The 60,948-nt window shown below is 47.4% G+C and overlaps 2 protein-coding genes across 2 annotated transcripts; one reads left to right on the top strand and one right to left on the bottom strand.

The window, feature by feature from the left end:
* Positions 1-13,523: 13,523 nt before the first annotated feature.
* On the top strand, positions 13,524-18,562 carry THBD (thrombomodulin). The gene has a single exon (XM_054023013.1). It carries the CDS (start codon positions 14,005-14,007, stop codon positions 15,646-15,648), a length of 1,644 nt encoding a protein of 547 aa, XP_053878988.1. The 5' UTR covers positions 13,524-14,004; the 3' UTR covers positions 15,649-18,562.
* Positions 18,563-26,035: 7,473 nt separating this feature from the next.
* Positions 26,036-28,872, bottom strand: SSTR4 (somatostatin receptor 4). Its single transcript, XM_054021458.1, has one exon. It carries the CDS (start codon positions 28,818-28,820, stop codon positions 27,579-27,581), a length of 1,242 nt encoding a protein of 413 aa, XP_053877433.1. The 5' UTR covers positions 28,821-28,872; the 3' UTR covers positions 26,036-27,578.
* Positions 28,873-60,948: the final 32,076 nt, after the last annotated feature.

Here is a 60,948-nt window from a genome sequence, read left to right as displayed (position 1 = left end):
CTGTATAAGCTTTATATCGGGTAAAATGGATTCATTTGGGATTTGGACCCCATTGGGAGCTGGGTATCTAAGTGCTGGAGGCAGGAGCATTTCTTAAGCTGTTTTCAGTTAAGCCTGCAGCTTGTGGGGGACGTGGTTCAGACTTGGATCTGTGTTTGCAGCAGGCAAGCGTGTCTGGCTCAAATAAGACAAGGTACTGAAGTCCCAAGCTAGCAGGGAAGACAGGCTCAGAGGTAGTCTAGGTTCATCAGGTGGCAGCTCCCAAAGGGGTTTCTGTGATCCAACCTGTCACACCCACACTCCGCCCCCAGGGCTCCGCTTCGGCGGTGCTGCTGGGCTCCTGGGGTTAGGGCCACACTGCCCGCCTTTCTGGGGCTGGGGCGGGGCTGTGGGCACTAGCCAGCCTGGCGCAGTGCCGGTGGCCATGGTGGTGGGGCTCTGGGTTCCAGGGTGAGCGGAAGGGGCAGGGCCTCGGGTGGAAAGGGCAGGGCTGGGGCTAGCCTCTCCCAGCCAGCGGTTCACACGCCGCCCATGACCACAGGCCTCCAGTACCACCCAGCACCCACACACTAAATCCAATAACCGAAATTAAACCAAAGTATTATAGCCCACAGGAGTCTACTCTAGGCTATCTTGCCACAGGCTGAGAATAGGAGGAAGGGAGGTGCGCCAGTGCCCGAGGCCCCATAATGACAGGGAAATGATTAAGTAAGATACACCCAGATAATCCTGGTAAATCTCCTGCCCCTTGGTGGCGTGTGAACCACTGGCAGGGGGAGGTTAGCCCCTAGCCCCACCCCTTCTGCCCAAGGCCCTGCTCCTTCTGCGCCCCCCATGGCCACCGGCCCAGGCTAGGGCCCCCAGCGCCAGGAGGGTGGGCCGCCCACAGGGGGACTGGAGCCACGCCAAGCAGGAAGTGGGGGTGTGGGGCCTGAGTGCAGCACGTGGACGGGGCCACACCTGGCTGTTTGTTGAGGCTCAGCCTCCCCCAGCCTATGATACCCACCCATGCCTGCACCCACTGCTGCAGAAGGCAAAACCCACAAATCAGACTGCGAAATCCATATGATCATATGCCTATGGTGGTTTCAGTTAGCTGAAACTGCAGATGAGCAGAACAAAAAATTATGATTAAAGGGAAGGCCAGCTCCCATAGACACTCTGGTGCTGTTCAGCTGAGGAACACGGAGTAGGTGTAGAATCTCACACTTTGTTTCATCTCTTGGAGTTGAGCTGGTTGGAAAATGCCATCGTTTTCCCTGGAAAATTTGGAAATAATTCTCATCGGGCAGGTTTCAAAAGAATAATTTTTCAGCTTAAAAATTGTGATTTTTTTTTTTTTACTGAATTTTTTTTGCAAAAAAAAAAAAAGAATTTTTGTTTTAATTTTCAGATTTTAATTTTTGTCCCATCCCCTGCCCCCCCACACACACACACTCACACACCTCATTTTGCCATTAAAAATGGGGAGGAATTAGAGGGGGGGGAAACAAAATACAGAAAAATGAGAACCTGAAAATGAAAAATGTTTGTTTAATCAGTAACTTTTTTTTGGTTTAAAAAATAAAAAAGCACTTTTGGGGAACAATTGTACTAAAGATGTTGACCTGCTCTGTCTTAGAGCCACATTCTGCCCTTTGCTGCTGAAAACTCTTCAGGTATGAAAGCAGAACAGATGATGGTATCCTTCTTTTTTGGAAGATCTGTTGCCAAAGGCTGATGGTGTTTTTCATCCAATGAGGGTTTTTTGTTTTGTTTTGTTTTTCTGAGTATGGGCATGTTTTAAGCATATTATGGCAATGTTCCCTTTAAAAGCAAACATGGGGAATCTGGAAGGATGACAAAGATTATGGGTAAACTGTTCCCCTTTTGGGTGAATTATTGAGCTGGGCAAAAGAAATTTCAGGGCACCAAAAGTATTGGGAATCTGGGTCAAATTTGGTGAATAGTTTTGGTGGATTTTTTTAAATGTCAAAACCATTTCAAAATTACATATTTCAACGTTTTTGCTTGTAAATGGCATTTTGTTGTGAAGTTTAGCTATATTTTTAAGGGGTGAACCCCGACCCCAAAATGCAACAAAACTCCCACGAAATCTTGATCTTAGATCAAAATACCGGCTGAAACCAAAACAAAAACCTGAATTTGTTTAGTTTCTTTTTCTTTTCTGTGTGTTTTTGATCCAAAATTAATGTTTATTTTTGTTTTCATGAGACACCCCCTCAAACTCAGTTTCTCTTTGAAACTAACCAAAATTTTGGGAGTCTTTTTTGGTTGAGCCCCCACAGCAAAAAATCAATTATTCACTCAGCTCTAATTATACCCAGGGAGTGATTGGCAGCTGTCTTGTAACTCTTTCTTTCCTGGGCTTTTTCCTCCACTCTCTGACACCATGGGTAATCATTTGCACCTATGCAAAGTAAACGTAAAGTATGGTAGCTTTGTAAATCCGCTTGGCACATACATAAATGACTACATAAGATTCAGGGCACCAGAAAATCATGCCTCACAGGATTTGTATACATTAAGAAAAAGGGTCAGGATTAGGTTTGGTCAGCTAACCTTGACCTAACCACAACCTTCCCCCAGGATTGATGTCGACCAGTTAAATTGGGGTAAATGCTGTTAACCTGCATCTACACTAGGGAAAAGGTGCTTGTTACAACGGGGTTACATAGCTATCCCGGACCTAGTCTCAACCTCTTTCCTAACCCAGGCAAATCCTGAATGAAATCGTGCAAACGTTTTTCTTGTATGCATTAGGGCTGGAATTTTCAAAAGTGCCTAAGAAACTAACGTGCCCGAGTCCCAATGAAAGTCCCTAACAGAGCTGGTAGGGAAATGAATTGTATCCCCTGAAGAAAATTTAGATGAAATGAAAAACTGAAAACCAAACCTCACTTTTGGGCCAAATTCTTTTTTTTTTTTTTTCCTTCAGTGAAAAATAAAGTTTTCAAGGAAAGCAGTCACTTCCCATGGCAGAGTTCTCAGTTAAATGAAAATTAACTTTCCAGAGGAAAAGTTTCACTGGAAATTTTTTGACTAGCACTAGTCAATAGGAGTTGGGTGTCTAACTCCTTTATATGCTCTGGCAAATCCCACCCTTGATATCCATTACTGGTTACCACCCCATCTAGCCTCCAGTAGAAACCAATAGTGAGGGTCAACGGATTCTAACAGTCACAGGGAATTTCTGGTAGGAAAGTGTTCCTTCCTAGCCCTCTCAGGGAATCTCTTTACATCCTGAAGCATGAAGCTTGGCACAGTGTAGTTCTTGGTGAATTGATGACTTTGCAAAGATGTGGCCGTCCCAGGAGTGCCCTAGATAGTTAGTGAAATCACTGGTTAGCTTATAGGTCTGTATTGCACACTACCTGCGTATTCATGTTCTTGAGAAAACGTTATGGATCTGCCTCTCTACTGCATTACTCCGGTTGTGTGAGGGTCCATAGACATTGAAACCAGCGGGGTCACCCGGAGTCGTAGTGCAGTGGTGAATCAGGGCCTATCATTCTGTACAGTTCATCACGGTGGGCTGAATTGCAACTCCTGGAACACGACCCTGCCCAGTGTGTCGCACCCTACGCCGTAGAGAAGCAACAGTGTCATTCGTCTTTCTTCACTGTCTGCTGCTGTGGAAACGCTGGGAGATGGTGATTGTGCTCCTGTTTTGCAGAATGGCAGCCAGAGACATAATAGGTCAATGGACCCCAGGAGGCTGGCTCAGCTGACCGATACGCAGACCATGGCGGGTGAAAGGGCAATGGGGGTGCCTTCTGCGAAACAGGAAGTGGAGAAGATCTTTTGCAGCTCTAATTACTGTTCTGTTCTAAATTAAAACGCAACTTTGGCTTGCAAGTTCCAAAGCCAAAACAACACGGCAGGCACTCTACGGCTCCAGGGAAACCCTGGGCAATATGTGCTGGAATCTGAGGTTCTGATCCAGCAAAGCTTTTAAGCACGTGCATAACTTTAAACCTGTCAATTGTCTCACTGCGGTCAATTGATCTCCGTGCATGCTTAAATGTAAACACATACTTAAAGGCTTTTCTGGATTGCGGTCTGAGAAGTCTCATTTCCTAGAGACCCTGCCAAGTACGCACTACCACTGTGACGTGGGAGGGAGGAGAGAGCATTTGTAGGAGATTTTCAACTCCTTTGCAATTTGCGCTGCTAAACTGGAGCTCTTCTGGAGTAGGCTGATCTATTCTCTGACTAGGTCAATGAATAGGAGCAGGAAACTGCAGCCTTCCTGAGCCCAGAAGGCCAGGCGTATTTTGCTGGATCTGCCCTTATTTATACATAACTATCTAATGTTGTTGCAGGAGTCACCAGGTGGCACTGCTACACATAACCTTGCAAAAAAACACTTTTAGGGTATGAGCCGTGTTCAGTTTTGAAGAAATGCTGTATTGTTGTTAGCGTTATGATGGATATTCTTTTGGGTGAGCAGCAGCAAATAACAAGAGAATTTGCGCTTTGCCTTAACCTCACTAGAGTCAATTTGGGGGATGGAGTGGCTTCCTGGGAACCAGGTGTCGGTGTATGAGGAGAGATTAATAAGACTGGGACTTTTCAGCTTGGAAAAGAAGCGACTAAGGGGGGATATGATAGAAGTCTATAAAATCATGAGTGGTATAGAGAAAGTAAATAAGGAAGTGTTATTGACTCCTTCTCATAATACAAGAACAAGGGGCCACCAAATGAAGTTAATAGGTAGCCAGTTTAAAACAAACACAAAAAAGTATTTTTTCATGCAATGCATTGTCAACCTTTGGAACTCCTTGCCAGAGGGTGTTGTGAAGGCCAATACTATAACGGGGTTCAAAAGGGAGCTAGATAGATTCATGGAAGATAGGTCCATCAATGGCTATTAGCCAGGATGGGCAGGAATGGTGTCCCTAGCCTCTGTTTGCCAGAAGCTGGGATTGGGTGAGAGGGCATGGATCACTTGATGATAACCTGTCTGTTCATTCCCTTTGGGGCCCCTGCCATTGGCCACTGTCAGAGGACAAGATATTGGGCTTGATGGACCTTTGGTCTGACCCAGTATGGCTGTTCTTATGTTCAGGCTGTGATTTCTGGAAGAGGAGATTGCCTGCATGCTGTTTGTAACCACTTCTGTTCAAGGACTGGAATGTATCATGTAAATAAACAAGTTACATTAAGAAAACATTGATTCCATGTCATGGATTTCTCCTCCAAAGGGGAAGCTGATCAGGGACTGGTAAAAGACGGGAAACAAAAGGTAGGAATAAATGGTCAATTTGGAGAGAGGTAAATATAGTTGTCTCCCAGGGATCTGTACTGGGACCAGTACAGCTCAACATATTATAAATGAACTGGCAAAATGGTAAACAGTGAGGCGGCAACATTTGTAGACAATACGAAATTACTCAAGATAGTTAAGTCTAAAGCAGGCTATGAAGAGTTAAAAAAGGATCTCAGTAGACTGAGTGACTGGGCAACACAATAGCAGATGAAATTCAATGTTTATAAATGCAACATAATGTACATTGGAAAACATAATCCCAATTATACATATGAAATGATGGGGTCTAACTAAAGAGATCCTGGAGTCATTGTGGATAGTTCTCCAAAAACATCTGTTCAATGTTCAGCAGCAGTCAACAAAACAAACAGAATGTCAGGCACCATTAGGAATGGGATAGATCAGAAGACAGTAAGGCTGTCCTTATGAAAGGCCCCAAAATTCTGCTACTGCTCCTCCGACAGGTAACAATAAGAAAATGAGACAGCTGTCTCTTCACTGTCATGTTTAGCAAGAAATTAGCCAAAACGTTGTAACGGTAATGATATTGGTTACAAAATGGCAATGCACCCAGTGGGTTTGGAATGCCCCATTACCCCTTATCCCCAAAAGGCAATTGAGTTGGGGGAGGTGAAGGAAGAGGGAAGACCCACAAACCTCTCCAGCAGAGGTAAGGCTGTATAGTAAACACCTAGATAACTTGTTTGAACAGCCCATAGGCAAACTTGGGAGTGACTGGTCCATCTCTGCTCCGGGGGTCAAATAGCCCATGGCAGTTCCTAGTAGGAGAACTCTTCTGCATGGCCATAGGGTAGCTGGTAAATGTGGTAAAAGAGGCAAGGGTAGGGATTGGGGGAGCATGCGAGGCAAGGAAGTTGCTTGCATGAGCTCTTCCCCCTGTGATTCAGCTTGGCCAACTGTGCAACTCACCAGAGGGCAGAATTTGAGAGGTTTATTATTATTTTCCCCCTGTCTCTATTTGCACAGCGGGAGCCAATCTCTACAACCTCCTGTAACCTGTGTGGCTTGGACTGGACAGGAAAGGGATCAGACGTAGAGTGTGAGTGAAAGAGAATAACATCATTGGAATGAACCAAGTAAAGAGTGATATTGATTTTTTTCCCTGCAGGGAATTCCAGAAGCTGTGCTGTGATTCTGTTTTGTGGTAAAATACTGCTTTCTAAATTGAAGAAAAGGATCAAATACACTTTCCTCTGAATGACTGAGATTTAGATGTTTGTTTTCAACTTTCCTTTTGTGCTGGCTGCATTCCGACAGTACAGGTGAGCCTAGATACAAAAAAATCACTGGAAGGATTAAAGTTGGTAAAAGGTTATACTGTCCCCAGCAAGTCAAATTGCACTGTAAAGGGAATACAATGAAGCCTTCTCTTCACTGAATACATGATCTAAGGTCAAGTCAGTTACGTGTATTATCGGTTTTATTTATGTTTTGTAAGGTGTTTAAGAATTAGAAGGAATTAAGAGGTGCAGAAAATAGGTATAAATCTGCCTTGTTAAAAGCCTAGCGCCAAATCTTGGCTCAGATACTCAGATCTGCAGATGAGGACAGAATCTCCCCTGTAATTATTGGGGTACATTTTTGTGCTTCAAGACTTGGAAATGTTGGTCCTGGAGCCGGAGTGACATTTCTGTAGTTCTGAGATGGATCAGCAGTGACCCCCATGAGAACACGTCCGATTTCTACACTGGAATCAGGCCAGAGTACTCTTTTATGTCACTTTCCGCCCCCATCTCTTTCATTTTTCTCTTATATTAAATAGTCACTGCCAAATCCTTTGCACATGAGGGGCCCCCCCTCTCCTGACCAGCCCAGGAGAGCCACAGATGGAGGCAGCGCTGTTTTGTGTAGAGCATCTCACCTGTGGGGCAGCAGGTGCTCTGCTCTGGTGCGGCTCCGCTGGGCAAGCATGTCTCCTAAAAGCATTCATTGACTTCTGCCTCCACAGCTGTGCCTTGGCCTGTGCTGCGCATTACTGCAGCATAAAATGGGGAATTTAGGGCCTGATTCAAAGTCCAATGATGTTCACGAGAGCCTTTCCAATGGGCCTGGGATCAGGCCTTTATGCAGCATCTTTACAAAAGAATTAGGCAGTCATTTGTACTGCCATGTAAGTGCATAGTATGGGGGTGGCAGTGGGGGGTAGGGTGAGCACCCGTCCCTAACTGGTGGGACAGTCCCAAAATGTAGATTTCAATTTTTTTTTTTTTTTATAATGGAGATATCCCATCTCCTAGAACTGGAAGGGACCTTGAAAGGTCATTGAGTCCAGCCCCCTGCCTTCACTAGCAGGACCAAGTACTGATTTTGCCCCAGATCCCCAAGTGGCCCCCTCAAGGATTGAACTCACAACCCCTGGGTTTAGCAGGCCAATGCTCAAACCACTGAGCTATCCCTCCCCCCTGTCCTGGGCTGAATGACTCCAGGACAGCATTTGTCCAAAATTCCCCTCACCACAGTTCAAATTTACTGCTTAGCAAGGGTCAAACTATAGCAACTACAGCGCAGTGCAAAGCCCCACCACTCCCGCATCATCCACAATGCTTACCCAGCCCCAGAATGATTGACACATGGTGTGGCCAATGTAAGACATCAATTATCATCCCAGTAGCATGTGACTTGATACACGTCTCACGTGTTCCCAAACAGCTGAAACTAATCTGCCTTGGCGATGCAGTCCAATGACGAACAAGACACATGGGTAAATTGATATTTAATTTTTAATCACCATGATTAACTATAGAATATAAAATGTGTACATACAGAATAACCCCCCGCCCCAGTTTTTTAAATGCCATGTGTCCTGTTTTTGCATTTGGAAAGAGTTGTGTATAGTTCTGAAAAATATCCTCTTTGGAGCCCAAATCATTCAGCAATTGCACCTGCCTGCTGGGCTCTGTTTACCGTCCCAGGGGACATGTACATGCAGCTGACACAGCATGCAAGTGGACAGTTTATGAAATTCTCTGAGTAATCTCGAGGCTGAGTCTGGGTCAGTGCTGTTTATTTGGGTTGGGTAACCAGACGCTAAGACGAAAAAGCACAGAGGAAATCCCCAAAGGCTGTCTCCTCAGATGACCCATCTTACCTCCACTCCCCTGTCTCTGCTTTATTTTGTAGTTAACCACTGTAGAATGCAAGGAGCCTGTGATGATCATTCATCATTATTACTATCTCATGCTTCAAGCAAGAGGGAGTGTTTTCCAAGTCGACCCTGTGGGAAATTTCAGTAAATTCCCACAGAAGCTTTTAGACTTCTTTCTTCACTTTCAAAGAGCACAGAATCTTCCCCAGTCGAACTCTTTATTAAGGATACTGACACACCAACGCACGCCTTGCCTCTTTGTTACATGTTTAATAGATCGACGTCGAGCTCTGCTGTTGCTGTATGTCTCTAGCCTACAAAAACGAAAAAGCCTCCATTAGAAAGTGAAAGCATCTGGTTTTCCGTTAAGTGAGTTAGCAGAATAAAAACACTACTGTATTGTAATGTGTTTAACCACTACTGTACTTACTTAACCTCAGCTCAGCATCCTTGGAATGCGCAATCAAATGCCATCTACTGGCAGAGACAGGAGTTAAAACATCTCAGAGAGAAGGCAGGGTGAGGTAATATCTTTCATTGGACCAACTTCTGTTGGTGAGAGAGACGAGCTTTCAAGCTACACAGAGCTTCTTCTTCAAAAATGTCGCCTTGCCACTGAAAAAACATTCAGGGCATCCTAACAAATGCTGTTACAATCCAGGCGTGAGATCTTGGCCCCACTGAAATCAAAAGCAATACTCCCATTGATTTTGAGGGAGCCAGAATTTTTCCCCTGGCTTTTCCACTGGGGACCCATCAAGAGCAAACCTAGGGAGCACAGCATATTGTGATGGCTGGCATGCACTTAACTGTCATGTCATCCATTGCGTGCAGGCGCTGCTCATGTGAAGAGGCAGCACCTTGGAACTGAATTCCCTGCCTGTTCACAAGAATGGAGCAGACAGGCATGGGTGAGAGGGTACCTGGAGCATTTAGAGGATTATAAGAGGAGGTTGGGTTTAGAACCTGGGTGGGATGGGGGAAGAGTTGAGCCAGGGGAGATTCTGAGCAGTGGGGAGTGTCTCTGTGTTGGGGGAAGGGGGCATCCTAGCCTGAGGGGTTGTGGATTTTACCTCCTCATGGGTGAGCCTGGTGGGGCCAGGTGGGATGGGGCAGCAGGGCTGGAGCCTGAGCTGGGACTAAGGACTTTCTGAACAAGAGGAGGCTGACCTGGAGGAAAGGTGCTCTAGGAAGAGCATGGGGAAGGCAGCGTGAGGGGGTGAAATGGGGGATGATGAGGAGTATGGGTGTAGGGATGTGGGTGGGCATGAGGGCAACAGGCAGGAAAAGGTTAGAGTGGAGGGACAGTGAGATTAGAAGGCACTGAAGGAATTACCGAGGGGAACCCAGTGTTCTTCCACCATGTCCTTCACTGTGAAGTATCTCCGTTTATCATCCTCCACCATAACCCTCCCTCCAGTGTCCTGGTTTTCCAGTGTGAAAATCTGGCCAAGCTCTAGGAAGGGTGGGAATCAGATGGGGGAGAAGGGTATGGACCCCCACCCCCACTTATATTGGCCACCAGCCACTGCTGCATAGACACGGCTCCAAAACTAAAAGGAATGTCTTGGAGTGCTTCTATTACTTAAATGTTCAGTAAAATCCCCCTCAACCACGGCGTACCAGAGTGACCTTTTATCCCTGCTGAGAGGAATTGCTGGCTAACAGAAGACAGTATGTCTGTAACAGAGGCAGCTGCAATCCCGTGTGGTAAGAGTCTGCAGACTGGGGTCTATTCCCAATTCAAGGACTGACTGCATATCCTTGGACAAGACACTTCATTTCTCTGTGCCTCAGTTACCCTCTCTGGAGTAATGGGGGTAGCAGAGCTGACCCACTTTTGTAGAGCCCTTTGAGATGTGCAGGTCTGAAGTGCTATATAGAAGTATGACCAGTAGTATCACTGTAGGACTGTGCTGCTATCTGAAATGTTGCATAGCCAGTCAGTTACGGGAAAGGCTGTGGAGTTGCGCAGTAGTATGGGAACTGAGCTCGCTGTGTGCCCACCGCTACCAGTAAGGACAGCGGCAAGACACATGGCGTATGCCCTGTAAGAGTAGTGGGCTGGGAAGCAGCAAAATGCCAGCTGGGAAGAGGTTATATTAAATGAACCCGTACTGTTTTTGCATGCATCCCAGCTGTGGAGGGACTGAAATCTCCTACCAGAGGAGTGAATAAAAAGAGGCAGACTGAGACACAGATGGCCTAAGCCCCAAACCATGTAATAGGTGAATAGATTTTTAAGGCTAGAAGACACCATTAGATCACATAGTCTGAGCTTAGTTCCTCAGACCCCACTGCCCATTAACTGGAATTATCATTCGTATCAAGCCTCATTGCTGGCTCTGTTCAGTGAGTTTAAATCAGTTTCTCAAGCCTTTGGATAGCAGAAGCGCGTGTACACGCAGTGAGGGCTGCACATAGCCCATAACACCACCCTGAAATATGGTGTGGAGCAAGGATGAGCTTGTGGTTAAGGCACTGGACTGGGACTCTGGTGATCTGAGCTAAATCCCTGTCTTTGACACAGGCTCCCTGGGTGTCTTTGTGCAAGTCACTTAATCTCTCTGTGCCTCGGTTCCCGCTCTGTAAAATGAGGGTAGTAGCACTTCCTTTCTCCTATCCTTTGTCTGTCTTGTCTGTTTAGCCTGTAAACTCTTTGGGGCTGTCTCTTGCTCTATGCACGTACTGTGCCTAGCACAATAATGATAATATCTAGCTCTCTTGTAGCACTTTTCATTCATAGATCTCAAAGCACCTTCCAACGGAGGTAGATATCATTGTTCCTATTTTAATAGGGGGAAACAGGCATGGGGAGGCGAAGTGATTTGCCCAAGGTCACACAGGAAAGCAGTGGCAGAGCTGGGAATAGCATGCAGATCTCTTGAATGCCCTGATCTTGGGTGGGACCTCTAGACACTACTGTCATATAACAACAAAAGGTAGAAGGTTATAATTTATCAGAGGAACCCATGTACTATGAATGATACATAGAGAGACACAGATGGAGATATAATCTGATCGATACAGCTGGCTCCTGAACTTTGAGAGTCTTGGATGGAAGAAGCTAGAGATGTGCAGTGGATTATTGAATCATAGTGATAATCCTCTTACCTAGCGCGTTTCATCAGTACAGCTCAAAGCACTTGGCAACTTTTAATGTATTTCTCCTCACAACACCTGGTGCTATGATCTTCAAGCCTGGTTTGGTCCAATCCAGTGTGGGGCAGCGCTCCCCATAAACCTCAAGGGGAAGTTCTGCTTCAAAAGGCATTGGGACGATCTTACCCTTTGTCCGTAGTGAAACTTCCTGTTGCTCCAGACTGCACTGCGCTGGCCGGGCAAGGGACCAGCTCCCTTGCATGCTGTGGGCTGGTGCTGTTGTGCTTTGGGAAGAGGGGGGAACCTTTCCCTTTCCAGCCTGTGCCTCTGGCGCACGGCACATCTGAGCCACTCCGGACTGCCTTGCCCGCAAGGAGGGGTATCCCTGACCTCCCGAACACGGCACCCCCGCCCCGGAACTCCTGCTTGGCGGGGCTGCGCTGGCTGACGCATGTGGCTCCAGTCAGGCAGCGAGGATGTGACCTTTTCCTCTTGACAGGCACAAGGCGATCCCCGGTCCAGAATCATATTTCAGCTCTGGGAAACCAGAAGTGCCCCCTCCCACCCCCAGGCCTACACTCTCGCAGAGAACAGGGTGAATCAGAACTCCCAATTCCTGCTGCAGTGTTTGGAGCACCTTGCCAGCTTCCAAGTGTTCCCCTTCCGAATCATTGGTATAATGATGAACAACTGCAGGTCGCAGACTTGCATGGACACTGCATACAAAGTCTTTAGGGCTGGGAGAAACCTCACTGGCGATCCCTTTATGAGGAAGAAATGTCCAGATTTGGGAGGTGGGAGTACATTAATTATTTTTATTTAAGTCAGGACACTGAGAGGGGTGGGGTAATTTTAGACAACACAAAATCACCCCAGAAGAAACTGACAGAATCATAGAATATCAGGGTTGGAAGGGACCTCAGGAGGTCATCTAGTCCAACCCCCTACTCAAAGCAGGACCAACACCCACTAAATCATCCCTCCCAGCCAGGGCTTTGTCAAGCGGGGCCTTAAAAACCTCTAAGGATGGAGATGCCACCACCTCCCTAGGTAACCCATTGCAGTGCTTCACCACCCTCCAACTCAGCTGTTCCGTATCCCTCCCTGTGTTCATGTTAGCGACACACTTGCAGCTGCAGTTGTTCATCAGCCTCAGGGATGGGTTTGGTGTGGTTGCTGGCTCGCTTTTCCACGGGCGGGCTGGGAAGAGCTCTAAACACGCGGGCGGAATTCATTTGCAAAAGCCAGGGAGCAGACTTCAGCTCCCCTAGAGAGAACCCAGTTCCTTCCCTCACTTTTCAGCGGGGAATGTGGGCCAGGCAAAGGCAATCCGATCTGCAGAGGCTGAAGATAAACGCACGGACCTGCCTGCAGGTCTGATAGCTCAACAAGGCGAGTCCAGTCTACAGCCCAGCTCTGCGGCGTGTGCTTTGCTTCCTAAACCTTGTCCAGGGAAAGCGATTTCTGTCCCCCTGGCAGTGACTCTGGGGAACTCAGCAGCGCCCCCGGCTGGAGCTGGAGGCGATGTGAGCCTACAGCTCCCACGATACAGTCCCTAGTCTACAACCATTTCCACTTTTCCCCTCTGGTTTTCGTTACGCCCCCTTAATAAATCCTCCGCTTTGTGCCGTGAGGCTCCCATTTAATGCTCGGGATCTTTGCCCTAATAATACGATACACACGAGCAATGATATCAAATCTGATGAAATAAGAAGGGGCTATTAAAGTCACATGGCCTCCCCACCAAACAGGCAATCCCGCCCGGAGTCAATCCGTATTCAACACCAATCCTCTGTTATACCCCGCGTCCCCGGGAAGGAGGCACCGTTAACTTCTCATGCATTTGGGGAAAGGGGTGCTGGGATCGGGTTTTAAAGCGTTCAGTCAGGCGTGTGGCGGGGACACATACCATTGCCCATGCCTGGCAGATCCGTACTGGGCAATCTGCTCTTTGCAAGTAACAGGGGACGCGTTCACACGCAGCAGTTCGCACCTGGACCAAAAGGCAGAGTTGCGATCCACTTAAAGTTCCCACAACTAACCTCCTCCGTTTGCCCTGGATCCAAACGGGTCTCTCGTGGCGCCCCCTCTCCTTGCTGCGCGAAAGCACTTTTCAGGGCTTGGGCCCAGATCCCCGAAAGCCCCGCTTCGGGTGGGGCGCGCTGGGTGTCCCCCCGCCTAATCCGGCCGACTCCCTGGGGCGGCGAGGGGCCAGGCTGTTATTCCAGGGACAGAGGGCGGAGGGGGGCTGACTGTTTTCCACCAGGGCCCTCCTCCCTCTGCAGACAATGAGTCCCTCACCCTCCCTCCGCCCCTCGGGTGCCCGTGATTTGCTCCGGCGGCTGGGGGCGATCCCAGCTCCGGTCGGCGTTTCCTGCGCTGCAGCGCCCCTATAAAACCGTGGGCACCGAGCGAGCGGAGGCATGACCGAGATTTCCCAGCGCCCGGCGTGCAGGGGAGCCGCGGATTGCTCGCCGGCAGCCCCCCACAGTCCGCCCCGTGCTCAGCTCCGCCGGCCCGCACCATGCTGGGGCTCTGCTTGGCGCTGGTGGCCACGGCCCAGCTCGGGCGCTCGGCTCCCGCCCAGCCGCCGCCCGCGGGCGCTCAGTGCATCGAGCACGTCTGCTTCGGCGTGTTCTGGGGGCGCCAGCGGTTCCCCGGCGCCAGCCGGCAATGCCAGGCCCGCGGGGGGCAGCTCATGACCGTGCGCTCCACGGTGGCGGAGGCCGCCATCTCCCTGCTGGTCCAGAACCGGAGCGACGCCAGCCTGTGGATCGGGCTGCAGCTGCCCCCGGACCAGGCGTGCTCGGACCCCGGCCGCCCGCTGCGGGGGTTCCGCTGGGTCACGGGCGACGAGAGCACGGACTACAACCGATGGAGGTCGGGCGGCCCCGTCTGCGGGTCCCAGTGTGTCGCCGTGGCGGCCCCGGATCTCACCTGGGAGGAGAAGCCGTGTGACTCCGAAGCAGACGGCTTCCTGTGTGAGTACAATTACCCCGGCACGTGCCCCAAGCTCGCCCCCGTGGCTGGCCTGGCGGTGACCTACACCACCCCCTTCGGGGCGCAGGACAGTGACCTCCTGGTCCTCCCTCCCCACAGCACTGCCTCGGCCCCGGCCCTGGGCGTGGAGCTGGTGTGCCAGGAGCACAGCAGCGGGGGCATGCGGTGGAGCTCCGCCAGCCCCGGGGCTTGGCACTGCCAGCTGGAGAACGGCGGGTGCGAGGCTTTGTGCCAGTGGGACGGCGGGACCCCGCGCTGCACCTGCCCCCCCGAGAAGCAGCTGGACCAGGACCAACGCAGCTGCTCTTCCCTGTGTGCCCACGCCCCCTGCGAGCACCTCTGCATCCCGCTCGACGTGAACTTCACTTGCATGTGCCACGAGGGCTATGAGCTGGCTGGGGATGGCATGAGCTGCAGAGACATCGATGACTGTAAAACCAAACCGGACCTTTGCGACCAAGTGTGCATCAACACCGACGGGGGCTTCCGCTGTCAGTGCCACCCGGGCTATGAGCTGGTGGAGGGCAAATGTGAGGACGTGATCGATTGCTACGAAGAGAAATGTCAGCACCAATGTGTTGATGTGGCAGGGGGTTACACCTGCAACTGCTTTAGTGGGTACGCCCCATCCCCCCAGGATCCCCATAAATGTGTCCTATTTTGCAACCAGACTGAATGCCCAGCAGACTGTGACCCCCATACACAGGATACGTGCTACTGCCCGGATGGCTTTGTTTTGGATCACTACAATGGTAGTGCAAAGATGTGTGTTGATATTGACGAGTGTGAGGTAGAATTTTGTGAGCAGCTGTGCACGAATAAGCCAGGCAGCTACACGTGTCATTGCCGGGAGGGGTACAGACTCTACAAACAGACCTTGTGTATTTCTGAGGATGAGTTTTCAGGTGAGACGGAGCTCTACCCGGAAACAGCAGCCCCCACCCGTGTCCCACCGAAGTCAGACAGCCTCCACCCCGGAGTGCTGATCGGAATCAGCATTGGCATCTTGTCCACAATTTTGGTCCTGATGGCCATTCTCTATCACCTGATGAAGAAGCACTTCCCAGTTCATGGAGCCATGGATTATAAATGTAGCCACAGGACGGAAAAGGAAGTGGTGCTGCAACAAGTTCCCCCAGGATGCCCCCCTGCTAACCAGAAACTGTAAAGAATCCCATTGGATTGGAAGGAGAAAGATGGAATCGGTTGGAATTGTTCAAATTTCCGATGAAAAATTTTCAAGGAAAGTTATTAAACTAGCTGCAGAAAAATATGCTTTGCAAGAGATGAGAAAACAGAATGGCAAAGCATATAATGCTGAGCTAATCCCATTTCTGCGGCTTTAAAGAAACCAGTAGATGCCTTTTTGATTCCCCCCTTTTCCAGACTTGGCAATCTTTGTGGGGTTTAAAGAGAGAACTTTATTATATTTTGTGCATTGAGAAAACTGCCCTTGTTTGGAACTGACTATTGAAATCTGACCATAAAAGAAGAGGATATATGCAACTGACTAGTCCACAGGAATAGACTTTGAAGTGGTGTGGTGAAAGCGACTTTCATCCAGAGACAGTGTCATGAGTTCTTTCCCACATCAGACTGGAGCAATCAGGAAGCGATGGAATGCTCCTGTGACAGACATAGGTTTGGCTTATTTTAAAAAAACTGCTAATTACTAACAAGTAGCAAAGATCTTTCCATCCGTTCTTCCCCTACCTTCCATCGTCCTGTCCTCTTTGTTATCTGTAAGAAATTGCAGCTCCCCACATGTATCTATCTTAGGGGTTTGTACTGCCACCCATTACCACAGTATCTGAGCACCTTTCATGTAAAATCAATAGCAAAAGCAAAGCCCCTAATGGACTTTATGGAATCTCTGCCCCTTCCCCCTTTCAGGGTCAGAACTCTGCTTATTTGGTTGCTGTTTGTTTGTTACAGGTTTTTTGTTTTTGAGGGGAGCAGGTGTTTGGGTACATGGACTGTCAATGGTGTGTCATTCTTGCTATGGTGGAAAAGCCTTCTCATTTGATGGTTGTGTCTTCCAGTCACATTTCCTCTAGAGGTTTTGTTCCCCTTCTCTCACTGTCAGGTTAAAACATCATTAACAAAACCAGTTCATATTCTCCTGTTGATAAGAACATAAGAACGGCCATACTGGGTCAGACCAAAGGTCCATCTAGCCCAGTATCCTGTCTTCCGACAGTGACCAACGCCAGGTGCCCCAGAGGGAATGAATAGAACAGGCAATCATCAAGTGCAGGGCCAGCTTTAGGCCGATTCGCCTGATTCCCTGGAATCGGTCCCCGTGCCTAAGAGGGCCCCGCGCCTTAGGCGCCTTTTAAATTTTTTTTATTCACCCTGGCAGTGGTCCGTTCCAGGGTCTTTGGCAGCCCCGCTCTCCTGGCTGGAGCTCCGGCCGGAGCGCGGTGGCCCCGTGACCCCGGCTGGAGCGCGTCAAGCCCACAGCCCTGCTCTCCTGGCTGGAGCTCTGGCCGGAGCGCGGCGGCCCCGCGACCCCAGCCGGAGCGCTGCAAGCTCCATGGCCCCGCTCTCCTGGCTGGAGCAAGGCGACCCCGCGACCCTGGCCAGAGCGCAGCAGCCCCACGACCCCAGCAAGAGCCCTTGGCCCCATGACCCCTGCCGGAGCGCGGCAAGCCCCACGGCCCCGCTCCCCTGGCCGGCAATCTGAAGTGCCGCCGAAGACTGGGAGCGCCGCCCAGTGAGTACAAGCCCCAGGAATCGGGCCCTCCACTTGCTAAAGCTGGCCCTGATCAAGTGATCCATCCCCTGTCACCCATTCCCAGCTTCTGGCAAACAGAGGCTAGGGACACCATCCCTGTCCATCCTGGCTAGAGACATCATCCCTGTCCATCTTCCATGAATTTATTTTGTTCTTTTTTAAACCCTGTTATAGTCTTGGCTTTCACAACATCATCTGGCAAGGAGTTCCACAAGTTGACTGTGCATTGTGTGAAAAAATACTTCCTTTTGCTGTTTTAAATCTGCTGCCTATTAACATGATGGCAGGGCATTTTTGCCCAGTGCTGCTAAATCCCTTGGCCCCTGTCCAGATGGTTGCTATGGGCCCAATCCTGCCCACACCGTGGCAAAACTTCATTGACTTCAGTGGGAGCAGGCTCAGGTCCTCTGTCTGCCATCCAGTACTATAGTGGGCAAAATCTGAAAAAAATATTTCACATTTTCCTTTCCAGATCCTTTTATCAAGTGTTGAGATGAAGGGTTAGGAGGTTATAAAAGCCTAGGGTCAGACCAGTGTTCAAAGGAATCGGGTAGTACAACCTTCATGAGATTGTGGGAGAAAATAAGCCCAAATGCTGAGAGGACTCTAAGGGCCTTTTTCTGCTTCTATTAAGCCAATGGAAGCTTTGACATTGGCTTCAAGAGGAGCATGATTGAGCTCTACCGGATAGGGTCCCGTGCCTATTAAATATTGATATACAGCAGTGCTGTTTTCTAGCAGTACATTTTACAATTCTGGGATAGCAAACCCAGACATATAGGTGACGGCTTGCAAATGAACTGATTGATAAAGAAGCATGCAGGCTACCAGCTGGTTGCACTTAAGAAAGTTTACTGTTAAGAGATTGAGAAACTTGATTTTTCTACAAAAAAATCATGCATCTGAAGAAGTGAGGTTTTTACCCACAAAAGCTTATGTCCAAATAAATCTGTTAGTCTTTAAGGTGCCACCAGACTCCTTGTTGTTTTTGTAGATACAGACTAACATGGCTACCCCCTGATACTTGATTTTTCTAATCTTCCTCTTTTTGGGTGAAAATAACTGTAGGTACATACAAAGTGAGACTGCTATCACATGGTATTATTTTTTTCCTGATATGTCAGAATGATCAAAGTACATTTCAACTTTTGAAAAAAAGAAAGAGAAGAAGAAATGTGTTACATGAAATCTAGCTTTCTTACTGTAAATGGTTCAATCCACAGTTTTGTAAATGCAGCACATTTGTAAATAGTTATTTATTTATTGGAACTGTACCCTATGCAATGCATAATCACTTTGTGATTTCACAGGCATACAAATAAAGCTTGACAAACCTGGTTTGTAGAAAATATGGTAATGAAATGTTCTTTCTCTCCTCTCCCCACGACCTCCCTGAATAACAGCAGATGCTGATCTTTCCTTAGCCAAGAATGATTTCGTTACTGGCCAGATTATCAGAAGTGCCCAGCTCCCACAGATCCCATTGCAGTCCATGAGCGTGGCAAGTTCCAGCACCTTTGAAAATCAGGCCAAACGTTCTTTTGTGACTATTTCGCAAGTGTGATTATTATCAGTGATAGTAGACTGTAAATAATGGAGAACAAGATTAACATTAAAAGATCAATGTTAACGAAATAGAAATAAAGTGATAGCTACGTAGGGCCAAATTTATCCTTTGTGTCACTCCACTGAAATATCTCTCTATCCACACGTACAAAACTCCTTTGAAGTCAGTGGATTTTTGTGAGTACGAACAGGATTTGACCCTCTGGGAGTTTCCTAGGGCTGAGACAATTTGGCCATGTGTCTTTATCCAAATCCTGTTGACTTGAATGGGCGTTCAATATGAGCAAGGATTGGGCCTAACGTTTGTACGTTACTGCAGATAAAATCAGCTTTAGTGGCACCTGTGAAAGTTGAAATGCAGCTCCTGCTATAATCCTCCTTTTCCAGTTGCTCATAAATTTGACAAATACATTCCTTTGGGGCTGAATTTACTCCCATTCCCAGCCCAGGGGTGAGTTTGTTTATAGAAAGTTTCAGCAAAAAGTTCTCAGGTACTTTTGAGTGCTGCACAGGGGGGAAGAGAATCTGGTCAGAAACTGTGGCGCTGGTGCATTAAACACAAGACTGAGGGTGGGGAGGCCTGGAGACTCACTTTGTGTGACTTTGCCACATCTCTTTAAACTCTCTGTGATAAGTGCTCTCTGTGCTCCACTTTCCCCATCTGTACAACAGGGCTAAAATTACCTTCCTCTCAGGAGGGTTGTGAGGATTGATTAATCCTTGTACAGTGCTTTGAGAATGAAAAGTGCTGCACGAATAAAAATAATCACAGAAGAAATGTCTGGCCTAGTATCCTAGTTTTACTGACTTCTGCAGGGAACAGAATGTCTTATGGGCATATATGTTATGACAAAACGGGGAGGGATCAAGGTGAGGGGAGGAAAGGTTGCCAGAAGCATTTTCTTTGGCGAGAAAATGCAATTAAAAGGTGATGGGTGAAACCTTGGTCCCATTGAAGTCAGTGGGGGTTTGGCCATTCACGTCCAGGCCAGGATTTCACCCCCGAGAGAGAAGAGTGACAATAAAAGATGAAGGGGTGGCCCACTACCCATGGGTGGTCAGGAGGTTTGGGTCAAGGATGGCTGGTTTTGCAAAGCTTCCATCCAGGGTGGTTGGATTCCAGTGATCTCAGTCAAGGATGGTTAGGAACTGGTCACCTTATTCAAGGGCAGTAACTACGTTGTGGAGCCAGTCCACATAGGTGCAACTCAAGGAGCTTGCAAACTACTGGCAATTTTATTGTGGTTCCCCCCACCCCGTTTCTTTCGCTAAACCAACACAGCAACAAAAGTCCCAGAACCAGGAAATGAAAGGGAATCCTACCTTACTGTAAATCAAGGCTGATGGATCAGAACCCTGACATCATCAGGAAGTGCCCTTGTTTCTGTTCCCCAGGCCCATGCATCGAGGGGCTTGTGTTTGGGTGCAGGAGTTACATTTTAGGTATTTTTTTCTCGGCTCTGCTCACTTTCCCAGGATTTGAGCCCAAACACTCCTGTCCGCCCCCAGCTGCACGGGTCCAACTTCTTGGAAGGTAACGATGTAACAGAGAGCAGGGTTTGCCCCTCTGGTTTTCTAAGAGTTGATTGCCAACTCATGCTGCAGCACCTACAGTACCCATCCTTGGCCATTTTAATAATGGTCCTTTCACAGAGACTTTTTGGCCATGTCCCCTTATTACTCACAGGCTTTTAAAGTCTCAGGGCATGATTCTCAGTGACATTAAAACCACTGTAACGTGAAGGAACCTCAAAGGGATGAAAATGGCCCTCTGAGAATACCTGGCCAGTGAAAGGCTGGTGAAGTGCTCTACCCCTGCCTGGCTTCCAGGTCCCAGCACAGGAGATAGATCGGGGCGTGGCTGGACTGGCCGGCACTATGGCTGTTCATTGCATCTCAGCGCTAACGAGAGCCATGAGAAGCAGCGTGTAAATTAGAGCCACCCTGAGGCTACTCTGACTTATACCAAAGGGCAGGCAGAGCCCTGCACCGCCCCAGAATATACTTAAAGCCACTTAATCCCCTCTCTTCATCTCTGCCTCCCCCTCCCCACCTGTGCAGGAAAGGAGCAACTGGGAATCAAGCTTTCATTATTCTAAGAGGTTTACATTAGGTACGTCCACTTCAATTTTTATTCAAAGCAGCGACAAGTAAATGAAATACAGATGTTTCCCCTAGAGCTGCTTCAATGTATGCCCATAAATAATATGGTTTTGTTTTAAAACAACCCCAAAAGTTTACATCTGACAGTGCATCCAAGTGTTTCCCTTTGGGTGGCATATGAGAGACTCAACCCTACATCAGGAGGCTCGCTGGAGTCCGGGAGACCCAGGGGACAATTCCTATGAGTAAGGGAAGTAGGACTTAGTGTGATATGATGAATTCCAGCCCTACAAATACCCCACCTGCCACTGATGTCATCCCTTGAATATGAGTTCCAGATGATTCACCCCACCCTGATTTACGTCTGGGAGATCTTGGACGGCAAAGTCAGGTCAGGGTTTAAACTTCCTTGGAATGAACTCTCGGAAGATCCAGCTGTGGGTGAACGATTCCCCCTGATCCTCCCCTTTTCTCCCTCTGCCTTTTGAGCTTTGCCCTGGGCTGCTGGGTCAGCCAGCTCGCCCGTCTGCAGACAGCGGGAGAGCCACCAAATAGTGTTTTAACTGTTCAGGGTGAAGCAGAATGTAATTGAAAGGCCGGATGTTGCCAGGCTCTTTCCGCGGCCCGTGGAGGAGATGCACACAAGGAACTTTCCATCTCGTTTAAGTGCCCTGCCCGCACGCCTGTGACAGTGGGGCAGAGGCTGCTGCCTCTATGCACCCTCCGATGCCCTAAAGGGATGGAGAGGAGGTGGACCCATCCTCCTTGTTCCCCTGCCCTCCATGCACCGGTCAGCTCTGCTCCCAGGCTCTCAGTGGGCAGTATGGTGCCTCCATTGGAAGTGTGTAGCAACAGGCATGTTCTTTCTGTGCACTAGGGAGCTCCAGCACAAATTCCTAGTAGTGCAAACTGGGGAGAAAGCGTAAGGAGTCTTGGTACAGGGGCCGGGTAATTGCAGATAAACACAGTGACTGCTCCCTGTTGGAGCTTGCTAGGGTGTGGCCTACCTCATGGGGGGAGGGAAGCCTGTGGAGGGAGTGCCCCTCCCCTTGTTAGCATCCACACACCAGTTAGCAGAGCTCACCAGTCATAGAGAGGAGATATGCTAACCAGTAATGGAGAGGAGAACATGCTGCCATGACCTCCCCTTCCCCCCAGCCACATACTTATAAAGTAAACAACACTGAGAACCAACTCCCCACCCCTAGGAAATAGATTCCTCTAGAGGGACTTCCAGTGGAATTCATGTCCTGGTCACACTGCCAGCTGTACGGTCTTGATCTTGCACCTTGTCACTTTGCTCCTTGTGCAATCGTTTACACCAGTGCAAGGTGTGTGCAAAGTAGGTGCAAAGGGGTTGCATAATGCTACCTCTCTGATTTGGTAGCGTTTAGCATTCGCTTTGTCTTGGGGTAAATGACCCGGGAGGTTGAATAACAGGGAAAATCAGGAGGCATTAAATACCCAACACTTCAGTTTTTGAATTTTGATTTTTAAGTGATAAAAATAACCAAGCTAGAGAAATGAAGCTTCATTGAAACCTGGTGATTCATGGGGAAACTGATCCAGACTTTTACAAAGCGAAGCTACCAGTCTGGTCCAGACTTCCAAGTCCTTCATTTGGGACAGGCCACTTTTAATTGTTTAATAAAAGCAAATGGAAGGTACCACATGCACGGCTCCTCTGTCCCCATGTTAAATGTTCAAATTGAACATTGTCCCCTTCTCCGGTGAATCCAGGCTTTGTAACTAGGTTAATGTCCTGAACAGAAAGGGAAGGCCAGAGAAACTTCTGAACACCAACAGTAACGTTCTTCCCCAGGATATAGGCTGGTCCAGAGTCCCTAAGCCTCGGGTGGGATGTTCAAAAGCAGTCAGTGTTGGTCTAAGGCAGGGGTGGACAAACTATGGCCTGGGGGCCGCATCCGGCCCTTCAGACGTTTTAATCCGGCCCTTGAGCTACCGCTGGGGAGCAGGGTCCATTGCTTGTCCCGCTCTGGTGCTCCAGCCGGGTAGCGAGGGCTTGCCCTGCTCCACATGTGCCATGGCTCCGCATGGCTCACAGAAGCAGCGCTATGTCCCCACTCTGGCTCCTACGCATAGGGGCAGACAGAGGGCTCCATACACTGCCCCCGTCCCAAGCGGTGCCCCCGCAGCTCCCATTGGCCAGGAACCACGGCCAATGGGAGCTGCAGGGGTGGCACCTGCGGATGGGGCAGCGCGCAGAGCCGTCTGGCCGCGCCTCCACGTAGGAGCTGGAGGGGGGACATGCCGCTGCTTCCAGGAGGTGCTTGAGGTAAGCGCCGCCCGGAGCCTGCACCCCTGAGCCCAGGCCCCAACCCTGTGTCCCAGCCCTGATCCCCTTCCAGCCCTCCGAACCCCTTGGTCCTGGCCTGGAGCACCCTCCTACACCTCAAACCCCTCATCCCCAGCCCCACTCCAGAGCCCGCACCCCCAGCCAGAGTCCTCACCTCCTCCTGCATCCCAACCCCCACTTTCATGTGCATTCATGGCCCGCCCTACAACTTCCATACCCAGATGTGGCCCTTGGGCCAAAACGTTTGTCTACCCCTGGTCTAAGGCCTGATCTACACTTAAAAGTTACGTTGACATAGCTATGGTGCTCAGGGGTGTGAAAAATTCCCACCATTGAGTACATGGCCAGGCTGACCTCACCCCTGGTGTAGACGTGGATAGGTCAATGGAAGAATTCTTCCTTCAACCTAGCTACCAACGCTCAGGGAGGTAGATTACGTACAGTGATGGAAAAACCCCTTTTGGTGCTGTAGGAATCATCTACACTATGGCACTACAGCGGCGCATCGCTGCAGTGCCAGACGTGTGCCATTGTAGCAACTGTAGTGTAGACACAGCCTCACACTGCTCCCATTGAAATAAAGAGGAGTTTTACCAAATGGGAACAGAGTTAGGTCTGCTCTATATATGAAAGTTAGACTGGTATAAATATGATGGTTAGGGGTGTGACATTTTTTCCTGATACACTTATACTGGTACAAGCTTTAAGGAGGATACAATTATGCTGGAATAAAGATGCTTTACATTAATACAGTTTATTCCCCATCCCCACCTTGTACCAGTGTGTGTGTGGTTGTCCCACTTTAACCATACCCGTATAACACTAGCCCTATACCAGCATAGTTAAGAGGCCCAACTTTCTAGTACAGATAAAGCCATAGGCCAACACTGAGTGCTTCTGAAAATCCCATCCAATGTATCTGAACTAACCGAAAAATTAAGAAAAAGGACCCCCCTTAAATTAATAATAGTAAAAGTCCCCCAAACACGCCTTTTCTACTATTTCCTCTGACCCTTCTACTGAGAATCATTTTTATAGCAGAAAAACAATGGAAAAAATCGATTAATAGCCACAGGTGTCTTAAATGAAAAAAGTCACGACAGAAACAAAAACCTACTCTATAGCCACCCCTATAAGCAGCCATCCAGTGGGATTTTTCTTAATGTTATCATCCTAACTCAGTCAGACTGGAAATAAGATGCATGGTTTTATCAGGGAGGGTAATTAACCATTGGGACAGGTTGCGAAGGGATGTGGCAAATTCGCCACCACTTGGAGTCTTTAAATCAATACTGGGCGTCTTTCTACAAGATGCACTCTAATCTAGTTCATCTTGCAGTGCTGGGTTTGATGTAGGACTCACTGGGTGATGTTCTATGGCTACAGGGGTCAGATTAGGTGACCATTCTGGCCTTAGCTCTCTGAATCGAAGACACTTAACTAAAGCACTCTTGAGATTTGACAATATCCTGAGTTACATGCCGTGCCAAGGCTCCTGTGAGCGGCAAGGGAGAGAAGGGCGTGTTTCGATGTTGGGAACATTTGTAGTCATGGGGCTGATTGTTATTGTACACACCCAAGGCATGGCAATATCCCAGCACACCCAGAAATTAGCTTTGTACTTTTTATTGCTTGAGCATAATTGAAATGTTATTAAAGAACCTCTCCCAGGCCAAGATCCCTTTGCCTCCCTCATGTGCAACTGAAAATTAAGAACAGTGTAACAGTTGTCAAAGTCAAAAGGGCAGCACAGGGTTGTCCTTTGGGAACATAACCTTTGCCTGTACCAGTTAGAGAGTGATCAGCAGCTCTGGGAAACCAGCACCAGCGGTTGTTGTGCAAGCGTTTGTGGGGCCTGAGCCTCCTGCATCTGGTGCCGTCCTTTACATGAAGGCAAAATGGCTGCAACATGTAACCGGATCAGAACGCTAGGGGCACATCACACTGGTGGAAAGGACTGCACAAAGCGAAGAGCCAGGAGAACCAGCCCCATGACGAGCTGCCAAGATAGTGCAGTGGTTAGCCAGAGGACAGGAGTCACTTAATGCCATTTTACAGGGCATATCCAGCAGATGGAATCCCTTACATAAATCTTCCCAGGACCGCTATGGCTCCCAACGTCCTGATCTTGAAAAGATAGAAGCACATCTTTATCCACCCTGCGAGCTGTCTCATCGACTGACAACGGGACTACTCGCAGTGCAGAACGGTAAGCACAGGCATGATGGGGGCCCAAATTGGAAGCATCTCAGATAAACCTGTCCACCTCCGATTCTTGTACTCCTTTGTCAACTGAGAGCGATGAGGATTAAAGTGGGCTCCAGTGTCCATGTGACTACTTAGATTGTGAGCTCTGAGACCGTCTTTTTGTTCTGGGTTTCTAGTGCAACAGAGTCTTGGTCTCTAACTAGGTGCTATGGTAATTATAATAATTAACAGTAATGAGTTGTTGTAGGAAAGAAGACCAATGGGACCATGTTGATGGATGTTGCCATCCCAGCAGACTGAAACATAAAAAGGAAACAAGACGAGACGACAGTGAAGTACTATGCAGAGCTATGCCACAAAGTGGAACGATTATGGGAAACGCGGACAACGATGATTCCAGTGATTGCTGGAGCACTTGGAGCAATCTCTAAGGGTATGAACGGGCATCTCAAGAACATGGCAGGATGTCACGATCAGTGACTTCCAGGAGACGGTGTTTTTAGGTACGGCAAGAATTTTAAGGAAAGCCAAATCAGAACAAGTGCATTTGAGCCCCTAAAATGCAGGAATTCTATGGAGGATGGAACAAAACTCCTGACTACAAACCTTTGGAGTTGGTTCATGGTTAGGATTTATTACTGATTCACCAGGATACATTTTAGACTGTAGCTTTCCACTTTTTATGCCTAAAGATCTTGTATGCTGTGAAGGCTGTTTGTTTAAAAAACAAAACCATCCTCATAATGTAATACTCAGGGATAATAATAACAGTGTTACAGGCCAACATGATGGCTTTTTATTTTTCCATGACACAATTACAGATCGGATCATTCATGGCACAACTACAGCTCAGTCCTACCCACTACTGCTCTTTCTAAGGATCTAAAAGAACCTCAAGCATTTAAAAAGTCTGGATTCTGTTTATGCTCATGTCAATGGCAAAATTCTCATTCACTGCATCGGAGCTAGGCTGAACCTTAAATCGGTATTTTGGGGTTAGGTTACTGTCACTCATTGTACTTTCTGCAAACTAGGGTACTGTTTTCCCTTTAGAGACACTTTATTAGGTTAATGGGTGGATTTTCAAAAGGACCCCACAGCCTCCTTTGTTTTTAATGGGAGTTGTGCCCTTCTGAAAATCTAGTCATAAATTGCTAAGGATAGCGCATCCCCTTCCGAACACTGGTCACAAAAGATTAAAGAAGATACGTTCTCTCGCTCTCTTTCTGGCATTTTAATTACCAGCCTGGCCTTAGAAGGGCTGAGCGAGATCAGCAGAAAAACTCCTCCTGAAGTCATCAGGCGCAGGATGTGGTCCCAATGCTGACCATTAACCTGTATCATATCCCTAGCCCCTTGTGCTGAGCCAGGCTCATAGAAACATAGAATCATAGAATATCAGGGCTGGAAGGGACCTCAGGAGGTCATCTAGTCCAACCCCCTGTTCAAAGCAGGACCAGTCCCCAACTAAATCAAAAATATTTTTTAAAGTAATGTTGGCAATCAGTTATATATATATTTAATAATATACCTATCTCATAGAGCTGGAAAGGTCACAGGCTGGACCAAGTATTGTCACAGACAGATTTTTGCTCCAGATCCCTAAATGGCCCCCTCAAGAATTGAACTCACAACCCTGGGTTTAACAGGCCAATGCTCAAACCACTGAGCTATCCCTCCCCTCATAGGAAACAGCCCATGTCAGAGAAGGCCAACAGAGAACTCCTGCTCTGTGAGCAAATGCCTGGGATGGGAGGGGCTAAGAGAATCCTCATTTCCCTTTGCCACCTTGAGTGGCACCTTACTCCAAGCACCGTCCCCATGGTCTCAGTGGCAAGGGACTGCTCAGGCTACAGAAGGAATCGATCAAGACACAAGCCCAGCCACCCAAAGAGAAAAAAGCAAGTGCAGGTCTCTCACCCAGCTTACCCAGCACCCATACAAGCCCCATCCCAGTCGCAGCCCAAAGGCAGGAGCCAACCTAGAAGCAACTGGCCCTCACGCCGAGGACTTACGCAGGCTTCTTTACCCCGTTCGTCTGTTTCTGAAGGGTGAGATACAGCGGCAGGGCAATGGTGCTCATTGCAAGATGCTGGTCCTGCCAAGGCGGGGGCCGGGCCAGGAGGAGGCACCCTTTCAGAAGGCAGAGGAGGAAGACACAGGCCATCTAGAAGGTGGTGGTCTTTGCAAGGAGGGTGCCAGGAGTACAGCAGGGCTCAGGGTGCACCGGCTCCCGCTGGCAATGCAAAGATGGGCACATGCAGCCCTTGCTCGTCTCCTCCCCCTTGGGGACGGCACAGTAATCTAGCGGCTCCTCCTCCTCTTCCTCCTCAGCGGCGCCCAGGTCCGGGTGGCAGCAGCAGCAGAAGCTGGCGTCGCAGCATCGCCGCAGCACCCCGTGGAAGGAGTGCCTGAAGTTCTCCGAGAGGAAGCCGTAAAGGATGGGGTTGGCGCAGCTGTTGGAGTAGCTGAGGATGAGAGAGGCATTGTTCACCGTGGCATCCAGGTGGCCGGGCAGCAGCAGGTTCACCAGCTGAACCACATAAAAGGGCATCCAGCACACCACAAACATGGCCACCACGATCAACACCAGCCGGGTCAGCTTCCCCTCCGAGCGCCGCCGCTGCTGCCAGCCCACCCGCTGAGCCACCGCCCGCATCTTGCCCACAATCAGCAGGTAGCAGAAGCCCATGGCCAGCACCGGCAGCAGGAAGCCCAGCAAGGTCGTGTAGACCACAAAGGCAGCTGACCAGGCCGGACTAGGCCACAGCAGGTTGCAGGCCACCGCTCGGCCGTCGTGCGTGGCCGCTGTGCCGGCGAAGATGGGGATGGGCGAGGCCACCAGAAGCGAGAGCAGCCAGACCCCTCCGTTGACCATCTTGGCCACCCTGGGCCGGCGGTAGGTGGCTGCCCGCAGTGGGTGCACCACAGCGATGTAGCGGTCCAGGCTGAGCACGGTCAGGCAGAAGACGCTGGTGAACATGTTGAGCCCGTCCACGCCCAGCACGGTGCGGCACAGGGCCCGGCCGAAGGGCCAGTGGTGCAGCGCAGCCGAGGTCGCCACGAAGGGGATGCTAAGCATGAGGAGCTCGTCGGCGATGGCCAGGTTGAGCAGGTAAATGTTGGTGGCCGTCTTCATCTTGGCGTAGCGCAGGATGACAAAGATCACCAGGGAGTTGCCGAGAAGCCCCAGCAGGCACACCAGGGCGTAGATACACTGGATCGCGACCGTGCCCGCAATCTCTCCGGTAGTGCCACCCCACTCCTCCGCCCTTTGCCACTGATCCGGCTGGGCCAAGGAGGTGCTGGCGTTGGGAGGGACGTCGGAAGCCATCCAGCTGGATGGAGTCCACAGAGCCCCGCTCGCCTCCTGGGATCCCGCAGGCAGGTGGCTGGCATCGGTGCTCATGTTGGCAGCTGTCCCATGGGGGGGGGGGGTGTGAGACAGCAAAGGCCTGGATGCTGTTGGGGATGGATGATGCTAGAGCATGGGGGATGGCTGCCAGGAGCTGGATTCCGCCTGCCAACGGCTGGTGCTGCCGGGAGATGAAGAATACCGCCGGGGTTGGAGGTAGGCTTCTCAGCACGCAGGGGGTTCAAGGAGAGAGAGAGAGAAAGAGGAGGAAAGGTGAGTTTTCAGCAGCTGCAGAATTGTGCTCTCCGCTGCGGCTGCCTGAATTGTCAATTCGCTGCCACCCCCCCCCCCCCCACCCCCCAGTCGCTCCAATCACAGGCCGCCCTCCCCCAGGCGAGGGTGCCTTTGATTTGCTTCAGGGCTCGACAATAGTGTGGCTGCAAAACGCAGCCCTGGGACGGTTCGGCATTGACCGAGGCAGACCGTGGCCGCAGAGCCAGGCGGGGTGTAGCACTGTCGCTTGCTGCGACGCCACTGCGGCAGTGGGCGCTCAATAGAAAGGACCAATGCTTCAACTTTTCAGCTGCACTCAGCCGCGCCACAGACCCGGGTTCGTTCCTTAGCCCCGGCAAGGAAGGTAAGCCGTAATCCGACTCCGCCGACAGCCGCACTGACCTCAATCGGCTCCGAATCTGGTCAGCAATAAGGTCCTAACCGGAGCGGGATCTGGCCCTTGTAAAGGCCACGCTCCTTCCATTTTCATCCGAGTGACTCCCATGGGCTTGACTCATGTCTGGCCTGCAATAAACTCTTTGCCCGAGAAGGTACCCCTTTCTGATCAGGAGTTTCACATTTAACATCAATGCCCACCCTTCCCCCTTCTGTTTGCTATTCCCCCGGCCAGTGCTCTGAAACGGGCGAAGGGGACTGGTCCTTTTTTCAGTATCGCCACTGTCCGTCCCAGCAGCCTGGTAGAATGGGGGAGATGTTCATAATACACAGCTCGTGCTGATACACCTGTCACTCTTTGTCCTAGCTGCCGGTTGCATTGCAGGGGCATTACGGGCATCTGGGCGAGGGGGAAAGAGGCTCACGGCAACATTGTCCCCGATCAGTAACAACATTTACATGTATCATCCCCAAGGACCGCGCAAATTGTATACGAGCAGGAATCAAGGAGGTACCTGTGGGAGACGGTCAGGCAGGCAAGCGGCACCCAGCACAATCCAAGGTGTCACCGCATGGGCTAGGCATTAAAGGAAGGAAGGTTGCCTTGGCAACTAGAGATGGCCCTCCCTGATTGGCTGGCGCTCAGGTGTTTGGTTTGAAATCACTTCCCATTGCAGAAAGAAGAACAGGAGTACTTGTGGCACCTTTGCAGAGAAGAGCAAAGGGTTAGGGTTTGCCTCCCCGCAGATGGAATTTCTCTTGCCAGTCTGGACACTGAAAGGAAGGAAGGGACTCAAATAAACCAGTGGTTCTCAATCTGGGGGTCTGCAGGCTATGTCTGAGGGGTCCATAAAAGGCTTAGGCTGAAAACTGACTGATCAGGATTCAACTATATAGACACAGACAGTAGATTTCCAAAGGGGCCTACGCCTCCATTCCTCATTTCATTTGCAAATGAAAAAAAAAAAAAAAAAAGGTTGAAAACCACTGAAATAGACCAAGCAAAAACCCAGCGCAGAAGTCATGCTGATCCCCTCACTCCACAAGCAGTCCCATTGGCTTTATTATTGGTGGAGTCAAGTCCCATGAGGCGTGTGTAAGGGTATCGGAATCCATCCCTCTGGGAGCAAGGGAGGGATTCTCTGAACAAGCCCAATGGGGAAAGGCAGAGAGAACAAGGAGCAGAGGGGGCTGGATCTCTAGAATGAGGCAGACACCTGGCCTAGAGAAAGGGACCCGGGGAGCAAATGTGGACACTGATTATGCCTCGTGAGGTGCAGCTAAAGCAGTGATCCCAGCCTGACTCAGAGCAACTGACCAAACCAGTGGCTCAAACAGGTGTGATGTGATGGAAAATCAAGGGGCAGCCATCAGCCCGTACAAATGGAGTAGTCAGCTGTGGTGGTAGCAAGGGATTTGACCACCCGTGTGTCTGTGCTTTTCTAGAGAGACAAGGTGGGTGAGGAAATATCTTTTATTGGACCAACTTCTGTTGGTGAGAGAGACAAGCTTTCGAGCCACACAGAGCTTTGTCGGGTCCCCTTTTCTATTTGTTTTCATTTCGCTTTTTCTGTTCATTCATCGTGAATGTCTTTCTTTGGCATCTCTACATGGGGGCCGCTATCAGAACAAGCCAGTCTTATCTTGGTAGCGGAGCTGACATGGGATTTGTCCATGGTTCACATTTCCATCAGAAAATGTAGATTCATGGAAACTGCAACTTTGTGCGTAAAGGTATCAGTTCGGCCAAAGTTTCATTGGGAAGATTTCTCAGATCTCGAGTGGAATTTCTGGAGGGAGAACGAGAGATGTGGGAGATGGGCAATGGGAAACCCAGGTTCAAGTTCTTGCACTGCCTGATTCAGACCAGAAACTTGAACTTGGATCTTCCATCTCTCAGGTGAGTCTCCTAATCATTGGGCTATTGGCTATTCTGGGGTCTCTCGCTTTTATTTCCCCCCCCCAAAAAAATTGGAAAGGTCCTGGGTTTGTTCTGATGTAGAATGGAAACAAATGTTGAAATGTTGCAAAACAGAATTCTTGTTTTCCAGCCAGCCCTACTCTCTAGCGGCTGTGTGGTATCTATCAGGGGTCCTTTGAAGATATTTTGATCATGTCTGTGTGTTTGAGTTTTCATTCCAGGGCTGGAGGACTGTGGCGATGGGAGTCCCAACTCTCCCCAGGAAATAGAAAGGAACTGGATAGTTTACATCAGGGAAATAATTGCTCCGAGTTCTGCTCTGAAGTGAGCACCACTCACAGCATCATCTACATGGGTGTCTCCACAGCATATTTTATTTGGAAAATACATATGTATATCTTGTAACACGGTGGCTTGCTCATGGGCTGGAGAGCCTGGGGCTAAGGCAGCCTGGATTAGGAGAGGAGACTTACCTGAGGGGAATCAGGTGATTTAACATAAAAGGCAGCAGGAAGCTTCAGGGGTGTGGCTGGTTGGGAGGGTGGGGTCAGATGGATGCATGGCCAGAGGCTGGAGCTCTGGCCAGAGAGGGCTGGGAACTGGTGGCTTCAGGTAGAGCGTATGATTTTGGACTTTATGTTGAATTATTTTGTGATCAAGGCTCCTATTATATTTAGCATTAAACCAGCCCCAGAAAGAGGTGATAAGCCACAACAAAGACTGTAGAGTGTGAGAGGGAGGGCACTGCAGAGAGATCTGTGGCCACAAGTGGGTGCTCACCTCTACATAGCTTCTGAAAGCTTTGTGCTGAAAGGTATCCTAGCAGACACACTGCTTCTGGAGTCAGTGACCGGAAATGAGATTGATTGATCTGTCTATTTGGGACATGCAACGTCACCAAGAAAACGACACACTTCTTTTTATAAATAAAGACATGATGGAAGGAGGAAATCTAATAGGCTGGCAGAGGTTCTGGAGCAGGTTGGCTGTCCCATCACCTTGTTCATTAAAATGTTCCCAACACATTGTATAAATGTTATAACACAAAGGGTGTGTCTCCAGTGGTCTGGAACATCTGATTCTAAGCATTTCATCTCAGGCCTGTGTCTTGTTCCTGAGGAAGGAAATGGTGGTACCTTGCAAAGGAGTGTACTATCCCTTTAAGGGCCAGCCAGGTGCTCACAACCAAAACTACCTGGGGTAATCAAGAAGGCTACCTGCTCCACCTTAAGGCTCTCCTGTTTAAACAGGAACAGGAAGCAGAGCAGAGAGGGGACTAGAAGCTATCCAGTTTGCAAGTGGTGGTGAGATCTCCCTTCAGAGGCTGTGGTGAGATCTCCCTTCAGAGGCTGTGGCCAGTTCATTCCGGTGCAGCCCGCCGTCTCCTCCAATTTCCAGCGGTGCCAACTCTCACGACTTAGACCACAGCTGGAGCCAGCTTCACAATGTCATGAAAAACACCAGCCCTCGTCCAATTTCTAGCCCTGCCCAGGGGGAAAGCCCCTCTGATTGGTTGCCTCTTCCACTTCCCTGCCTCCTGGGGAAGAACAGCCAATCAGGGCTGCTTTGGCAGCAGGGAGAGCTCTCTCCTCCCCAGCCCTTCGGGACCCAAAAGGAGATTTTGGGTAAGGGAAAGCAGAGAAGGGAGCAGAAAAACCCCAGCAGCTTGGGGCGACCCTGCTCCCTCCTCCCCTCTCCCCCCCCGACACATGAGCAATGGACCAGTCTGCTCTCTGCTCCCCCCCCCCCTCTCCATCCCTGCAACCGCTGGAGCTGCAGGAGGAGCAGAGGTGCACTGAGGGGCACAGAGCAGTTGTGGGGCTGGGGGCTGGGCAGTATTAATTGCTGGGCTGGGGAGCAGGCAGATTTGGGGCTGGGGGCACAGAATGAGTTAGAATTTGAGGGGTTAGGGAGAAGCTGGAAGCTTCACTCCCGTCCTCCGCGCCACCGCCCCCTACAGGGCGGCCAGAGTGGAACAACAACAACAACAACAAAAAGCGGCCGTGCCGCCCTAGGATTGGACGGAATGCCGCCGCCAACAAGCTGCCGCTCCAAGCACCAGCTTGCTCGGCCGGTGCCTGGAGCCGGCCCTGCCTAGAGCAGGGGCCAAATCACCTCACGGTATAAAATTGGGAGAGATGACGGCACTGTAACTGTCTCACACACACGCACACATTGGGGTGAGCAGAGGGAGGTTAACAATCAAAAGATAGCCCCAAATCCCCAAGTGTCGCCTTTAGAAACAAAAAACAACTCTTGATTTTTGTGGCAGTCTCATGATTTTCTGGAGTCTGACTCATAATTTTTGACCCTTTGAAGTTAGCGATACTGTTTCTGGCACGTGTTTCAATGATCTCTTCCTTGCCCTCAGCAGTCTGCTTCCACACGTCCAGCCACCATCCATCGTCTCTTCTAGAAGATGCCTCCCTCCACAACTTGTTTGCAGTGGTGTTGTAGCCGTGTTGGTCACAAGGTATGAGAGAGACATGTTGCGGGAGGTGATCTCTTTTATTGGACTGACTTCTATTGGGGAAAGAAAAGCTTTCCAGTGACATCGAGAAGAGCTCTATGTGGCTCCGAAGCTTGTCCCTTTCACCTACAGAAGTTGCTCCAATAACAGAGATTGCCTCCCACACTTTGTCTCTCCCTTCCAGGGCTGGTGCAAGGAAGTTTCGCGCCCTAGGCGAAACTTCCACCTTGCGCCCCCGCCCCAAGCCCTGCAGCAGTTCCCCCCCCCTCCCCCACCCTGAGGTACCCCCCCCCGTGGCAGCTCCCCACCCCTCCGGCCCGGGGAGCCGTGCAGCAGCTCCCCACCCCAGCTCACCTCTGCTCCGCCTCCTCCCCGAGCACACCGCTCCCGCTCTAATTCTCCTCCCCTCCCAGGCTTGTGGCGCCAAACAGCTGATTGGCGCCGCAAGCCTGGGAGGCGGGAGAAGTGGAGCAGTGACCGCGCGCTCAGGGAGGGGGCGTAGCAGAGATGAGCTGGGGTGGGGAGCTGCCGCATGGCTCCCCGGGCTGGGGGGGTGGGGAGCTGCCATGGCGGGGGCTGCATCAGGGTGTGGGAGAGGGGAGCTGCCGCAGGGCTCCCCACCCTAGCTCACCTCTGCTACGCCCCCTCCTCGAGCACTAGTGTAACAGGGCACAGCTTCAGCTTCATGCTGATTTGTACGAGCAGAGACTCTGAGGAGGTACAGATACCGCCCAATGCATTTCATCACAGCAACTTCCCCCTTGCTTTCTGTGTCTTGCTGGAGGATCCTGAACATTTTAACGTGATGAAAGTGAAGCCTCAGCCTGGCAAGCTGATACGAACATTCCTAAAAGAAGCTCTGGCCAAGTAATACATTCTGTTCTGGAGGTGGGGGTGCCGTGTTAAACACGGTTCCTGTTACAGCAGTAAACCGGAAGGTGTGCAATAAAACAGTGTAATGGAATGCAGATTACACTGAATTGCTCCAAGTGCTAGAATTGAACAGGAAATGATTAAATACTCCTTTACTGTAAAGGAGGAAAGTGGTGTGCTCCAAAACTTCTTAGCAATTACCGAGGTTTTAGCAATTACTTATTCTTACCATGGAATTTGGCTTGAAACAATAAAAATTAACCCTGAGTCCTGAAATCTAGTGTTTAATTAGTATATTGAGTCATTAGAAACATCATCAGCTGGCAAGTGAGATCAAGAGTTCCATGTACTGTGTTAATAATATATCATGGGCTTTCATACATGTCTGACATGACATTTTGCAAAGGCATACCAGGCCCACACTCACATTGCTCTGAATATTGTCAGCCGGACGTGACATAGTTGAAACAAACTAGTGACTTACAGATGAGGCAATGCTGATGTCTTAGGCTGGTCTTGTAGTTAAAACACTAGGCTGGAACTCAAGAGATCTAGATTCCATTCTTTGCTCTGTCACAGATTTCCTGGGCCTCAGTTTTCCATCTGTAAAATGGGAATGGTAAATCCTTCTTTTCTCCCACCACTTTTCTGTCATGTCCATTTAGACTGAAAGCTCTTCAGGCCAGGGACTGTCCCTTACTGTGTGTTTATGCAGTGCCTAGCACAATGAGGCCTGATCTTAGTCAGGGCCTCTAGGTGTTACTGTAACGCAAATAAATAACAAAAGTTATGCAACTATCAACTCACGCACTATTTAAAAAAAAAAATCAACCTGCCACAAAAATCTCTCTTTCCACTCCCTCCATGTGACATACCCCCAGACCTAAATTTCCTTGGTCTGAGGCCTAGGACAAGCATTAGTAGTGCTGGACTGTTGACAGGTTTAAGGACTAATGTCTCAAAGCCCATCTGGACTTGGAATTGAAACTTTGTACCATGGGATAGGAGATATTCACAGCTTTCCACTGAGTGCTTGTGTCTAACCCCGACAGGTCCTGAGATCTAGAACTTCAAGGTCATGGCATTTGCATGTCCAGAAAAGCTATTTGAGGTCATTGTAGAGGACTTTTAAATTGATTGTTTTTCACTTTTTTCTCCATCTGAGCCTTGCTCACTCAGACTCATGGTAACTGTGAAAATTGGGATTTCCATCCCGAATTGGGATGAAAAGACAAAAAAATTTTGTGGAAAGGAAAGCTTGAAAATATTTCAGTTTGGAAATGGTGAAACATTTCTGATTGAAACAAAACATTTTGACATTCCTGAATTCAGAACTGTGCTTTTTTTAATTTGGTGAATGGAACGGAAAACATTTCGTTTCAGCATGGTTCAATTTTTATCTGCGCCCCCCTTATCTGCTGTGATACCTCATGGGAGATGTAGTTTGAGTTGCTCATGCCTTCATTATCCTCCCTGGGCGAGTTTCCCTGGTCAGATTATATCTCACATGAAAAGCGAAAATTTTCAGAAAAAAAAAAAATATTTTGGCAAAATCAACGTTTTCCCAAAACATTGATTTTGCAGAAACTGTATTTTCTGCAAACAAAATAAGAAACTAAACCTGACTATATCAATGGAAAATTCCCAACCAACTCTAGTGTAACTAAGGGAATTGGAAGGGTAGAAAATAGTAGTCCCAACAAAAATTTGAAAGCAGTTTAAAAAGACTCCTGAATTTGTGAGACAAGCCGGCTGAGATAATATCTTTTAATTGGACCAATTTTTGTTGGTGAGCGAGACAAGCTTTCGAGCCACACAGAGCTCTTCTTCAGGTCAAAACACATGGTCTCTACTTGCCAGGTGATGATGTTTCTAGTGACTCAGTATACTAACAACTAAATGCTGCACTGTAGCACACAGGATTAATTCTTAGTTTTTCAAGCCAAACTCCATGGTAGGAATAGGCTGGTGGTAACTGCTAAAACCTCAGTAGTTGCTAAGAAGTTTTAGTGCACACCACTATTTTGGGACCAACATGGCTACGATACTGCATAGATCCTGACTTTGTGTGTAAAATAGGTGCCATACAGAAAATATACACTGGTGTGGTGTAAAGGTTTTACAGGCCTTCATTGAGATGATTAGCGTAACTCACTTGTGGTTTTCAACTCTCAAGTGGTAAGAAAATATATAAGGGAATTTGTTTAAATTTTGAAAAATGACAACATCTCCCCCAGCTCTAGAGTTGAAAATTACTGGGAAAAATATTATTGAAAAATATCTTTGTTTTGGGTCGGAAACTGAATTGCTAATGAAAATGTTTGGTGAAAACTCAAAATTTGGAAAATGCCCACCGGCTGGAGTCATGAGTGATATGGCCATTCCCAACCCATGCTTATGAAACCTTTATATGACACTTCATGTATCCTCATGTATATTCTCTCTCTTGCTCATTTGTTGTGAATTTTAGTGCCTGTGACTTTGGTTGGATCTACAGCTTTAGAAGCTCCCTCCTTATCAATAATAATAATAATAATAATTGCCTTAGTGCCTAAGAGCCCCAATCACAGACAAGGACTTCATGGTAGTAGGCGCTGTACAAACACATAACAAAAGGACATTCCCTGCCCCCAAAAGCTTATAATCTAAGTAGAGGACGAAAGACAACAGGTGAATACAGACAGACAAAAGGGACACAAGGAAACAGTGAGACAATACTAGTCAACTTGATAGCAGTCTTAGCATATCAGCTGTCTAACCATTGTCAAGTGTTCTGTAGGCATCACAGCAAAGGAGAATTTTAAAGATCCGTTGCCCAGGACAAAGTGATGCAATTTATCCTAGGCTCACTTACAGAATTTTCTCATACCCTTAATGGGTGGGACGATGCTAAGTGCTATATGGGGCATATTCTGATCCCATTAATCCCACCGGACTCCACAAATGCTTTCAGTGCTACTCAACCTGAGCAAAGGGAATTGGGATCTGCCCCAATGGCAATGCCTATGAATAAATGAGAACACTGTGTCCCCTCTTCTAAAGTTGTCTTTGGGGGTGCCTATTGCATGCCAAAGTCCGTACTGTGCTAGACTTTGGTGAAGCACTGCCAAAAACACCAGATGAAACAGATCTCACAAAATTATCCCTCCTGCTTTATTGGAAGAGCTTCTCTTAGGAGCAAATCCGCCTCCCAAAACCCAGCTGAATCCTGAGGAGATCCACAGGAGGTCATGAGAAGGAGGAATCCTTCCCCGAAGACATGGAACAACAGCAGAGCTATTGCACAGAGACTATTCCCTCCTAGTGCCCCAGTTACAGAGGGGAGGAAAGCAAGAGTATGTGTGGTGCAGGGCATTAGTCCCTTCTCTTGTTCACCCTACCCCATAACCAAATTCCCCTATCCCCTGCTGCACAGAGACCCACCCCATGAAGGATGTGCAAGTCTCCTGCATAGCCCCCCAGTCCTACCAACCTTATGTTGCTGTATCACACTGGTTCCGCTGCCAGGGGCTTTCAGCACCGGTAACGGGAATCAGGATTTACCCTTTATAGAGAGAAGAAAATACACTTATCTTGTAACGCCTCCTGCTCTGCATGTGTCTGATCGCTGGGTGAAAGACTGTGTTTGCTCAATCTGGATTTAGAGAAACTGTTCCCTGCACTGTATTTGTTTATCTGCTAAGCAATCAATGGGTGAGGCTTTGCATCTTTTGACAGCTGGCTAATGAAAATACGTCCTGTCCTCCCTACAATATGATCAGTCTGGAGTTTCATCTTCAAGCATGAAGCTTTTCTCTTTGATGCATCTTCTTGGACTCAGCAACTAGGGAGCTACGAACCCACCCCTTCTTGAGTTCATGAACTGTCTGAAGTAATTTCACATGAGGTACAATGTTAGTGCTGAAGACGCACTGCTTTGACTTCCTTACCACAACTGGTATGCGTTAAGGTAATGCATTCAAAGCCCCTGCAATCTAATACATGTAGGGTGAAATCCTGGCCCCATGGAAGTCAAAGGGAATTTGACCGAATACTCATCATTTTTGAATGTATTATTGTGAAACACTCACTGAGTCCGTAGGACTCTTTTTCACTGTAACATTAAAAAATGTTCCTTTCTATTGGTATAATTACATTTATTATTTGTATGATGGTGGCACCTAGAGGTTGCATCTGAAATCAGTGCCTTCCAGACCAGTGCTAGGTAGTTCATACACATGGACAAAGATAGCCCCTCTCCCAGAGAGCTTACATTCTAGACCAGGGGTAGGCAACCTATGGCACGTGTGCCAAAGGCGGCACACGAGCTGATTTTCAGTGGCACTCACGCTGCCCGGGTCCTGGCTACCGGTCCGGGGGACTCTGCATTTTAATTTAATTTTAAATGAAGCTTCTTAAACATTTTAAAAACCTTATTTACTTTACATACAACAATAGTTTAGTTCTATATTATAGACTTATAGAAAGAGACCTTCTAAAAACGTTAAAATGTATTATTGGCACGCGAAACCTTAAATTAGAGTGAATAAATGAAGACTCAGCACAGCACTTCTGAAAGGTTGCCGACCCCTGTTCTAGATGGAGAAAGGGAGGAGGCAGCAAAGATTATGGGGAACTAAGGCTTGGATACCAAGAAACCCGGGTCTCACAGGAAGTCTGTGGGAGAGGCAGGTGGAGTAGAACCTCGGTGTGATGAACTCCCTGGGAATGGAGGTTGGTTGTGAACTCTGAAATGGTCGGAACTTGGAACAAAACGTTCTGGGTGTTCTTTCAAAAGTTTACACTCACAGGCCATGCTCCTACCTGCAGCCCCGTCATCCCCTGGGTTTCCTCCAGACCCCCATGCACAAACCTATTCTCTGCCTGAGCCCCACAGCCCTGCTCCCCCTTTCCTCTGAAAACTTCCATGTCCCGGCAGCCCCACTCCTCAGTGAGTAAATTTACTTAGGCAAGTCTATGGGGCTACTCTGCTGAGTAAAGTTGCACATATGCTTGAATGTTTGCTCCTTACCGATAGGGCTCTCTGTGGGGAAGGAATCCATTCAGTGGGATGCCAGGGGGTGTTGGAGAGGGGCATGGCTCAGTAGGGGCATACCATGGACAATACATATCAACACTGAGAGCTATTTGTTTGTATAACTGTCACTGCTGATACTTATTACAAAAAAATACTGGGAAATCGCTGAGTGTCCCTAAAGCCTCACATTAGGCAGCAGTTCAGATTTTTGCACGAAAACCCACAAAGTGTCATCACATTCCTTGTTTGCCTCTAATATTAGTGCAGACCAGCACTTCCCTCTTCATCCTCCAAATCAAAGGTTCGGCGTTTTTTAAAGCCAGAAGAGGGCACTGTGATCACCGACCACAGTGTTTCTCAGCCTTTTTGATACCAGGGACCGACTTGCTGCCTTCCTAAACTGAACCAGGGAGATCTCAGGGACCGGTCATTGAGAAACACTGCGAGTCTAGCCCGACCTCCTGCATAACATAGGCCAGAGAACTGCACCCAATAATTCCTGAAGGGAAGGGAATGATATTTCCTTTTTATCTTGGTGATCATGTTTCAGATCTTAGTTAGAAGCTGAAAGAAGCAAATAGAACCTCAGATCTGAGGACTGCAATGACCTTTCTTCCAGGAGGGGCACCAGTATCTGTTCCATGAATTCTCTCAGATACCAAATGCTGGAAGGGTGTGTTACTGTGGTAACTTTATCTCTTCGCAGTAGTCAGGGTCTGAAAATGTTAACTTACATGGGGATGCGGTTGGAATGCATAGCTGCCTATTCTTTCCCTTCTCTAGACCACTGAGCTCAGATCAGAGTGGGTCAGATTAGGAAGGGAATCAAATATGACCCGGGGATGCAAAACCTTCTGTGAAATTGAGACTCCATGACAAACTCTGAAGATCCATTTTAATCTGCTCCGATTCTCTCAGTTAACCTGTGGAAAAGATACCAAGAAACCATGAGGAGCAAAAAAAGAGATTAGGAGGATAACAGTTCATGCTAATAACATAACCTACCTGAAACAGCAAGACTCACAAGCTGGTCAAGTTCAAATATCACATGCTAAATTCTTTTTCCTCTTGGTTTAATATAGATAAAATTGCAGCGTCTGCTCAGGGTAGGGTCTAGCATCAGTTCCCATTTTGATGCTCAGGTTTAGGGCAGGTTATTTGGGAATGTAGCAATGAGCTAAAATGTATAAAGGGACTATGCTTGCAAAAATGCTGTTTGCTTAAGCAGCTCTACTGAGAAAATTCTAGTTGGCCCATTGTGTCTTGTCAAGAAAGAGCTGTCATGTTTTGTTTTGCTATTCTCCTGGAATGTCTTACAACGATTTCTATAAATTGTCTTTGTGAAAATAATGACAGTGGGGTTGATGGAGCTGTAACCTTCTTCTCCAAGGTTTAGGATATCCTGAGAGCACATGTATCCTCTGTTAATAAAAACAAAAGTCTGCAAGGAATGCTGCACTTAATTTAGTTTAATGAACTTTCAAATTGGAGAGGGGTAGAAAGCAAACTTGAGCAAGAGGCTCAGCGTGGGCAAATCTGCACTGCTCCACTGACGTTACACCTGGTTGGGAAGTGAGACGGCGTCCCCTGGCGCCGTGAGCAATTTAGATAAAACCAGACTTTTTTTTTCACTATTGTTGAAAAACTTTAAAGTTGTTCACCAAAAACATTTTTTTTTTTTTGGTTTTGTTTTTTTTGGCAAGTCAAAAACCCACCCAAACTGAAAAAAACTTTCCCTCTGTGTTTTTGACAAAACCCAGAACAGTTTCAAAGGAAACAGAACTTTTGTAATGGAAATCTCCACTTCCTTGAAATGCCATTTAAAAACATTTTTTATTGAAAACATTTTGAACGGCTCCAATTGACGTTAATGCCAGTTTACACTTGAATAGGATCTGTCCTAGTTAGTTGAAGTGACGTAGTTCCAGATCAAGTTGTTCTATCGTGTATCCTAAAGCATTGGGGAATAAAACCAGCACTGCTCACAAGCCCTTGCTCGAGCATATAGGAGCTCACTGTAGCATAAGAAAACAATAAGCTCTGGCATCAGCAACAGATTTAGGCAGAACTCTTTGCACGGTCATGGGAAGAACCTTTCTTCCTGTTAATAAGAATAGCCACAACCTGTAAGATGGCTCAAAGTAAGGGATGAAGAGAGGTGGAGGAAAATATGCTCAGCGTGATGAAGAGAGGTGGACTCCGCAGGCGAGTGTAGAGTTCCTGTTTGTAAATCAACTCCTGCAACTAACCTAAGCCATCTAGCTGAGTGTTTGTAGAGTGGTGTCCAGACAAGGGAATCAGTTGTTAATGCAGCTAGATGTGTCCATACAGGGACAGGGTTAGGGCAGTAGCAAACCCTACAACCAGACATGCAAAGTGCAAGTTGCTAATCGCAAGCCGGCATCGCTGTGCAAAGTGAGTTGGTTATCAGGCGTATCCAGTAACTATTGTCACAAGGGCAGATGTTGCAGAACAATAGGAATGATGATGAAAACTGACTGAAAATAAAAGTAAAAGGCCTAGGTATTTCACCCCCCCACTCTGTCCTCTGGGTTACGGACACTAGCCTTGCAGTATTGTGGCAGAGGGATTCACCAAGTGGTGAATGGCTCAGCTGAGTAGTTACAAGAAGTCTCACTTGTGTATCCAAGACCAAGCTGTCTCTCAAACCTCTTAGGTCCGTCTACACAGCTTGGGTTGATGCACATGCACCAGCTCTGCTCAAACTAGCACCTAAGAATAGCAGTGTGGGGGCAGCACCAGCCGAGCAAGCTGGTGCTTGGGGCGGCAGCTTGTAGGAGGCGGCATTCTGCCCAATCCTAGGGCGGCACGGCCACTTTTTGTTGTTGTTCTGCTCCGGCCGCCCTGTAGGGGGCAGTGGCGCAGAGGACAGGAGTGCCCTGCAGCAAGCCCGGCAGGGCAGCCCGCGTCCGTCCCTCCCCGCCGACCAGAGCAGTGCAGAGCCTCCCGGCAGGGGGGGCATCATGGCAGTGCCCCGCTGAAGCCCTGGCCGCCCCCTTTCTCTCTCTCCCCCGGCTCGCCGGGGCACATCTGCAGCACAGGGAGTCCCCCCTGCACCCTGGCTCCAGCCACACCGCAGTTTTTTTTTGCTTGGGGCGACCAGAAAGCCAGAGCCGGCCCTGGCAGCAGCTTTGGCTGGTTGCCCAGAGTCTGTACCTAGGATCTCAGATGGGGTTGTATCTCCCAGCTGCTGTGGAGACATACCTTAACGGCAAGCCTTTCACACCATTATAGAAGGAGCAAGATGTGACCAGGTTACAGTTTCCATAGCAGTGCAGGTATACCTATCTCATAGAGCTAGAAGGGACCCCGAAAGGTCATCAAGTCCCTGCCTTCACTAGCAGGACCAAGTACTGATTTTTACCCCAGATCCCTAAATGGCCCCCTCAAGGATTGAACACACAACCCTGGGTTTAGTAGGCCAATGCTCAAACCACTGAGCTATCGAGGGAATGGCAGCTTGCTTAGCAGGTAGATAGCAACTCTGTTTCGGAAACAGAATTTGTAGAGGAGGAAATTGTCAAGTGTACTAATGACCATACCTCTGTTGTGAGGGATATTGGGGAGAGTTTCTTAGGCCAGCTGCAGGGGATAGTTGATAAATAGTTGGTCTAGGGCTTGTTGAGCAATGTGGCCTATATCTTTGGGGACTGCAGACCAGGGCAGTACCCATATAGTGTCTCAACTACAGGCAAGGAACAGTTCAAGTAGGTGCCACAAGAAGGGGGAAAGGAGTATAATGATTTTCTCATAAGAAGGTCAGGGAAAACGCTGACTAGAGCTAGTCAAAAAAATGGGATGAGCTTTCACAGAAATGTGTTCCCAGCTGTACTGCTAACAATTAGTAGTCGTTAGGGTGGAAGGCGCCAGGTTGTGCTGTTACACATAGACTTACAAGTTCTTTTCCTTAGTGTGTGAGCAAGCTTTTAGCCTTCGAAGAACTGCTGAATTGTTAGTTTTGTTGTGGCAGATTTTTACGATCAACTGTGTCCAGCAGCAGGAGAATTTGCTTTTTGCCTTGATCCCTATCACTCGAGTCAATCTTGGAGACTGAAGCTTCCTGGATACGAGGCATTGGGATGGGGCTGAGATTTCTGGAAGAGTTGGTTCTGACCAGGAATGCTGTATATACTGTAAATAAAACATGTTACACTAAGAATGTACCCAGACTCCATGCCACTGATTTGGGAATCCATGTCCTCCAGTGGGAAGCTGACCTCTGAGCCCCTGGACATGTGCAGAGGAGCAACATTATTTTATTTTACCTTTTAGGATGATGTTATTGCCCCGGCCGAAGTGTAGCTACGTTCATGTTATACTGTAGAAATGGTATACTGCTGAGTGACTAGCACAGAGCGCTGCATACGTAGGAGACCCCAAGTTATGAGCTTGTTACTGAAGGTGAGGAGGTGTTACTACCCTGTTTCCCCGAAAATAAGACAGTGTCTTATATTAATTTTTGCTCCCAAAGATGCGCTAGGTCTTATTTTCAGGGGATGTCTTATTTTTCAGAAATGAAAAATGCCTTATTATCGGTGGATGCCTTATTATCGGGGAGGTCTTATTATCGGGGGGATGCCTTATATTACAACGAGAGGCAAAACTGTAAGTAGGCCTTATTTTCGGAGGATGTCTTATTTTCGGGGAAACAGGGTAGGGTGACCAGATGTCCCGATTTTATAGGGACAGTCCCGATTTTTAGGTCTTTTTCTTATATAGGCTCCTATTACCTCCCACCCCTTGTCCTGATTTTTCACACTTGCTGTCTGGTCACCCTAGGTGTTACAGAGGTGAGAAGTGTGTGCTCGTCCAAATAGTTTTGGTTTGGAAAATAAAGTTGATGAAGCTGGTCTTCTCTTGAAAGTGGATTCCAATGGTTGCATTACATTGATATACAAACTAACAACTTATTATGGAGGCACTGTTTGTGGGGCTACAGTTTCAGGTTGAGTCAGGATTTTGCCTTTGACAGGATCATCAAACCTCTCTGGATATACACACACACACAACTTGTGTTTATTGTGTGGAGTCTATTAGCTCTTTGCATTGTATGTAATGAGTAAAACCCTGATTATTATTGTATGCTAGTCACGTGGGCTGACACATGACCTTTTGGAAAAGGTATAAACATATTTGATTTGCTCAGATCTGTTGGAAGCTGGTGTCACAGGTGTTGCTGAGTTTGAGATCACACAGATCAAAGTGTAATGTACATAGTTTTAAACATCTCTATTTGTTAGAGTAGCATCTGGAGACCCCAACTGAGATGAGGGCCCCAACTTTTTTTTTTCATTTCATGTAGTTTTTAGGTATTTTTTTTAATTTATTTTTTTGGGGGGTGTCATTTGTTAAAATCTAGCTAAATCTCAGAACTAAAGATCATTTCAAAACATTTTGTTTAAAAAAGTTGAACTAAAATGTGACTTAGGTTTGGCTAATAAAAGAGAATTTTTTTTTTGCCAAATTTGACCCATATTTCTGACTAGTTTCATTGACCACAAATGATATTGGTGAATAAATTATTTGTCCAAAAATATTTGCTCAGCTCTATACTGGAGTGCATAAAGCCCCAAATTCTCTTAGGTGTAAACAAAAGCAGACCGTAGTCCTCAGTTTTTTGCTGTGATCTCATTACTAATGACAAACATGTGGCTATGATTCACATTTCTCCCATTTATTAAACCGCAGTGTCTGGGGAAGAAGGGAAGGGGAATGAAAAATTGATGCCAAGATGTCAGTCACCGCTCAGAATAGGAACAATGAGCACTGGAGGGGAAAAATGCTAATCAGGGTTTCAAATGCAGTGGTCTGTGATATCAAGTGCACTTATAACTTAGATAATAACCTATGTCCTCAGTGCGCCTTGAGGTATTAAACATGTACTGAAAACTGAGCTGAAAGCAAGAGAACTGGACACATTCAGACTAGAAATAAGGCACACTTTTTTAACAGTGAGGGCAATTAGTCATTGGCACAATTTACCAAAGGTCGGGGTGGATTCGCTATCACTGGCAATTTTAAAATCAAGATTGGATGTTTTTCTAAAGGACATGCTGTAGTTCAAACAGGAATCAATTCAGGGAAGTCCTATGGCCTGTTTAGACAGGAGGGCAGACAAGATGATCACAGTGGTCCCTTCTGGCTTTATAGTGGCTGAATAATAACATTTTTTTCTGATGTTCCTAAGTTTGAGTCCCTATGTTTATCAGTGAAATCTTAGGCCCTGATTCAGCAACTCTTAAGCATGTGTGTAATTTTGCTCACATGAGTAGTCTCATTTAACTCCGAAGGACTGCTCCTATGAGTAAAGATACACATGAGCTTAACTGTTGGCTGGCTCCGTCTTAGACGCAACCTCTCAAATAAATAAAAACTCTTTTTGTTTTTTTAAAAAGATGTTGGGTAAAAAGCCCACCTTTCATGGTTGCAAAGACAGCCATCTTGATGCTCAAATTGGAAGCCGAGACTCTGCCATGCCAGAACAAGCTCAGTGCACCTCAGGAATTTGCGCCAGATTCTCAAAGGTATTTAAGTGCCTAACGATGCCAATAGGCACCTCGTGGGAGTTTCAAATGCACCTATGCTGGTTAGACACCTAACCCCCATTGAAACCAACCTGCTTAGTGACTTTTGAATATCTCACTAGGCAACCATCTGCACCTTTAGGTGGCTACATACCTTTAAAAATCTTGCCCTGTGTGTGTTAGAGGGCAAACAGGGTTGTATGCCACTTCTGGAATCCTTATTCTCTGCAGCCCCACTGGACCCTGCCATAGATTGGAGCAGTCTCATGTTATGGTGATGAGGGCCGTATCAGTATTGGATAGATAGTATGGAACCTATGCCTGACTCCACATGGCCTGAAGAATCCATTCCACTAGCCATGCAACGTACACAGGCTAGGAGGGTGGTGGCATAGTACCACAGTGGCGGCTCTGTGGTCCAGGGATTTTTCTTTCACAAGGGGGATCCTTAGGAAGCCATTTAAGATGACTTTCCATCTTATTTGCACCACTGGAGCAGCACAGGACAGCTGCAATGGGAACCACAACCTGTCCCTATTTCTTTTTATGGAGGCCCAAAGTAGATACATCTTTTAGCCCTTGTCTTTGTTTCAACATTATATATTATTGGCTTGATCATCTAGTCTATTAGGCAGCCCACAAGGGACAGGAGAAGGGAAAATTGGTTCAGAAAACGCACCAGCACTGAACACAATGATTTCAGGGCACTGCTGTGCATCTCTGCTCAGTGGATGTCAGGCACAGCAAAATGGGCGGGGTCTGTGGGAAAGGAGGCGTGGTCAGGGAAAAACAGTATCCCATATATAGTCACGTGAAATGTGCCTTTGCAGCAGGTACAAGGGAGAGTGTGAATTAAAACTTGAAGTAAACCTTGAAGGCAGCTTTAATGCTATCATATGGGTCAGAGTGTTTGCCTTTGGAGGCAGTTGTACTGCCAAGAAACCTTGCAATATAAGTTAAAGGCCTTTACACAGCTTCCTCTCCGTAATGTTGATCATGGCATGAGAGGCTATCGTTGATGGGGTACAGTGACAGGTATGCCTCTGACCACCCTGTAGAGAGGATTTCATCCCCATCCTTTTCCTCCTAGCCATGGGAATGTGCTGTCTCAAGAAATGATGCTCCTTCCTAACAGAGCTCCGGGATACTCTCCTTGAACAGCTTCTCCTTCGAGGCCAGGGTAGCGCCTGCTGTTGTCGGTGGCTGGCTGGTCATCATCAGTTCAAACTTATATCAAGATTTACTTTGCATATGTAAAAGTGACTACTGCCCTTTTCATCCCGATGAGGCAGCTGAAGCGGGACAATCATACGCAAGTGCAAACTCAAACTGTTACCTGTTTATATGATCTCCTGTGGCACGTGGAGGTTTTTCTTTGACTTGCCTAAGTTGATCCTGCAGGACTTCAGTAGCTGTCATGTCTATGTGATGGGGCCCTGTGTTAGAAAACCCCGGTCATCCTCTTTGCAAAGACACGGTGAGACATACCGGGGTGCAATCCAGACTGATGAGTAGATATGTCTCCTCTGCCCTGTAACTTGGGATGCCCTTTTGTCACGGAGAAACTAAGTGGATGAGAACCTTGAATTTGGGCGCCTTTGATATAGGAGGTTATTATGACTAAGATTGTTAGGAATGTTTGTTGATAAGTAGTTTATTGATATTAGGAGAAGTGATGACCCAGAAGGTGTCACTATGATCTTTGTCTTTTGTAAAAGTTAATCATAAAAGACTAGCTAATACAGTGAATTTTGAAGCAGTTCTCTGAAGCTATCCTAAGAGAGATGTTTTTTCTGACACCTTTTTTCCCCCCAGCGGGTAAGCAAGTGGCCGCTGTGGACCTGCTGTCAATTACTCAATACCGTCCCAGAACTTAGGTAAATATCTGGGGATGTTCTAAATCTATTGCTTGTGTCTGCGTGTGCTTAAGTCTAATAAACTGTCATTTTAGATTAGGGCATGTTTACTTGTATTAATCTTTCATCAGCCGGAAGCGCTGCGTTCCCATTGATTTATTCCTGACACCACCTGGAGTGAAGTAGTTAAGTTACCACGGCTGTGGGTTCTGAAGACCCTGGGTAACACTGCCAAACATCCGGGTACAGAATCGCATGTCCCAGCTAAACCCTATTCCTGGATTATTGATTGGCCCACAGCTTTCTGGGCTCAGATGGAAGGCACTGCTTTGTTCTGGGCACTCCCCTCTCTGCTGGGTTGTGCCAAGCTCCTACCCTTCTTCCCTTTGGGCGGTGGCAGATTTATATGTATGGTGCAGACGCATAGGGACCCCCCCACTCAGGCTGCTAACTGGGCCTGTGTCCCACCCCTGAGCTCAGGCTCTCAGCTGTTGTGTCTCTGCAGCATAGGACGTGTCCTCTCCTGTGATCCAGTCTGGAGAGGCAATCCTGTCCTCCAGCCAGGGGACAGCTGGCAGCAGGAAATAAGGGTGAGATCCTGCCAGCTCTCTAGTCAACCAGAACTTTGGTGGTGGAGAGGCAGCCCATCTCTGGAGGCAAAGCCGGGCTTCCCAGGAATCACTGGGTGAGCTTCTGACCTCCTGCATAACACAGGCCAGAGACTGGATTATCATAATGGTCCCTTCTGGCCTTTAAATACATGGAAAGGAGAAATGAATTCTCAAGCAGCTTTGGTTGGAACTTTCTCTCACGACGCAAGATTCCCTGCACATTAACTTGCAAATTAGATATTGCATTGGAACTAGTCCTGCTTGTGAAATATTTACGACTCCTTTGAGACGCAGGGAGAAACAGGATAACCACAAGAGCAATAATTTCTTACTTGTGCTGGAATTTGGGAAGGGAGAATGAAGTAGCTGATGTTGAAAAAGGGAAATGGGAGATAGACTTTCCAATAAATATTGAAGATGGGGCTGCCGGAAAAACATCAGAAGAACATCTTCATGCCCAGGGGGAATTTCAGTAGCTTCCATAAGTGCAGGAGGGAGCTCAGCTCATGTGTCTATAATATGGCAAAAGTGATCACATTTCTCAAACAGCGCCATTATTACTAATTTTTCTTTGGGTAGTGCCAAATTAAGGATCAGGACCCCATTCTGCTAGGAACTGTACGGAAGAGTAATAAGAAGACAGACCCTGCCACCGAGAACTCATAGTCTAGGTTGAGGATTACGAGCCACAGCTCGAATAGATGAAATGGACCCATAGGGTTGGGAGTAGTAGAACAAGATAACAGTTCAAAAGAACCTTTTAGGTCCCGACCAGTGTCCACAACTCCTCATCCCAGAGAAATAAGGCTGTTCACCAGGAGCGGTCCTGACAGATTTGCCAGCCATGATGAAAATGTTTTTGGTTCCTCCACCCCCCCCCCCCCCCCAGTAGCCAAGACAAAAAAAAAAAAGCCATGTGGCACAATGGATGTCACTGCCCATCCTCACCACCGCGCGCTCTTCCTCCCAGCGCGCTTACCCTTGGGTGGAAGGGGCAGAGCCGGGGGTAGCTTCCCCAAGCCAGCGGTTCACCTGCCACCCATGCGGCACCAGCCAATCGCGCCGGCCCAAAGGGCGGGGCCCAGAGCTGTCGCCTCAATTTGCCGTTCCCTAGGGACGGCTCTGACTAGCAGAGTCATATAATGAAGGGGGGTGAGACTTCCTTATGCCCAATATCACAGTTCCCAAGAACTTAAGATGATCCGAGATCAGGGCCAGCCCCATGGTGCTAGGCACTGTACAAACACCTAGCAAAAGACAGCTGCTGTTGTGATGAGATTATGGTCTAAAGAGAACAAAGGAAATTTTGCACATGAAGATCTATGGTACGGAGAGGTTAAAAAGCTGGGGCTAGAACCCAGACTTCTTCCAGCCTTGCCTAGCTAGCCTTGCCTAACTTCAGCCACAAAACTACCCTTCAAGCTGAGTTGCTGTCCTCGTCAGCCCTCGTGGTGCTTCATAATAGCACTGATATTCTGATACAGTGAAATCACTGCCCGATGGTAAAAGGCTAATCTCCCTGTGAGGATTTTACTGGGGGATTTGTATAAATACTGGAAGTGTTTGTGTAATGATATAATGCCCTCTTTGAAGGGATTTTACTGGTGATCTCATTTTATACCGAGGTTTACATAGACGTAGATTCAGGAGCTGTGGGAAACTCATTTTTCGGGTTCTTTGCCATTAACAGCTCCTGAGATTGGAGCTTGGCTTCTCTTTCATTTCTTCCCTTGCCAATATGGCATTGATTAAGTATGAACAAATGTGTTTAGAAACAATAAACCATCCCCTGCTTTAGACTTATAAATCCTTGGATTTATCCAGACTAGGAATGAATGGAACTGTCTTTAAGCTTTGAGGAACAGATTCCTGAATAGAAGCCAATGGAATGATACTGATTTGGGGTGAGAGTTAGAGGGGAAAATGACAAACTCGTTTTCCAAAAAGTGTTGGAAGTTGTGTTCATTTTGAAGGGATCTAAACGGACCCATTTTTCATTTTTTGTGGAGAGGATTTCCTCCCCCTGCCCCCACAAAACGTTTGAGAACACCATCAGAATATTTTCTTTGCTAAACCTTAGGTTTCTGGTCAACAAAAAAACGTCAATAAACATTATTGAAATGACTTTGATTAAAACAAGTGTGAACAAAAATTGGAAAAACTGACAAGTTTTAAGGAAAAATATTGACCCATTTTTATTTAAAACATTATTTTGGAGAAAAAGGCCAGTTTTCAATGGAAAAACTTTTTGTTCACAAAACGTCAACCAACGATCTGTCCCTGAAAACGTATTGCTAAGCACTCCCCACCTCCCAACAACTTGTGTAACTCCCATTTCTCTGCTCCTTCTTCCCATTCTTATCTGGGACTCCGCTCTTCCTGGTGGAGGTATCCAGCAGCTTTCTCTCTGTATCACCAATCCCATCCTTGGCACTTTCTGGAGAAGACAATTGCTCCCTTTCTAGATTTTCTAGGAGACATCTGGGTTCTAGCTACCTCGCCCTCCACATGGATGGAAAAAGTCATCTCTGGGCCAATCGCCCTGACCTTTCATCCACTGAGCAGCAACAGAATATGGAAATCACCCATTGGTCTCCACTGCCTTTGAACCAAAAAATCCCTGATCTGTAGACAATGCCAAAGGCTGTTTGGGCAGAAGTGAGGTTTGAGACAGCGCCTATGGCCCCCGCTTCCCCAAATGGAAGGAGAAATGAAGGATCCTTGTCTTCAAGGAGATCCCAGGGAGGTAACCCGGAGTCCTCCCCACAAGAAGACCCCATAAGGTAGTGGAGACCCAGGCTTGTTGTGGGGTGAGTATTTATGTGGGCCTGGGAGGAAGGTTGCTAGAGCAGGATTCTGGGGGTGCAAACATTTGGCTGGTTATATGAACTGAAGCTGAACTTTGAGTTTTTGCAGGTTTGCTCTTCACTGGTAATGACCGCTTTCACTCTCTGTGGGGCCAGAACTCACCAGAAAGCTATACACTGGTTAGAGGTTCATGGATTATTTTGAGGAAATTTTCACTTTCTTCCAACATTAGCTGACAATTCGCTGCATCCACGAACACCCCTACCAACAAGCCAGTTTGCTGGATTACCGGCACACTGCAAACCTAGAGAGGGCACACACAAAAAGAGACACAAAAGCATTTTAAAAAGTCAATTGACCACTCATGAAGCCCTTTTTTTTCTTTGTGACATATGCCCAGTGTGGTATTGGCGATTGTACCTTTAAGGGCTGAGCCTCCCAGACAGACTGGACAGGGTGCTGTGAAACTCTTGTTGGTATGCACAGCCCATTGGAACAAACACAGAATAAAGTTGAGCTCCAACGCCATGCCCAGCACTTGCAATCGGAACCAATGTGCACCAACACAGCACAGACCAAACTTTTAAGTAGCTTCAGCCTTGCCTCTAAGGACCTGATTGTGACTGGTCTGTGCATGGCGGGATGGAGAACCGTGAAGGCACCTCTTCCCCATGAAACTTACAACCCCCCTGCAAGTGTTGTGTGAAGTTTCACTCCTCTGCCCACAACACAGAGGGTGTGAGTTGGTTACAGACACAATTGTGGAGGCTGGCTCTTCAGCTCTAGCTGTGGAGATTTGGGCTTTCAGCTCCGGCGTCCCTGGGTCACTGTGACTCAAGAAACAATAAGTGCCAACAGACATGGGGCACAGAGGGATGTGCACAGGGGTTACAGGGATCTCCTGAGTCTGGCATGTACATTCTAGTTCGCCAAAGAATGTCATGGGAGGTCTCAAATGAAAGCTGGTGTCACCCTGCTCATCAATGCCATTGCGAAACGCAAGCGCGGCTGTTGTGTATGGAGTGATGAATATACACCAAAAATTACATTCTTAAAGGCTGGTCAACAGCAAAAGTGAAAAACAAGTTTTCTGTTAGACAAGAAATGTTTATCTAGCTGGACGTTTACATGTAAAATAAGGATTGTGTAGTTCGCAGTCGGTCTCCTCTCACCAATCTGAACTGAATACTAATGAAGGATTGTGCAAACTTAAGAGAGAGAAAAGTAACCGGAAAAAGCAAGCAGCGGGAGTGAGGGGAAATCCTGTCTTGAGGTGCATATCAGAGGTTTGCTCGAGTATATTTTGGGGGACAAAGAAGATGCCCTAGCATCCTTCACTGCCCTAGGAAGTAAGCAGACAGCACATTTGCTTCATGAAAGATGGGTCTCAGGCAGGTTTGGTTGAAAACACTGGTGGGCGCTTTGGGTGAGATGGGCTTCTTTAGACAGGAAGTTCACCTGTTAAGTTTAGTCTCTAGAAAGCGTGTTGTGATTTAGTTTTATCTGGAGCCATTTGTTTCCAGTACTCTTACTCACTATCACGTACATCTCTGTTCTTTGACAATAAACTTACCCTTCTTTTCAGTATCAATATAGCTAAGAGCTGTGGTGCTAAGCACGCTGCTATAGGGAAAGATCTCCCAGCATGCAACACTACTCCTATTTGCTTTATCCTCAGAACATCAGTCCCATTTAAGACACTGAAGCGCTTCTGCCTCTTATCCCTCTCCCCCTCAACCCGCGATTTCTGTGCACTTTTAATTGGCTGCACTTTGAAGCAGATCTTGAATTTAGTTTGAATATCAGGTTTACATATATTAATATATATATATCTATTGCTCAACTGTTTTTCATTTATAAATTACAATTTTAATATTGGAAGTGCTGGAAATAATTGCTTTGAAATTTTGTTGGCTGAACTGCAAATGTATATTAGAAAGTACAATATATCCAGAGGGAATTTATCTTTCTTTCCCTTTTTACTGGAACTAAGGTATGCGTTCCTGAAGCGTGGGACTTATGTTGCAAAACCATGATTGGAGGGCTGCAATGTAATCATGAATAGTCAAAATGAAAATTATTCAGGAGGAAACCAGAAAGATGAAGGCCAGTCAAAGTAAACCAAGAAAGCATGGGTCCCTAATGACCCTTTCCCTTCTTAACGTTTCTTGCATCTGTTTTAGTTGGCTGTACTGAGTGCATGTTGTCATATTCATCATTGATAATACCTGGATGGAAAACCATATGTAAACTGAATTAATGAAATCAGTGTGTGTTGTGCAAGAGGTATATGGAAGTGCATTGAGATTATTTTCAATCTTCTTACGCCAGTTTGAATTTGACACAGAGCAACTGGTGCAAAGAGACTTGGAGGCCTTAGTTGCTTGAAGTGGCCTCTAAGGCCCAGATCTTGCAATAAGCTTTATACAGGCAGGGCCCTGAGTTCTCACAAAGCCCCACTGAAGTCAGTGATGTTCCTTGTGAGCACAGGGGCCTGTCCATGCAGAGCTCATAGCAGGACTGGAGCTTTGATCTATGAAGGCACATTGTGTGTTTTTGTAACTCACCGGTGAGTGTGTGCTATGGGGCCCTCTCTGTGCCTGAATCCACAGGGGACACGAGTCTGTTATAGCCCCATTATGGGTGTTTTAGCTCAAACCGTAGTAACTCATGTGTTTAGCCGCTGATGTTCCTGGTTCAGTCCGTGGTGTGTCGGCCAAAATGGCAGCTGTTGCGTTTGTCCTGATTTCTGCGGACAGAGCAAATGCACTTCTGTCAACACAATCAGTGGGGGCATATCTGGGGAGCATGCACAACTTTAGAGGCCAGTGGAAAGTTTGCCCTTAAATGTGATATTGTTACCCAAGCAGCTAGTCAAAGTTTGGAGCCCTGGGGATGTTCCAGTTAGGAGGAAAAATTGTGATAGGTATTTCTTTGATGCAATCTTGTGTATTTACAAGGAATGTACCAGGTCCAGAGGGTATCAAATAGCAAGAAACAGCTTATTTTGCTCATAGCACCAGGAACACTCTTTTCAGCCTGCACCTCTGACCCAAAAAACCCTCTGCCCAGGTTTCTTCCAGGGTCAGACATTGTGCTTTCAGCTGGTTCTTCAGGCTGCTGTGTTTCTCTCTGGTCCTCTGCTTTCACACACACACAAACACACACACACCCCTACCCAAAACAATATCTGGCAAAAGCTCCTTTTGTCCTAGGTGGGGGGCTATCCTAACAGTTATGTAAATTGAAGGATGCATTCACACCTATCAATCTCAATGAACTCTTAGCTCAACCGTAACAAAGTTTCGTCCAGCTCCTAACAATATTTATATTATCCATCTATCTGAGTTTTAAAACCACAGGACCTCGTTAAGGAACCTGAAATTGGAATTTTAAGATGGGATTTTTAGCTGTGCTCAGTTTTGCCGCCATTGATGTCAATGGGAGTTTTCCCAATGATTCCAGAGCTAAGCCAATGCTGAGTGCTCCTGAAAACCTCTCCCTTAGCTTTGACTGAATCCTGGGCCATCTCCTCAGCTGGTGTAAACTGTTGTAGTTCCATTGTCAGTGAAGTCTGTGGGAAAGACAGAAACAGAAAAAAAGTCAACTTAGTCCCAGTCTGTCCACTGAACCCTCTCCCCTACCTACCTTCAACACCAGACAGAATCCATTTGGCCACACACAGGGAAGTGAGTGCAAGCCACGCTAAGGGCTTGTGTAGAATGTTTGCTTCTCACGAATGGGGCAACTCATCACCTTCCCAGACCTGAAGGTGAGCTCTGTGTAGCTTGAAAGCTTGTATCAGAGGGGTCGCCGTGTTAGTCTGTATCCACAAAAACAACAAGGAGTCCGGTGGCACCTTAAAGACTAACAGATTTGTTTGGGTCATGTCCAAATAAATCTGTTTGTCTTTAAGGTGCCACCGGACTCCTCATTGTTTTTTTGAAAGCTTGTGTCTTTCGTCAACAGAAATTGGTTCAATAACAGATATTACCTCCCCCACCTTGTCTCTCTATTATACTTATTAGATGTTTTAAGTAGATAGCGGTTGGTGGTGATCTTGATTTGTAAAAGCATCTTCACAAATACGTCAGACACAGAAATTCCAGTCAGAGCCTAAAACCCCCAAAATCCTAACATAAGATGCTTAGCTAATTATGTGTTTTAAATATATTTTACACAACATGAGGCTACCTACTGGACTGCAATTTACTGTGAGTAAGGCTCTTAAATGCCTACTTTGTAACCAAACACAGAGGGTCGCTTTACAGGGACTAAATTAACCAGCGAGTTGGATACAATAATTGTTACTCTGAAAATTGTATTTGTTGTTTTCTTCAAAAATACAAATTATTTCAGGACATTCCCACTGTAACCCCAAAGATCCTTATTCCTCCACATCTTCTCCAGTGTTTATGACTTCCACTTTTTATATATATGTCCTTAGCTTAAATAGAATGAGGTACCATTGATGAAGGATTTTGCAGAACTTGGGGTCAGAAAACAGAAATTCTGACATTTTTGAATTTTTGTTTTCATCCTGAATTGAAAAGTCAAAATGTGTATATATATATATATATATATATATATATATATATATATATATATAAATCAAAGTTTTTGGAATTTCCGTTCCACAATATATATATATATATATCGTGGAACGGAAATTCCAAAAACTTTGATTTGGAAACATAAAAAAAAAAACACCTTATTGAAATGTTGCATTTCTCTATTGTCAAAATATTTCATTTCTATAAGGTCAAAACATCGTAATATAACTGTAAAATATATATCTATAGAGATTAATACTGTAATATAACTGAATATAGTACAGACGTCTTAACAAAATCAAATTAGAAAGTTGAAACAAAATGAGAGAGTCAAGATGAAACACTCTGTTTCTGTTTTGAAATGCTTCCATTGGAAATTTCGTCGAAATTGACATGTTCCTCGTCTACAATGGAGACATAGTGTGTGGCAAGCCATGATAACGTTGCCATGTGGCCCCTGCTGTCGTGCACTCAAAGTTCTGTTATGCACGGTGACTTCCTGCCGATTGGAACAGGCGTACGTCAAAGTGCACTGTGGAATGTTTGGTGCACGGTAACAGCATCCGCATGGCCCCTTAGCACAGGGCAGGCTCACCTGCTGTAGATTTACACCCTGGTTTACGGAGCAATAGTCTCCATATAGACAAGCCCTTTCATTTTGACAAAATTGTGGACAGAAAACCGTTCCCTTGAACATTTTTTGACCAGCTCTGTCATTTTGTAGGCATCTGTAGGCATCTTCCCCCATGGCTACCCAAACGGATGGGTTATACAGATGCCAGAGTTGTACACTTCCCCTCCCAATCCAGTTTAGTCGCAATCTGTCATCTGTTGGCATGTATTTTTGCCAACATCATGGTTTAAAAGGCTATGGCTCCTCTCAGATACAAAGCTTATTGGCGTGATCTCCATCCTGCGAACACTTGTGTATGTTTGGCTTTCCTCATGGGAGAATTCCCATCGAAAGGTCCGGCTTGGAATGATGCATCCGGTCACCGTTCTGTCTGGCTATCTGCAGTATCTTTAAGCATTTGAAACTGCTTTCTTCTTACTCATGTTGGAGAAAACATCCTGCCCCCATTTGGCGGCATGCTAACTCCAGAAACAATGGGAGACCTTGCCTTAGTCATGGAGATGATCAAGTTGGCTAGAATAGCAAAATGCACCTAAACCTTTCCAGGATCCCATAACATTTAAGTTGACCTTATTTAATATAACTCTGTCTTGGTGCCATGCTGTGTAATTCCCAATAAACTTCATATTTGTGATTGTTATTGGCTACGCTACTTGTCATGCAGCAGCACCTAGAAGCTCCGATCAGGGCCAGGTTGTGTTAAGCACGGTATACAACTGTAACAAAAAGATAGTCTTTGCCCCAAGATGTGTATAATTTGGGGCCAGATCCTGGCCATCCTGTGGTGCAGCACAAAGGAGCAAAGGGAACATAAAACTGCCCCATCCTCCAGTGCACTGGTATGTCATACCACAGCTTTCTGTATGGCGAGGGTGGGGGGAAGAAAGCAAACTCCAAAAGCAAAACATCCTGCTCGCCCATGGGCAGGAAAGGGTGGGAGCTAAGCCTTGACCCTCCCCCCCCCCATGCACCTGGCAGCCTATGGGGAGCATATGTTGCAAACTCTCCCTCCCAGACTGCTCCAGGGGCAGTGCAACGAGGTGCTAGCTGATCCCAGACGGCCAGTCTAGCCCTCTGGGAGCAACTGGTTCCCTAGAGCTTTCCATTTGTCAATCTCGCTGCACCTCGGGGAAGTGAGTAACGCTACCCCTGTTTCCCCAGCAGGGCATTTCCTCTGCCAGACGTGTTCACAAACACAGGGTGACGTTCTCATGTTCATTCAGTAGTCAGGAATTTTTCCTGAGTTTCTTCAGTAAAAAATTCTTAGCATGGGACTGTGACTTTAGGCCCAGCCCCATGCTATGGGTCCTGAGTAAGGTGCACTATCCCAGGAGTAACCACAGGGGGCACTGTGCCTCCAGAGACATTCTCAGAATTCCAATTCCTACCAGCTCCCATTTGCTCTAGACACCAAAATGGTGCACAGCCTGCACCAGATCAGCTGCACTATCCAGCCTGGAGGAGAAGCAGAGCCCAGGCTCCTCCCATCCCCCACTCACTCCTTGCCCATCTGGGTGTCTGGGCCAAAGGTTTGATTAGCCTATGGGTTCAAGGGGAATTTTCTTTCCCTTTTCTGGGAAGGCTGCTATCTTGGCCAACACATCAGGGACTGAACCAGGGGCTTCTTGAGTTAAAAGAATGAGCTGTTTCAGGTTGAACTAAAAAGCCCTGTCTCCGGAGGTGGGGCTGTCACAGACTCATATCCTTTGCAGATTGGGCACAGAGGGAGACCTAAATCAGACAAGTAGAGGGGGAAGACCGGAGACAAGAAAAATCTGCATTTCAGAAAACAGAGGTGGAAGAAATAGCGTGCATGTTCTTTCACTACCAGACACCATGTTGTCTTCCTTACTTTTAAGTAGCCTTTGCTTTGAGGGGTAACCTTCAGGAAAATGCATCTCAAAGGGGGACTGGATTATAAAAGTGAGGGGCAAACACCCCAGGTTCTCTCCCCCTATCCATCTCTCTTGTTACCTAGGAAGACAAAAGAAACAGCCATTGGACTTTGGAAGCAGATCCTGGCCTGAGCAGTTGGTCAGCAATGTTCTTGGGAACATGTGGTAAGGGACTTCCCCTGGAACCAAGTCTAGTTTAAGTTTAGAAAGCATTTTATCTTCATTTCTCTTGTAACCATTTCTGACTTTAATGCCTCATTACTTGTACTCACTTAACATCTATCTCTTTGTAAGTAAATACACTTGTTTTATTCTTGAATTAAAACTAATCCAGTGTTGTGAGCTGTGTGGGTAACTCCAATTAAGGTAATAGACTGATGTATATTGATCTCCTTTTAGGGGCAATGGACCTAATATATCTGGACTGTCCCAGAGAGGGCTGGACAGCGCTGATCACATGTTTTGGAGGGGAAATCTGGGAGTGTGTTGGGGTCACCCTGTGAGTAGTAACCAAGACTGATGGAAGTCAGAGTGTGGCTGGTGTGTTGCTGACAGGCTGGTGGGGTCAGAGCTGCTGGACCAGGGCTGTGGCTACACACAGACACTCAGGGGGTGGCCTGTTTGGCTGTTTGTGAGGAGCCCAGATTGGACGCTACAGCAGCAAATCCTTGTGAGGCATCCCAGGTTGCAGAGCAAGTGGTGACTGGAGGCCTGGCTTGACATAAGTAACTTGTCTCATTTCCTAGTGGGCATAATTGGGATGGTGTGGAAGGTTAAGTTAAATTTATGGAGATATCCCATCTCCTAGAACTGGAAGGGACCTTGAAAGGTCATTGAGTCCAGCCCCCTGCCTTCACTAGCAGGACCAAGTACTGATTTTGCCCCAGATCCCTAACTGGCTCCCTCAAGGATTGAACTCACAACCCTGGGTTTAGCAGGCTAATGCTCAAACCACTGAGCTATCTCCCCCATAGGGACTTGACAAACAGTATCCTGGAGTGAGGATGTCTGAGCTAGCTAAGATACGCAGCAACACCTTGATGCTAGGTACTATGGACAAGATAAACCTGGAAGGTAAAGATCAGATTCGACATGAACAGCACATGGACAAAGCACGCTGTACATGGATTGGTTCCTGCAAAGTATCTAAACCAATCCAAAAATGTGTGATTTAATGTATAACAAACACAATGCAATGTGTAAATGTGTATAAAGGAAGAGATGGTCTGTGTAACTTTGGATATATGATACACCCAATACCCACCTCCTACGCTTGAGTCTGATCAACTCAGCAGAGCTTTGCTGTATGCCAAATAAAGGAACCTGAGTGATGAAATCCAGAGTCGAACTGAGTGTTTTGGATCCCTGGGAACTGGATGAAGTCTTCTCCCAGAACTGGACAAGGTGCTCTGGATAAGCTGAGTGGAAAAGGTCTCGGAGGGAATCCCAACAGTGACATAGCCCCTCACTGGTCTGGATTGCACCCTGGAATGTCATAACCGGTTTCTTTGATAATCCTTCCATATATCAATGTATACATCACTTTTAAACAAGGACACATAATTAGAGGCATAGTTCCTAGTAAATAGGGCACTGGGCTGGGAGTCAGGAGATCTGAGATTGATTGTTGGTTCTGCCACTGATCTGCTGGATGACCTTGGGTTCACCTCTTTCCCTTCCCACCCTAGGTCTGTCTTGTATATGTAGATTATAAGGTCTTCAGGGCAGGAACTGTCTCCACTATATATCCGTACAGTGCCTAGCATGATGGGGTTCCAATCTTTGTTGGTGCCTCTAAATGCCAACACAACATTAATAATAATATATAATTGGCTGGCAGCAACCGCCACACAGAGCTGCTCACATACGCACATACACTATTTCCCCCAGAAGTATAAATAATTTGGGGGTGTAAGGGCTGTGCATAAGGACTATTGGTGTGTCAATGTACAGTGGCTATGGGGTCATAAACAGGCACTGATGTGAGCTCTGCTTTACCTAGGTGCAATGCAGCTACATTAGAGATTTGCACTGGAGTAACTATGTCACATGACTTCATCATGGTCTGTAAGTACCTCCATGGGGAGATGGCCAAAGTGCTGTCTATGCCTATGCACCGAACTCCAGTTTGGCATGCCTGAGCAGATCCTGAGCTGGTGTAAATCATCAAAGCTCTGGACCTCTGACAACTTACACCAGCTGCGGATCTGCCCTGCTATGATTCCCTGTTTTCTCTGCTAATTTTGTCTGGTCCTATGAGAAGCACAAAAACTCTTTTAAAAATGTTTTGTATTAGAACAAAGACTCTAAGAAAATATGATGAAATTTGA

This window comes from Malaclemys terrapin, chromosome 3, assembly GCF_027887155.1.
Source record: "Malaclemys terrapin pileata isolate rMalTer1 chromosome 3, rMalTer1.hap1, whole genome shotgun sequence".
Classification (NCBI taxonomy): domain Eukaryota; kingdom Metazoa; phylum Chordata; order Testudines; family Emydidae; genus Malaclemys; species Malaclemys terrapin.
The sequence above is the reverse complement of the archived record's forward strand: the minus strand, read 5'-3'. Positions and strand labels throughout refer to the sequence as shown.

Excerpts from the sequence above, each read along its gene's own strand:
- THBD (XM_054023013.1), top strand. The coding sequence starts at position 14,005 with ATGCTGGGGCTCTGCTTGGCGCTGGTGGCCACGGCCCAGCTCGGGCGC.
- SSTR4 (XM_054021458.1), bottom strand. The coding sequence starts at position 28,820 with ATGAGCACCGATGCCAGCCACCTGCCTGCGGGATCCCAGGAGGCGAGC.